This window comes from Artemia franciscana, chromosome 2 (genome assembly GCF_032884065.1).
Source record: "Artemia franciscana chromosome 2, ASM3288406v1, whole genome shotgun sequence".
Classification (NCBI taxonomy): domain Eukaryota; kingdom Metazoa; phylum Arthropoda; class Branchiopoda; order Anostraca; family Artemiidae; genus Artemia; species Artemia franciscana.
The window spans coordinates 11510907-11582995 of record NC_088864.1 but is presented as its reverse complement, the minus strand read 5'-3'; the positions used below and the strand labels follow the sequence as shown (position 1 = coordinate 11582995).

The following is a 72089-nucleotide window of genomic DNA, read 5'->3' as shown; positions in this document are numbered from 1 at the left end:
GGGGAGGGGTTGAGAAGAGGGGGATATGCTGGGGGAACCTTCCATCGATAATTTGTCATGGGGGAAGAAAATCTCCATGAAGGGAGCGCAGGATTTACTAGCATTATTTAAAAACACAATGAAAAAATAAATATGAAAAAGTTCTTTCAGCTGGAAGTAAGGAACAGCATTAAAACTTAAAACAAACAGAAATTATTACCAATTTGAAGGGCTCACCTCCCCCTAATACCTCGCTCTTTACGTTAAAGTATTTTTAGTAATTTCAACTATTTATTCTACGGCTTTTGTGATTCTGGGGTCATTCTTAATGAATTGGGAAAAAATTTAAGCTTTAGTGTAAAGAGCGAGGATCTGACAAGGGGGCGAACCCCCTCATATATGTAATAAAAATATGAAAATACAAAAGTTCTTTACGTAAGCTAATTTATAAGTTACGTAAATCATTTACTAATAAAAATATTCGTAAGAAATTAAAAGTTTTAGTTGTCTTTTAATTGACCAAAAAATCGGAGGGCAACTAGGCTTCCTCCCCCGCTCTTTTTTTCTAAAAATCATTCGATCAAAATTATGAGAAAGCCATTTAGCCAAAAAAAAAAAAAAAATGCAAATTTCGTTTTAATTATTTCTCTGCGGTGAGCCAAAATCAAAACATGCATTGATTCAAAAACGTTCAGAAATTAAATAAAAAAAAAAACAAGTTTTTTTTAACTGAAAGTAAGGAGCAACATTAAAACTTAAAACGAACAGAAATTACTTCGTATATGAAAGAGGCTGCTTCCTCATCAACGCCCCGCTCTTTACGCTAAAGTTTTTTACTGTTTTAAAAAGAAGAATTGAGAGACAGAGTCAAACTTTAGCGTAAAGAGTGGGGCGTTGATGAGGAAGCAGCCTCTTTCATATACGAAGTAATTTCTTTTCGTTTTAAGTTTTAATGTTGCTCCTTACTTTCAGTTAAAAAAACTTTTTTTTTTTTTATTTAATTTCGAACAGTAACCGGTGAATGTTGACATTAACTAGATTTCAGATTATCCCCGTAACATAAATATACATATATATATATATATATATATATATATATATATATATATATATATATATATATATATATACATATACATATATATTACGGTGAATGTCTGAAATCTAGTTAATGTCGACATTCACCGGTTTATGTTCGAAATTACTTTTTCTCTGTTTTGATTCAATTAGCTTGACAAGTCAAATTTTACAGTCTTATGCAACCTGTGATAGCAAAAGTTAAAGTTAGGTTATATTATGTTAGGTTAAGTTAGATTAGGTTAGGTGAAATTTGGTTGTAAATATCAGAAATGGGTTAAAAACCTAACTTAAGCTAACCTAACCTCGTCTAACCAAACCTAATCTAATCCAATGTATATATATACATAATAAATAAAAAATCGAGTGGCAACACTGACTAAATCAAAGGAGAAAAAAAAGGTATTTCGGACATTCACTGTAACAAATTCATATACAAATTAATATATATATATATATATATATATATATATATATATATATATATATATATATATATATATATATATATATATATATATATATATATATATATATATATATATATATATATATATATATATATATATATATATATATATATATATATATATATATATATATATATATATATATATATATATATATATATATATATATATATATATATATATATATATATATATATATATATATATATATATATATATATATATATATATATATATATATATATATATATATATATATATATATATATATATATATATATATATATATATATATATATATATATATATATATATATATATATATATATATATATATATATATATATATATATATACAAAAATTGGGCTATTTGAAATTTGAATTCCCTAGAAAGCTTAATTTATGCTTTGCTAAAACAAAATTATTAAAATAGAAGTTGGTGCTAAACGGCAGAAGTAAGAAAAGGAATCTGGGTCCAAGCCACAACAAATAGAGGAAGGGGTTTCCGAAAGACTTGTAATCCTTTTTAAACAACGCTATTTTTTAATCTGTATCTAGCGAAGGTTAACCAAAGTACCTGATTGATTATACTTTTGTAAACCGAAAACTGCCAGGATGAATACAAGATACTAGGGTGTACAGGAGTGCTGTTACTTCTGTTAAAAGTAAAAATCACCATCTAGTGGTGTCTATGGTTAACTTAAAGCTGAAATTTCGGAAGGGTAAATATCTCCCGGGAAGTTATGATGATGGTAGACTCCAGAAAGAAAATTTGAGAGAAAATTCACTGGAACAATTGAATACTAAACAGGGGAGTTGAAAATTTGACAATGTAGAAGATGAATAAAATGATTTTAGGAAAATAATTTGTAAATTTACTGATGGTGTTTTAGGGAAGAAAGTTAGAATGCAGATACGAATATCAAACAGTTTGTGGTAACGAACGGTAGTAAGGAGCTACCCGGCTCAATAGTAAACGAAACTCTAAAAATTAGAATTTTGATACTAAAAAATACATGAAAAAAATTGGGTTTTCATGCTGATTTTAAATATATTAGTTTCATCAAATTTAGTCTCACCCATTAAAAGTTGGAAAACCCGAGAAAATTTGACTTATTTTGGAAAATAGGTGGAAACACCCCATAAACGTCGTAAAATCTTAACGAAGATCACACCATCGCATTCAGATTATCAGAGAACCCTACTGTAGAAGCTTCAAGCTCCTATCTACAAATATGTGGAATTTTGTATTCTTTGCCAGAAGACAGATCACGAATGCGTGTTTTTTTAATTTTTTCTTTTCCCCAGGGGTGATCGTATCGACCCAGTGGTCCTAGAATGTCGTAAGAGGGCTCTTTTTAATGTAAATTAAAAGTTCTAGTGCCCTTACAAAGTGACTAAGAAATTGGAGGGCACCTAGGCCCCCTCCGACGCTCATTTTCTCCCAAAGTCAACCGATCAAATTTGAGATAGCAATCTTGTTCAGCATAGTCGGAAAACCTATTAACTATGTTTATGGGAACGGCTCTCTCCCTCAGGCTCCCCAGGGGAAGGACTGCAAGTTACAAACTTTGACCAGTGTTCAATAATTCGTGGTAACGAACTGTAGTAAGGAGCGACCGGGCTCAATAGTAAACAAAACTCTAAAAAAGGAATTTTGATACTAATAAATATATCAAAAGAATTGGATTCTTATGCTAATTTTAAATATATAAGTTTCATCAAATTTTGTCTTTCTCATCAAAAGTTACGAGTCTGAGAAAATTAGCCTTATTTTGGAAAATAGGGGGTGTATTATTAAAAGAAAAAACAATGAAAAAATAAATATGAAAGCAGCATTAAAATTAAAAAAGAACAGAGATTATTACGCATATGAGGGGTTCATCTCCTTCTAAATAACTCGCTCTTTACGCTAGAGTGTTTTTAGTAATTTCAACTATTTGTTCTACGGCCTTTGTGAATCAGGGGTTGTTCTTAAAAAATTGGCACCAAATTTAAGCTTTAATGTAAAAAGTGAGGTATTAACGAGGGGGCAACCCCCCCCCCCCAAAAAAAAAAAAATCATAATAAAAATATACGAATATAGAAGTTTGTTACGCATTTAATTCGTAAGTTACGTATATTTTTTACTAATAAAAACGTTCGTTAAAAATTAAAAGTTCTAGTTGCCTTTTTAAGTAACTGAAAAACTGGCGGGCAACTAGGCCTCCTCCCTCACCCTTTTTTTTCTCAAAATCGTCTGATAAAAACTAAGAGAAAGCCATTTAGCCAAAAACAAAAATTAATATGCAAGTTTCGTTTTAATTATTCATTTGCGGATAGCCAAAATCAAACATGCATTAACTCAAAAACGTTCAGAAAATAAATAAAAAAAACTTTTTAACTGAAATTAATACATTAAAACTTAAATTAAACAGTGACATTAAAACTTAAAACGAACAGAAATTGCCCCGTATATGAAAGGGGCTGTTCCCTCTTCAACGACCCGTTATTTACGCTGAAGCTGTTTTACTGTTTCATAAAGTAGAATTGAGAGAAAGAGTCAAACTTTAGCGTAAAGAGCGGAGTGTTGAGAAGGGAACAATCCCCTTATAAGTATGATTTTCCAAAAATGGGAAGTACCTAGTGATTTCAAAAAAGCCCTGATTAAACCCCTGTATAAGAAAGGCGATAAGAGTGAATGTGGTAATTATCGAGGCATTAGCCTGGTCTCCGGAAGTTGCAAATTACTTAATAATATTGTATTTTTTAGACTGAGAGATGCTGTAGACAAGGTTATAAGAGAAAAATAGTGCGGTTTTAAAAAGGGTAGAGGAAGTGTCGACTAAATTTTTACTCTTAAGTTAATAGTTGAGAAGTGCCTTAGTTATCAAACTCCTTTAGTCTTCAGCTTCATAGATTACGAGCAAGCGTTGAATCTTGTTGATGGAAGAGTTTTAGTGGAGGTTTAGGTAGGAAATGAGGTTAGCAGCTGGTTTTGTACTATATCAGGATTTAAGCAGTCTTATGTTTGTGGAAGAAAGATTCCCCTGGACTTGTATTTCGCGAACGATTTAAATGTCCTACATGAAAGTGTGAGCAAAATGAATGGATTTTTGGAGCTTTTGCAAGTTCAGGGTGCTAAAATAGGTTTGAAAATTAATGTTAAGAAGACTAAGTCACTGAGGCTAGGATAAGCGACGTTGGGTAACAAAAAGATTGATAAAGTGGATTGATTCACTTACCTTAGGAATATTATTGGAAAATACGATGGGAGCAAACAAGATGTTGAAAGTTGAATAGCCAAGGGTCAGGGCTTTTTTTCACAGTTGAAAAAAGTTTGGAAGAATAGGGTCTTCAAACCAATTTTAGAGTATTGGAAGCTACGGTGATGTAAGTTTTCATATATGGTTGTGAAGCATAGGCGCTCCAAAAATGGAAGATTTGCTTGATGTCTTCCAGAGAAAATGCTTACGGATTGTTTTGGGTACCCGGCGGACTGACTGAATTTCAAGCAGTAGTTTGTACAAAAAGTGAGGTTCAATCCAACTTTCTAGGGCTATAATGAGAGAAAATTTGAGATGTCTGGGCACATTCTTCGGATAAAGGATGACAGATTGCCGAATATTGTCCTTTTCAACCAACCGTCTATGTCAAAATGGAAAGCAGGTTGTCTGCGGTTGAGCTGTAGGGATGTCGTAAGGAAAGGCTTATGAGGAATGGGAACTTCCTGGGAGGGTGTTAAGAGGGAGGATTGGAAAAGATTAGGATAGAGGAGTAGTGTGGGTATCTGTGTTGGCGTCAGGTGACTAGGTGCAGTGGTGAGTTGTTAGCAGTTGTAGCAGTTTCTAAAATGATTAATCAGCCTTAAAATCTTTAAAAGATGGGAAAACCTGATTCCCCTGGAGGTTGTTGAAAAAATGATTATTGAATGTGATAGAAAAAATTAAGATAAACAAGTTTAATGCTTTCAGCACAATTTCTGGCGGCTCTAACTTGATTTTCCTGGTTTTTTACTTTGTCGGTGTATTTTGTTCCACAGACGTTTCGTGGACCATGACTCTGCGATAGGGGTGTGGTTTAACATCCGTAGAAAAGCTATTAACTCACACCAAATCTAATTTTTGAATCGTTCTGGTTGAAGAAATTCCATGATTCCCTGTATTTTATAACGAAAGGGAAGTATCGAAGTGATAAATTTGTATTCAGGGTGATCAAAGTTTCCAAAACTCTCGGAAATTGTTTTGAATTGAAAGATCTAGTTTCCGAACACATGAACATTGCTTACTTCTGCAAAATGGAGCCCAAATGGGTTTATTACGTTAAATTAGCTTCGTTAATCAAACAGTTCGTGGTAACGAACTGTAGTAAAGAGCGACCTGGCTCAATAGTAACCAAAAATCTAAAAAACGGAATTTCGGTACCAATAGCTACAGCAAAAGAATCGCATTTTAATGCTGATTTTAAATATATAAGTTTCATCAAGTTTAGTGTTACCCATCAAAAGTAACGAGCCTGAGAAAATTTGCGTTATTTTAGAAAATAGGGGAAAACACCCCCTAAAAGTCATAGAATCTTGACAAAAATCACACCATCAGATTCAGCGTATCAGAGAACCCTACTGTAGAAGTTTCAAGCTCCTATCTACAAAAATGTGGAATTTTATATTTTTTGCCAGAAGGCAGATCACGGATGCGTGTTTATTTGTTTTTTTTGTTTTTTTTCCAGGGGTGATCGTGTCGACCCAGTTGTCCTAGAATGTTACGAGAGAGCTCATTCTAACGGAAATGAAAAGTTCTTGTGCCCTTTTTAAGTGACCAAAAAAATTGGAGGGCACCTAGGCGCCCTCCCACACTAATTATTTTCCCAAAGTCAACGGATCGAAATTTTGAGATAGCCATTTTATTCAGCGTAGTCGAAAAACTTTATAACTATGTCTTTGGGGACGACTTACTCCCCCAGAGTCCCCGTGGGAGGGGTTACAAGTTCAAAACTTTGACCAGTGCTTACATATAGTAATGGTTATTGGGAAGTGTACAGGCGTTTTCAGGAGGATTTTTTGGTTGGAGGCAGGGGTTGAGAAGAGGGGAATATGCTGGGGGAACTTTCCATCGAGGAATTTGTCATGGGGGAAGAAAATTTTAATGAAGGGAGCGCAGGATTTACTAGCATTACTTAAAAAAAAACAATGAAAAAGTTTTTTTTCAGCTGGAAGTAAGCAGCTGCATTAAAACTTAAAACGAACAGAAATCATTACCCATATGAGGGGCTCACCTCCTCCTAATACCTTGCTCTTTACGCCAAAGTATTTTTAGTAATTTCAAGTATTTATTCTGCGGCTTTTGTGATTCAGGGGTCATTCTTAATGAATTGGGACAAAATTTAAGCTTTAGTGTAAAGAGCGAGGTACTGACGAGGGGGCGAACCCCCTCATATATGTAATAAAAACATAAGAATACAAAAGTTCTTTACGTAAGCTAATTTATAAGTTACGTATACCTTTTACTAATAAAAAGATTCGTAAAAAATTAAAAGTTCTAGTTGCCTTTTTAATTAACCGAAAATCGGAGGGCAACTAGGCTTCCTCCCCCGCTCTTTTTTTCTCAAAACCATTCGATCAAAATTATGAGAAAGCCATTTAGCCAAAAAAAAAATAAATATACAAATTTCGTTTTTAATTATTCCTCTGCGGAGAGCCAAAATCAAAACATGCATTGATTCAAAAACGTTCAGAAATTAAATAAAAAAAAACAAGTTTTTTAAATGAAAGTAAGGAGCGATATTAAAACTTAAAACGAGCAGAAATTACTCCGTATATGAAAGGGGCTTTTCCTTCTCAACGCCCCGCTCTTTACGCTAAAGTTATTTACTGTTTTAAAATGTAGAGTTAAGAGAAAGACTTGTTTTTTTATTTAATTAGCTACAAATCCTTGCTCAAAATTTCATGAACCAATTTTGTTAGTTTTATTTATGGATCAAAATTGTTTTATTTATCATTTTTTTAGAGTATTATTTCTAAAAGTACCTCTAAGATAGATGGTACTTGCTGGCAGGCATGATTAATAATAGGGGGTGGGGCTTTAAGGCCTGAGATCGCAACATTCATAAGTTTTAAATCTAAGGGGAATTGTATGTCGGGGAGAGACACCTTGTTGAAGAAGTAGAAGATTACGTTAAAAGATTCAACGTGGTGCGGAGCCAGAAGCAACTTGAACATCCCATGGGCAAGATGGTTGTACATGTCAATATATATATTGTGTTTGTAATTTGGTCAAACCATTAAAAATGAATATTATATAAAGAGCAAAGTTGGCAAAATATATTATTATTTTTTTTGTCATAGACCAGGGCACTTGTGTCGAACGGGTTGTCGTAGAAGCTTCAAAAAGTACTCAATCGATTGGAAATTGAATCGGCTAGTGCTCTTTTTGGTCGAAAGTGATTGGGGGGGGGGGGGACTATCCCCCCTCCCACGCCCACTCTTTCCCCAAACACATTTTATCAGAATTTTGAAGTAGTATTTTCGTTCCACGCAGTTGAAAGATTCGGAAATTACGTATTTGAGTATTACAACCACCCCCACAGCCCTCAAGGTGAAGGCTGTAAGTTTTGCCCGGGAGGTATATAAGATTTGTATAGAAAGTGTTGTCGTAAAAACTTCAAAAAGGGCTGATTTGATTGGAAATACTCCTTTTAGATAGTTGAAAGTAATCTGAAGGCAAATGAACCCCCCCCCCCATGGCCTTCATTTCTCCAAACACTTCCTATCAAAAGTTTGATATAGCCATTTTGTTCAACGTAGTTTAAAATTCTGGCAATTATGTCTTCGAATATGACAACCCCCACAGCTTCCAGGACCAGAGTTTTAAGTTCAGCCATTGGGCCACACCACACCTATTATTTCCTAAAATACTTTGAGATATTTTTTGAGATAGCTCAAAATTTTGAGATAGCCATTTTCTTCAACGTATTTGAAAGTTCTTGGAATTATATCTTTGAGGATGACAAATCCCCCAGCCCTCAAGGCAAGAGTTGTAAGAAAGAGTGGTCATATAAAACTTCGGAGAGGGCTCATTGGATTGGTAATCAAAGCTCTAGTGCCAAAAAAAGACAAAGTGATCGGACGGCATCTACCCCCCCCCCCACAACACACACGTAGTATTGTCCCGAAATGAATTAAATAGAAATTTGATAGTGATTTGATAGAGATAGTTATTTTGCTATAAATAGTCCAAAGAAAATATAACAATGCCTCTAGGGTCGACAAAACCCTCCACTACCCTGTGAATAAGGCTGTAAGTCATGCCCTGGGGGCATATATTGTTTTTGTGGAATGGGTGGTTGTATAAACTTCAGATGGGGCTCACTTGATTTGAAATTGGAATCTGAAATAAAATTGGAAGTAAAGTGCAAATTAAGTTTCGGCCTTGGGAAAGCAGTTGGGTTTTGAGCCCTACTCATGTTAATTTCTGCTCGTTTTAAGTTTCACTTGGTTGTTTATTATAATTTCTGTTAGTTGTGGGTTTCATTTATTTATCGATGTTGACTTGTGGTAGTTTTACGCTTGGTAGATTATTTTATTATATTTTTGAACATTTTTGGCTTAATGGAGTTCTTTATTTCTCTTTGAAAAACTCATTTGTTGGAAAAAGTTTTTTAAATTAATTTTCTTGGAAAAGACACCAAATATTGACAGATTATAGGGAAAACCTAAGAAATTATAGAGAACACACTCTTAATTTTTCTTGAGTAGGTTTGGGACCATATGCTTGCTCTACAATGATTATGCGTTATTTTTTGCACACAACCAAATTTTGGAAAAGGTCAAAGGATTATCCCAAGGGGGTGGGATACGTGTCACAATTTGGAAACGGTACATAATGAAAAAAAAATGATGAAAAATAATGATTAAAAGAAATTTTAGACCTTGACGATAACAAATTGTATTCATAGTCGATTAGTTATTTATCTGTTGAGCTTTCAAACTCGTAATGTAAAAGTGACACCTGTAAAATCGAATTTAGAACCCCTCCTCGCTTTCCGTACTAGGCACGATTACCCGCCTTGTTAACTATTTTTGCATGGTGCTAATTAAAATAAATCTTTTAAAGCATTTAACGCATCCCTCCTAATGCTAGTTCAAATTCTTATTTTCTAGATTGGATACTTAATTGATCAATTTCGTGTCTTACATGCAACCGAAAAAGGTAGTGAACAAAAAAACGACCTTTCGAACAACCAAACGCTGCACCTAGGCATACACGACCCCATGCTGTGATATTAGTTGGAATATTCGCGTGCCTCTTTATATTCCTCGTAAATTCAAATTGAAATGGCTTACATAGTGAAGCTTATGATGTAATTTATGGTTATTTGAATAGCCAACCAGAAATACTTTTTGTACCGTTTGTACTACGATTGTCTTTGCACCATACCAGGTCGTATGTTATTAAAAGTTTGATTTATATCATGATTTGCAAGTGTTTGAACGCAACAATACCTTTAAAAAGTTTTAGTTTAAAAATGAATATCTTTGGGTAGAGATCACCAAAAATATGGTGAGAGCAGCTTTTTTATATTGTTCTATGTATTTTAATCTGGGTAGCAATTTCCTGCCTGTACACCCTATGGTCAACTTCATCAGTTGACTAAATTAAACTGGGCTGAAGTTTTATTTTTCTATGGCAATATTTGGGCATTTAATGATATTATTTAAAGAAAAACTTTTTCCACAAAATAAGTTTTTCAAAAAAAGGTTAAGAACTCCATTAATCCAAAAATGAACAATAATAGAATCAAATAATATACCAAGCATGCAACTACCATAAATAAGCATTAATAAATAAATGTAACCCAAAAACGAACAGAAATTACAATAAATAACCGAGTCAAATTCAAAACGAGCAGATATTAACATGAGTAGGATTCAAAACCCCTATGCTTTCTGAAAGCCAAACTAAATTTCCACTTTGCTGAAAAAATTCTGTTACATTTTTGCACTTTTATAACTTTAAGAAATCAAAAATTAATTAGGATTTTAAGGAATAAATATCAGCATATGTATATTATTCAATAAGAACAACAACATTTTTTTTTTTAACTGAAATTAAGGAGCGACATTAAACTTAAAACGAACAGAAATCATTCCGTATACTAAAGGGGCTGTCCCCCCCAATGCCCCTCTCTTTACGCTAAAGGTTTTTATTGTTTTATAAAGTAGAGTTATGAGAAAGAGTCAAACCTTAGCGCAAAGAGCGGGGTGTTGGGGAAGGGACATCCCCTTTTACAAACGGAATAATTACTGTTCATTTTAAGTTTTAATGTCGCTCCTTACTTTCAGTTAAAAAAACTTGTTTTCTTTTGTTTAATTTCTGAATGTTTGTGAATTAATGCAGGTTTTGACTTTGGCTCACCGTACATGCAAGGAGAGGGCCTAGTTGCCCTCCAATTTTTTGGTAACTTAAAAAGCGCAGTAGAACTCTTAACTTTATTTACGAGCGTTTTTATTTGTAATAAATATACGTAACTTACAAATGAACTCACGTAACGAACTTCTATATTAGTATATTTTTATTACATATATGAGGGGGAATTTAATTATGATTAATAGCTCTTATGAAAGTACTAAAAAGAAACTTTAGCGTAAAGAGCGAGTTGTCCCCTCCTCAGCGCTCTGCTCTTATGGAAAAGTCAAATTTTAGTGCAAAGAACGGGGCGCTGAGGGGGGGGCAGCCCCTTTTATATAATGAATAATTTCTGTTCGTTTCAACTTTTAATGTCGGTCCTTAATTTCAGCTAAAAAAAAGTACCATTTTTCTTTAATTTCAGATCATTTTTGAATCACAAATACCGTTTAATTAGAAAAAGTAACTCTTTTGAAATTACTAAAAATACTTTAGCGTAAAGAGCGAGGTATTGAGTAGGTGACAAACCCTCCATATACGTAATAATTTCTTTTCCCTTTAAGTTTTAATGTTGCTCCTTGCTTTCAGTTGAAAAAAACTTGTTTTTTATTTAATTTCTGATCGTTTTTTTAAATAATTCAGGAAAACCCAAGGCCCTCTTCATGGCAATTCTCTTCTCCCATAAAAAATTCCTCCATGGAAAGATCGACTATGCTGAACAAAGTGGCTATCTCAAAATGTTGATCTGGTCACTTTAGGGAAAACAAACGAGCATAGGAGTGGGGCTAGTTGCCCTCCAATTTTTTCGGTCACTTAAAAAGGGCACTAGAACTTTTAACTTCTGTTCGAATGAGTCCTCTCGAGATATTCTAGGACCACAGTCGATACTAAAACTCCTGAGGAAAAGAAAAATAATAAGTAAACACTCATCCGTGATTTTGCTTCTGGCAAAAAAAAAAATACAAAATTACACATTTTTGCAGATAGGAGCTTGAAACCTTTACAGTAGGGTTCTCTGATACGCTGAATCTGATGGTGTGATTTCATTAATATTCTATGAGTTTTAAGAGATGTTCCTTCCTTTTTTGGAAAATAAGGCAAATTTTCTCTGGCTTGTAATTTTGATGGGTAAAACTAAACTTGATGAAATCTATATATCCAAAATCAGCATAAAAATTCCAATTCTTTTGAAGTATCTATTGGTATCAAAATTTCGGTTACTATTGAGCCCGATCACTCCTTATTTGCTGTTTGCCACCACAAACTGCTTAAAACTGACAATGCACGTTCACTTGAATTCTTTCCAGTTATTTACAAATTTTGTTCTGGGTTTTAGAACGCATAGGGGTTTAAAACCCTACTCATATGAAATTCTGCTCGTTTCGAGCTTGACTCTGTTATCTATTGTAACTTCTGTTGGTTTTGGGTTTCATTTATTTATTGATGCTGTTTGTGGTAGTTGCATGCTTGATGGATTATTTGATTCTATTTTTGTTCACTTTTGGTTTAATGGAGTTCTTTAATTATTTTTGAAAAGCTTATTTTCTGGAAAAAGTTTAAAAAAATTAATTTCTGTTCGTTTTATATTGACTTAGTCTTTTTCTCCAGTTTTTGTTAATAATTTATAGTTTGGCTTCTATTTACATGCTGGAAAAACTTTTTCAGCATTTGAAACAGTATAAACCCTTTTGAAGATCATGACGCAAATAGCAGTGTTTAATTTAATCATATACATCCTCTAGTTCATCTGATAAACAAAACTTAATACCATTCCCAAAAAATTATATCTGTACTCTTTCACAGCCTGGATACACTTACACTCTTGGATACACTTACACTCTTTTGATTTAGGTAAATTTTAAAAGCCGAAGTAGTATTAGAAGTAGGCCCGAAAGTTTCAGCTTAATACCATCAGTCGTTCTTGGTATATTGCTGAAATGTCTTATTGGCGACGAGCATACAGAGAGTGCGTTTTGATTTAACTTTAAACCAACATTTAGTTTTTAAGCACAATGGGCAAATTACATAATTGTGATGAGTCGACCAGCCCAATAAGTCCATAGATATAGCTACTAGACTGTTCAGCTATGCTGAACAAAAAGTATGTTTTAAAGTTTTGACTGGAAGTGTTTGGAAAATTATAAGCTAAAGAGGAGGACTGATTGCCCTTCAATCACTTTTGACTCTCAAGAGGGCACTAGAACTTTTAATTTTCAATCAAAATAGGGCACCTAGACTCCCTCACATGCTCATTTTTTCCCAAGGTCACCGGGTCAAAATTCTGAGATAGCCATTTTATTCAACATAGTCAAAAACCTATAAACTATGTCTTTGTGGGCGAATTGCTCCCCCTAAGTCCCCGTGGGAGGGACTGTAATTTACAAACTTTGACCAGTGTTTACGCACAGTAATGGTTATTTGGAAGTGTGCAGACACTTTCAGGGGGATTTTATTGGTTGGGGGAGAGGTTGAAGGGAGATGGTTATGCTGGGGGAACTTTCCTTGGAGGAATGTGTCATGGGGGAAGAGAATTTCCATGAAGGGGGCGCAGGATTTTTAGTTTTTTTTAAAGAGCATAGAAAAAATAAATATGAAAAAGTTTCTTCAATTGAAAGTAAGGAGCAGCGTTAAAACTTGAAACGAACAGAAATTATCACGCATATTAGGGGCTCACCTCCTCCTAATACCTCGTTCTTTACGCTAAAGTAATTTTATTAGTTTTAACTATTTATTATACGGCCTTTGTGATTCAGGGAATTTTCTTCAGGAATTGGGACAAAATTTAAGCTTTAGTGTAAAGAGCGAGGTATTGACGAGGGGTGAACCCCCTCATATACGTAATATAAACATGCGAATTTAGAAGTTCGTTACCGAAGTTAATTCCTAAGTTACGAATATTTTTACTAATAAAAATGTTCGTAAAATTAAAAGTTCTAGTTTCCTTTTTAAGAAACCAAAAAAATTGGCGAGTAACTAGGCCTACTCCCCCGCTCCTTTCTTTTTCAAAATCGTCCGATCAAAACTATGAGAAAGCCATTTAGCCAAAAAAAATAAGTTAATTTGCAAATTTCGTTTGAATCATTCATGTCTGGAGAGCCAAAATCAAAACATCCATTAGTTCAAAAACGTTCAGGAATTAATTAAAAAAAAAAGTTTTTTCTAACTAAAAGTAAGAAGCGACATCAAAACTTAAAACAAACAGAGATTACGCCATATATGAAAGGGGCTATTCCCTCTTCAACGCCCCGCTCTTTACGCTAAAATTTTTTACTGTTCTAAAAAGTAGAGTTGAGAGAAAGAGTTGAACCTTAGCGTAAAGAGCGGGGCGTTGAGGAGGGAACAACCCCTTTCATATACGGAGTAATTTCTGTTCATTTTAAGTTTTAATGTCGCTCCTTACTTTTAGTTAGAAAAAACCTTTTTTTTTATTGAGTTAGTTACAGTAACCATAAAAGCAGCATTAAATGTACACACAGTTTCTACTGGCTAGTTCAAAAATCCACAACCTATGAAGGTATGAAGGTGAAATTTTCAGAGAATATTTCTGTTTTACGGATGACAACCTGCCATCAGTATGCAGATTGCCAAAAGAGTATATCAGCAGTATTTTAGGAACTGTTTCGTGTCTTAATTTAAAACTTACAACGCTTGTTGTGGGGAGTGTTGAACTAACCAAAAGACAAAATTTGCATAATAATACCACCGCTTCTACTCCTACAACAACTACTACTGGTGCTATTATTATTACGGCTTCTACTACTACCGCTACTAAAGCTAAAACAAAAATTATTAACTCCTACTGCTACTCCTGTAACTACTGGTGCTAATACTACTAATGATAAACCTAAGGGTATTAAGGCCAAAAATTGGGCAATATTGTAGCTGTATATAAATAAATCGAAACACACTATGCCCATACAGGTTGTCAAGAGGACGTATCAGCAATGCTTCAGGACCGGTTGATGATATGAAGTTAAAGATTTCTTCGCGTGTTGAAGGGGAGGTTTAAAAATCGGTGCTATTTGCATAATGCTGCTAATGGTACTAATGCTATTACAACTACTGCTATGCATAATTACTGAATCCTTCAACGATGCTGAAAACAATCAATATCTCAAAAATTTGTTTGGATATTTGTCATGGGAAATGATGGACCTATCTGAGGGGGGAGTTCTCTCAAACCAATTCTACTCTTAAAAAGGGCACTATAACTTCCAATTTAAATTCAAATGAAACCCATCTGAATTTGATGCGTCCACCCATTCCATACAAACCTTATATACCCCCAGGGTATAACCTAAAGCCCTTGCCCTAGGGCTCTAGGGGGCTGTGCCAACCCTGGAGTCATTGTTATATATTCTTTGGATATTTTAAGAAAATTGCCTTCACACAATTTCAATCAGATATATTTGGTAAAAACAAAGGAAGTTGGGTGGGGGAGATACTTGACCTCAATCACTATTGTCCCTTGAAAGGGAGCTAAAACTTCAAATTTCAAACAAATGAGCCACCTCTAAAGCTTATACAACTATCCCTCCCATAAGAACTTTAAATGCCCAAGGGACATAGCTTACAACCCTCGCCCTCCCGCTCTGGTGATTTGCATCAACTTAAAAAGCCTTATTATATGATATCCGGACAATTTTCAATAAAAGGACTGTCTCAAAAATATTTATTGGAAATATCTCGGAAAAATACGACGTGTTTGTGTGTGTCTGGGGAGGGGTAGCTGTGCTTTGTCTCCTTTGACTCTTATAAAGGGCACTGGAACTTCTGATTACCGATCTAACGAGCCCCTTCCAAAGCATGTACAACCATACTTTCTATAAAAACATTACATGCCCACAGGGCATAACTTACAAGGCTTTCCCTGAGAGCTGTAGGGAAGGTGGGTTGTCTTTCTCACTGACATAGATTACGAAAACTTCAACTACAATGAATAAAATTATCATATCCAAATTTTGATAGGTGTTAAGGGAAATGACGAGCGTGGAGGGGGGGCTGGCTGCTCTCCAATCACTTTGACTCTCAAAAAGGGTATTAAAAATTCCAATTTCAAATCAAAGAATCCCCAACTGAAGTTTATACGACTGTCTCAAAATATCTATTGGAAACATCTTTGACGCTTAAAAAGGGTAGTAGAACTTATGATTGCCAATCCGATGAGTCCCCTCCAAAGCAAATACAATCACCCTTTCTATTAAAACATTATATGCCCCCGGGGCATAACTTATAGCTCTTTCCCTGAGAGATGTGGGGGCGGGTTGTGTCAATCATAATGAAAAAAAATTACTATCTCCAAATTTTGATTGGATGTCTTTGGGAGAATGATAAGCCTGGGGGGCTGGTTACTCTCAAATCACTTTTGACTCTTAAAAAGGGTACTATAAATCTGAATTTCAAATGAGCCCCATCTGAAGTTTTTGCGACCACCCATTCCATAAAACCCTTATATGACCCCAGGCCATGACTTAAAACCTTATCCCCAGGGCACTGGGGGGCTGTGTTAACCCGAGAGTCATTGTTTTAGTTCTTTGAACTATTTTGAGCAAAATTGCTACATAACAATTTTAATCAGATTCGTTTGGTGAAGGAGGGAATTTGGGAGGGGGGAGCCAACTGCACTCCATCACTTTTGACTTTTAAAAGGGAGCCAGAACTTCCAATTTTTAACCACATGAGCCTCATCCAAAGTTTATACAGCCATCCCTTCCATAAAAACCTTAAATGCCCCTGGGTATAACTTAAAACCCTTGCCACTAGGCACTGGGTTGGTTTCCACCTTAAAATCCTTGTTATATGATATTTAGACTATTTTGTATAAAATGCCTATCTCAAAATTTCCACTAGATGCATATCGGTACAATGCAATATATATGTGTGTGTGGGTGGGTAGCATCCCTCCGATCACTTTGACTCTTAAAAAGAGCAGTAGAACTTCTGATTACCAATCCAATGAGCCCCCTCCGAGATTATATGGCCACACTTTTTATAAAAACCTTATATGGCCCCAGGACGTAATTTACAGACCTTGACTTTAGGACTGGGGGGATTTTTTATTCTCAAAGACCGTATTTCCGAATCTTTCAAATACGTTGAATAAAATGACTATCTCAAAATAATTTGATTGGAAGTGTTTGGGGAAATGATTGGCTAGGGGAGAGGAGTGCTTTGCCCTCTGATCACTTAAAACTGATAAAAAGGGCACTAGTCCTTTCAATTTGCAATCGAAAGAGCCCTTTTTGGAGTTTCTACCAGAATGTTTTCTATAAAAATAATTTTCTATAATGCCTCAAGGGCATAACTTGTAACCATTGTCCTGAGGGCTGTGGGGGGGAGGAGGGCATCATCCTCAAAGACATAATTTACAGACCTTTCAACTGCGTTGAACAAAATGGCTATATCAAAATGTTGATCGGAAGTCTTTGGGGAAATGATGGGCATGGGGGGATTCTCCCTTTGATTACTTTCGACTATTAGAAAGGGCACTAGCCCTCTCAATTTCCGATTGAGTGAGCCCTTTTTGAAGTTTCTGGGACAAAGCTTTCAAATAGAACCTTATTAGCCCTCAGGGCATAGCTTATAATCTTAGCCCTGAGGGCAGTAGGGGGGTTGTCATCCTCAAAGATATAATTTCCGGATCCTTCAACTACGTTGAACAAAATGGCTATATCAAAATGTTCATCAGAAGTTTTCATGGGAAACAAAGGGCGTGGGGGGCATCATCCCTCCGATCACTTTCGACTATTTAATAATGGCACTAGCCCTCTCAATTTCCAAGGGAATGAGCCTTTTTGAAGTTCCTACAACAACGCTTTCTATAAAAACCTTAAATGACCCCATGGCATAACTTACAACCTTTAATGTGAGGGCTGTGTGGGGGGGATGTCATCTTCCAAGGTACAATTTCTGGACCTTTCTACTACGCTGAACAAAATCGCTATATCAAAATTTTGATTGGATATGTTTGGAGAAATGGTGGGTTTGGGTGGGAGAGGTATTAGTTGATCTCCAATCATTTTCGACTGTTAAAAGGGCACTAGTCCTCTCAATTCCTAATCAAATGAGCCCTTTTTTAAGTTTCTATGACAACCCTTTCTATAAAAACATGTATATGCCTTCAGGGCTTAACTTACAACCATTGTACTGATGGTTGTAGGGGTTGTCAATCAAAAATACATAATTTCTGGACTTTGCTACTACGTTGAACAAAATAGCTATCTCATGAGTTTGATTGAATGTGTTTATGGAAATGGTGGGCGTGGGAAGGGTGTTAGGTGACTTCCGATCAATTTTGACTGTTATAAAGGACACTAGCCGCTTTAGTTCTCAATCGAATGAACCCTTTTTAAAGTTTCTACGACAACTCCTTCGATGCGAAGTGCCCTGGTCTAAAGAAAAAGAAATAATAATCATATATTGTGCCAACATCATTCTTTACTTAGGCCTATGATTAAATAAAAAAACAAGTTTTTTTAAATGAAAGTAAGGAGCGACATTAAAACTTAAAACAAACAGAAATTACTCAGTATATGAAAGGGACTTTTCCTCCTCAACGCCTTGCTCTTTACGCTAAAGTTTGACTCTTCTCTTAACTCTACTTCTTAAAACAGTAAATACCTTTAGCGTAAAGAGCGGGGCGTTGAAGAGGAATATCTCTATAAATGGCTTTTTGAGAAAAAAGGAGCGGGGGAGAACTCCCAGTTACCCTCCAATTTTTTGGTTATTTAAAAAGGCAACTAGAGATTTTGATTTTTTTTTTCGAACGTTTTTATTACTAAAAAGATATACATAACTTGACTTTTAACTTTCATTAACTTTCATAACGAATTAACTTTCATAACGAACTTCTATATTCGTAGGTTTTTATTACGTATATGAGGCGGCTCACCCCCTCGTCAATACCTCACTCTTTACGCTAAAGCTTACATTTTGTCCCAGTTCCTTAAGAATGAGCCTTGAATCACAAAGACCGTAGAATAAATAGTTGAAATTAATAAAATTACTTTAGCGTAGAGAGCGAGGTATTAGGAGGAGGTAAACCCTATGTGCGTAATTAAATAAAATTTTAGGTAAGTGACATTAAAACTTAAAACGAACAGAAATTACTTCGTATATAAAAGGGGCTGCTTCCTCATCAACGCCCCGCTATTTACGCTAAAGTTTGACTCTTTCTCTCAACTCTTCTTTTTAAAACAGTAAAAAATTTTAGCGTAAAGAGCAGGGCATTGATGAGGAAGCAGCACCTTTCATATACGAAGCAATTTCTGTTCGTTTTAAGTTTTAATGTCACTCCTTACTTTCAGTTAAAAAAAATTGTTTTTTTATTTAATTTCTGAACGTTTTTGAATCAAAATGTTTTGATTTTGGCTCTCCCCAGAGGAATAATTAAGACGAAATGTGTATATTTTTTTTTTATTTTTTTTTTTGCTAAATGGCTTTCTCATAGTTTTGATCGAATGATTTTGAGAAAAAAGGAGCGGGGGAGGAAGCCTAATTGCCCTCCGATTTTTTGGTTACTTAAAAAGGCAACTAGAACTTTTAACTTTTACGAATGTTTTTATTAGTAAAAGATATACATAACTTATCAATCGGCTTACGTAACGAAATTTTGTATTCTCATGTTTTTATTACATATATGAGGGAGTTAACCCCCTCGTCAGTACCTCGCTCTTTACACTAAAGCTTAAATTTTGACCCAATTCATTAAGAATGACCCCTGAATCACAAAAGCCTTAGAATAAATAGTTGAAATTACTAAAAATACTTTAGCGTAAAGAGCAAGGTATTAGGAGGAGGTGAACCCCTCATATGCGTAATAATTACTGTTCGTTTTAAGTTTTAATGCTGCTCCTTACTTCCAGTTGAAAAACTTTTTATATTTATTTTTTCATTGTTTTTTTTTTAATAATGCTAGAAAATCCTGCGCTCCCTTCATGGAAATTTTCTTCCTCCATGACATACTCCTCGATGGAAAGTTCCTCCAACATATCCCTCCTTCTCAAACGCTCCCCCCAACCAAAAATCACCCTGAAAACGTCTATACACTTCCCAATAACCATTACTATATGTTAGCACTGGTCAAAGTTTGTAACTTGTAGCCCCTCCCACGGGGACTGTGGGGGAGTAAGTCGTCCCCTAAGACATAGCTATAAGGTTTTTCGACTATGTTGAATTTTATAGGCATAAAATGCCTATCTCAGAATTTCGATCCGTTGACTTTGGGAAAATAATTAGCGTGGGAGGGGACCTTGGTGCCCTCCAATTTTTTGGTCACTTAAAAAGGGCACCAGAACTTTTTATTTCCGTTAGAATGAGCCCTTTTGCAACATTCTAGGACCACTTGGTCGAAACGATCACCCCTGGGAAAAAAAAAACAAACAAAAAAAAAAAACAAACAAACAAATAAACACGCATCCTTGATCAGCCTTCTGGCAAAAAATACAAAATTCCACATTTTTGTAGATAGGAGCTTGAAACTTCTACAATAGGGTTCTCTAATACGCTGAATTTGATGGTGTAATTTTCGTTCAGATTCCGTGACTTTTAGGAGGTGTTTCTCCCTATTTCTTAAAATAAGAAAAATTTCATAGGCTCGTAATTTTTGATGGGTAATACTAAACTTGATGAAACTTAAATATATATATAAAATCAGTATTAAAATGCGATTCCTTTGATGTAGCTATTGGTATCAAAATTTCATTTTTTAGAGTTTTGGTTACTATTGAGCTGGGTCGCTCCTTACTACAGTTCGTTACCACGAACTGCTTGATAATTTCTGTTCTTTGTAAGTTAAATGCTTCTCCTTACTTTCAGTTGAAGAAACCTTTTCATATTTATTTTTTCATTGCTCTTTAGAAAATGCTAAAAATCCTACGCCCCCTGCATGGAAATGTTCTTCCCCCATGACGAATTTCTCTACGGAAAGTTCTCCCCGCATACCCCCCCCCAACCAATGAGCCCTGAATCACAAAGACCATAGAATAAATAGTTGAAATTAATACAATTACTTTAGTGTAGAGAGTGAGGTATTAGAAAGAGGTGAACCCTTTGTGCGTAATAATTTCTGTTCGTTTTAAGTTTAAATACTGCTCCTTACTTTCAGTTGAAGAAACTTTTTCATATTTATTTTTTAATTGCAATTTAAAAAGAGGGTAAATATCCTACGCCCCCTTCAAGGAAATGATCTTCCCCCATGACGAATTCCTCTATGGAAAGTTCTCCCCACATAACCCCCCAACCCTTCCCCAACCAAAATAATCCCTGTGAAAGTGTCTGTACACTTCCCAATAAACATTACTGTGTGTAAACATTGGTCAAAGTTTGTAAGTTGCAGGCCCTCCCATGGGGACTGTGAGGGAGTAAGTCGTCCACAAAGACATAGTTTTTAAGTTTTTGACTATGCTGAGTAAAATGGCTATCTCAGAATTTTGACCCGGCAACCTTGTGGAAAAATTTGTGTAGGAGGGGGCCCAGCTGCCCTCCAATTTTTTCGGTCGCTTCGAAAGGTAACTAGAACTTTTAGTTTCTGTTAAAATGAGCCCTCTCGCGACATTTTAGGACCACTGGGTCGATATGATCACCCCTGGGAAAAAAACAAAAAAACAAAACAAAAAAGAAACAAACAAATAAACACGCACCCGTGATCCGTCTGCTGGCGAAAAATACAAAATTCCACATTTCTGTAGGTAGGAGCTTGAAACTTCTACAGTAGGGTTCTCTAATGGAGTGATTTTTTTTAAAGATTCTTTTAAGACTTTTAAGGGGTGTTTCCCCCTATTTTTCTAAACAAGGCAAATTTTCTCAGGCTCGTAACTTTTGATGGATAGGACTAGACTTGATGAAACTTATATACTTAAGATCAGCATATCAGCACATCAGCACAAGAATTGCAAAATGCAATTCTTTTGATGTAACTATTGGTATCAAATTCTGTTTTTTAGAGTCTCGGTTACTATTGAGCCGGGTCACTCCTTACTACAGTTCGTTACCACGATCTGTTTGATTCAGTAATGGACTTAAAAATTTTTATCAAATGATCCTGTTCTCCAGTTCCTATAGAAACTGTTTATTTAGATACAGTCCCTGAGGGATGTTGTAGTAGTTTTTGAATGATTTGTAGACTGTTCTGTCCAGTGGCTGTAGCTTTCCGCTGGTGTGGGGTGGCAAAGTCAGAACCACTATCCCGTTATCTTTGCAGTACTGAATGGCCTGGATCGGCACAAGAGATCGTCCTGGATCGTCCGCCAATTCGCTTTCGAAATTGCAAAGATGAACCAATTGAAGGTGTCATCAACATGGCATGAGAAAAAGATGACGGGGTATGACTGGTATTACAGTTACATGAAACGCTTCCCAGACCTGTCTATCCGCAAAGCGGAGGGAACAAGCTTGGCCAGAGCCACGGCATTCAACAGAACAACTGTAAACGAGTTCTATGACAACTTGGAGACTGTTATGAATAAGTTTAAGTTTCAGCCTAGTGATATTTATAACTTAGATGAGACGGGGGCAAAAACAGTGCAGAGACCACCAAATGTGATAGCACCCAAGGGGCACAAACAGGTGGGCCAAGTGACTTCTGCTGAGCGAGGCGAACTGACCACAGTCTGCTGCACCATCAATGCTCAAGGTAATTTCTTGCCACCTTACTTCGTCTTCCCAAGGAAAAGATTTGGCTCCCAGTTGATGAATGGTACACCATCAGGCAGTGGCGGTAGCGGTTCTGCCAAAGGATGGATGACATCTGACATCTTCCTGCTTGTCCTCGAACACGTTGTGAAACATGTCCGCTGTACAAAAGAGAGACCCATATTGCTGATAGAAGACAACCACTCTTCTCTTGTGTCGATCCAGGCCATTCAGTACTGCAAAGATAACGGGATAGTGGTTCTGACTTTGCCACCCCAGACCAGCGGAAAGCTACAGCCACTGGACAGAACAGTCTACAAATCATTCAAAAACTACTACAACATCGCCTGCAATAACTGGATGGTCAGCAGCCCCGGACAGACGATTGGCATCTCTATCATCGCTCAACTTGTTGGAAAGGCCTTCCAACTCTCCTTCACACAGGAAAACATAGTCAGTGGCTTTGCTGCTACTGGGATTTTCCCCTTCAACCGCCTAGTTTTCAGAGACGACGATTTTCTCGCATCAGCTGTGACCGACAGACCAAACCCTAATCCCAGCGCAGCTCCAGAGGCCGAAGAAGTCGAACAATAATTGAATAGTTATAACGAAGTGGGTCCAAGCTCTGCCTCCCCAAACGCTGCCTCCCCTACCGCCGTTACACCCGAAGCTGTAAGGCCCTACCCAAGAGCACCCCCAGGAAGCTGCCAGAAGGAGCTCGGAAGAGGAAGAAAACCATCATTGCCACGGATACCCCAGTGAAAGATGCTTTAGAGAAAGAATTCATGGAAAGGGAGGCAAAGAAAAAGGCCAAGACTTCTAAGATTAACCCCAAGACAAAGAAAGCCGTTGTCCAAAAGTCATAACGAAGCGGGTCCAAGCTCTGCCTCCCCAAACGCTGCCTCCCCTACCGCCGTTACACCCGAAGCTGTAAGGCCCTACCCAAGAGCGCCCCCCAGGAAGCTGCCAGAAGGAGCTCGGAAGAGGAAGAAAACCATCATTGCCACGGATACCCCAGTGAAAGATGCTTTAGAGAAAGAATTCATGGAAAGGGAGACAAAGAAAAAGGCCAAGACTTCTAAGATTAACCCCAAGACAAAGAAAGCCGTTGTCCAAAAGCCAGTGCCAAAAAACAGGATGTCCAACCTAAGAAAAAGGGCAGTGCTGTTGGATACTTTGCTAAATTTGACCGCAATTTCAAGAGAAACAGTCATGTAAAGACCCTGTTTTCTGATTCTTCGTCTGATGATGACTTTGGTGACTCTGCCACAAAAGGCAATAGTAGCTGTGATAGTCATGAAAGCCTCCACTGTGGCCTTGAAGACCAAAACGAGTTTTTGTGTGACGATGAAGTCCGTGTTGGAGATTATGTTCTTGTTTGCGTGGGGGAGATCAAAAAGAACAAAATTTACTCCGTGGGCGAAGTCCTCTCTGAGTCCAGCTTTGACATTGAGCTCACGTATATTAAGAGAATGGTTTCTTTCTACAAGTTCATCAGGACCAGTGAAAATTACACTTTCAGCAAGTCGAGTGTCGAAATGAAGCTACCTGCTCCGAATATTTCTGGTGGCACAGAAAGACAGGCGGAGCAACTGGTCTTCCCCATTGACCTGACTGCTTACAATATTAACTAGTGTGCCTTCTTCTTTTATTTTCAGTTCATTATTTTTTATTTCCTTACTCATTATACGAAGTATTCATCTTTTAGGTATTTTCAGTTCATTATTTTGTACTTCCTTACTCATTAAACGAAGTATTCATCTTAGCAATTTCATTTCGCCACTGTTCCAGATGGGTGCGCCACTGTTCCAGATGGGAGTGCGCCATAGTTCCCGCCTAGTCGGCAACAATGGCGCAAAAAGTGGCTGTCAGAAAACATGACTCCATCAAAAACTGGTTCAAAGAAGAAGTGTGAAATAAATCACCAGTGTAGAATAATAAACTGCCTGCACAACAGTTTAAAAATCGTCCAAAAATGTTAATATTTGACTAAGTTACGATGCTTTGACCTGAAAGTGCGCCACTGTACCCACCTCTCCCCTACAGCTATCCAAGATTTCCAGAAAATGTTTTAACCATCGTATAAATATTATTTATCATTATTGATCACCATTATTGAAAGTTGAATAAGAGCTAATCTGTTTTTCAATTTAGGCTCATCTAATTTTAATTTCATTCAATAATGGGATATCAAACCGATTTCGATTTGCCGTTTCTTGCTGAGACAATGTACGAATGGGAAATTTAATTTAAGTCTGACTATTGTATGCAAACTATAGAATGCTAACAAAAAGGTTACACAAATACAGAACTAATGTCCTTTTTCAGATGTTAGCTCTGTTAATTGGCTGATTCGCTAATTTATTTTTATTTTTCCACCTGTGAAAACTTGGACATGTGAAGATAATTAGTAGCCCACCAGAGAGGCTGAGATAGTAGAAGTGGAAAAACTTTAACTTTAACTAATTATGCCTTTCATGCTTAACATGAAAACAAAACAAGGAGTTGGGAAAGGAGTTTTTATATCCTTCCCGCCACCAAAAAAAAAAAAAAAAAAAAAAAAAAAAAAAAAAAAAAAAAAAAAAAAAAAAAAAAAAAAATACATTTGAACCCCTCGGTAGATTTTGGTAAAGAAAAATCTTCGTTTGTATTTTATTAAGAAATACATTTTTTCGGATATTTCTTAAGGCGAAATAAAAAAAAAAAACTCTAGATTATGAAAATACATTTCAACTTCCGCCCAATTTTTGTGAGTTGGCGCCATAGGGGAAGTGTTGTTTTCAGGAACTGAAATTTAGACTTTACGGAAATAATATAATGCTTTAAATACCAATTATAGATCAAATGATAGAAAAGATTTCCTAATCATAGATCAAATGATGGAAAAGATTTCTTCCATCCAAATCACATAATTTCTTAGCAGTCCAAAACTTAAAATTTCTTAGCAGTTAATCAGAGCACAGTAAAAAATTTCCAAAGAAAATACGAATGTCATTATGTGTAAATATAAGCAGATGGATGTCAAATTAGTCATTCTTAGTGGCTTTCTGACTGATAGGAACACCCCCACTGTTTGACATGGGTTGTGCCAGTGAAAATAGCATGGTTGATTTAGGAGGGATTGATCTCTAACACAAAATCACAAAAAGTGAAATTCATGTTGAATGAAGTGACTTCAAAAAAAAGAAAAACTAAGTGGTCATTGTAGCAAAAATACGCGAAATTGAAGAAAAAAGCATAACGAAGATTTATCGAAAATTCAACTTTATTTTTGCTCTGTTTTGTTCCTATACCACTGATTTGCAAGAAAACGGCAAAAGTTACCCTTTGTTGCTATTAAATAAAAAAAAAAAAGTTTTTTTTGAATGAAAGTAAGGAGCGACATTAAAACTTAAAACGAACAGAAATCACTTTGTATATGAAAGGGGCTGCCTCCTCATCAACGCCCCGCTCTTTACGCTAAAGTTTGACTCTTTCTCTTAATTCTTCTTATTAAAATAGTAAAAAACTTTAGCGTAAAGAGCGGGGCGTTAATGATGAAGCAGCCCCTTTTATATACAAAGTAATTTCTGTTTGTTTTAAGTTTTAATGTCGCTCCTTACTTTCATTCAAAAAACTTGTTTTTCTATTTAATTTCTGAACGTTTTTGAATTAATGCATATTTTGATTTTGGCTCTCCGCAGGGGAATAATTAAAACAAAATTTGCATATTATTTTTTTTTTGGCTAAATGGCTTTCTCTTAATTTTGATCGAATGATTTTGAGAAAAAAAGAGTGGGGGAGGAAGCTTAGTTGCCCTCCGATTTTCGGTTAATTAAAAAAGCAACTAGAACTTTCAATATTTTACGAATCTTTTTATTAGTAAAAGATATACGTAACTTATAAATTAGCTTACGTAAAGGACTTTTGTATTCTCATGTTTTTATTAAATATATGAGGGGGTTCTCCCCCTCGTCAGTACCTCACTCTTTACACTAAAACTTAAATTTTGTCCCAATTCATTAAGAATGACCCCTGAATCACAAAAGCCGCAGAATAAATAGTTGAAATTACTAAAAATACTTTAGCGTAAAAAGCGAGGTATTAGGAGGAGATGAGCCCCTCATATTGGTAATAATTTCTGTTCGTTTTAAGTTTTAATGCTGCTTTTTACTTCCAGCTGAAAAAAAAACTTTTTCATATTTATTTTTTCATTGTTTTTTTTTTAAGTAATGCTAGAAAATCCTGCGCTCCCTTCATGGAAATTCTCTTCCCCCATGACAAATTCCTCGATGGAAAGTTCCCCCAGCATATCCCACTCTTCTCAACCCCTGTCTCCAACCAAAAAATCCTCCTGAAAATGCCTGTACACTTCCCAATAACCATTACTATATGTAAGCACTAGTCAAAGTTTGTAACTTGTAGCTCCTCCCACGGGGACTATGGGGGAGTAAGTCGTCCCCAAAGACATAGTTATAAGGCTTTTCGACTACGCTGAATAAAATGGCTATCTCAGAATTTTGATCCGTTGACTTTGGGGAAATAATTAGCGTGGAAGGGGGCCTAGGTGCCCTCCATTTTTTTTGGTCACTTAAAAAGGGCGCTAAAACTTTTCATTTCCGTTAGAATGAGCCCTCTCGCAATATTCTAGGACAACTGGGTAGATACGATCACCCCTGGAAAAAAAAAATAAATAAACACGCATCCGTGATCTGCCTTCTGTCAAATAATACAAAATTCCACATTTTTGTCGATAGGAGCTTGAAACTTCTTCAGTAGGGTTCTCTGATACGCTGAATCTGATGGTGTGATTTTCGTTAAGATTCTATGATTTTTAGAGGGTGTTTCCCCCTACTTTCTAAAATAACGCAAATTTTCTCAGGCTCGTAACTTTTGATGGGTAACTAAACTTGATAAAACTTATATATTTAAAATCAGCATTAAAATGCGATTCTTTTGATGTAGCTATTGGTATCAAAATTCCATTTTTTAGAGTTTTGGTTACTATTGACCCGGGTCGCTCCTTAGTACAGTTCGTTACCACAAACTGCTTGATTCCAGTTTGGACCTCAGTTGGAACTGATAAATTATGATACCATATTTTTGCAGATTACGTGAAGTAATTTCCTCAAGCCCAAAGTATCGTTTTCCTTGTCCTTTAGCAAGGGCCTACATAACTTGAGGTAAGTTTATGTTTCCGACAAATCAAGGACTATTGCAAGTTGTTCCTCCAAGTTCTCTTTCATGTATGCCATAATTTTTCTGTCGGATTTTATGCTCAATAGAAGAAAGCGAGGCCTGGTCTATTTGCCACAAATTTTAGAGAACTATGGCTCATTTAGAGACCAAAAGAAAGATGTTCGTACGTGTCAAAAAGCACAACCAATATGTTTTCCAAGTCTGTGCGAGGGCAGAGCAAAGGTATCATACCAACTTCCTGAAGTCTAAGAATACTTTTTTAACCAAAAATTGTTACGTATGTTTTGCCTCTTATTTAGTTTCAACCATAGGATTTTTGCCAGTGGCGAGAAAATGAGCTTTCGAAAAAAGCTGAGTATAATCTTTTAAGGCTGGTCAATTATTCTTGTTGATTTCATGGAAATATTACAAATTAAAGCAGAAATTTTCGGTTACTATGGCCTTGATTATAATTTTATTATATTATTATTATGATTTACCATTAAGAATGTTACTACTACTAAAAACTCTCCGCAGCACCAAGCCGCCTGAGGCCAGCACTGCTACGCACGCTCCTCCTTCATACCGATCTATTCAACGCTTCCCCCTTTACTATCCCCTAGGAAGACCCCATTTCCCTTAAATGTTTCTTTATGACTTTCTCCCACTCCAAGCAAAGACGACCTACTTTCCGTTTAGCCCTAGACGGTTGGCAGAAAAGGCCAATTTTCGGCAATCTGTTTATTCTTTATACACAGAGCGTACCCTAGTCATCTCAACCTTTCTCTCATCTTCATCTCTAAAAGTTCATTCATTTTGCTCCCACTTTCATCTAGGATGCTTAAATCATCAGCATAATCTAAGTCCAGGAAAGTTCTTCCTTCCCATTTGATTCTGTGTTCCCCATTGCCTTTGCTGTGCTCCTTAAGACAAAGTCCATCAAAACGATCCATGTAAAGGGGAATAGAACACAACCCTGCTTAACTCCTGACTTAATACAAAACCAGCTGCTAACCTCATTTCCTACCTTAACCGCAGCAGTTTTATTCTGGTAAATATCACTAATGACTAATGTTTTTGTCGGGTATACCATATAAGGATAAGACCTTCGCAAAAGCTCTTATATCAATAAAATCGAACACTTGATCATAATCTATGAAAATGATGACCAAATGTGCTTGATAACTCAGGCACTTTTCAATTGTTAACCTAAGAGTGAACATTTGGTTGACCCTATTTATCCTCTACCCTATCTAAAAGCGAACTGTTCATATCTTGTAACATTGCCTACAGTATCTCTCAGTCTAAGAAGTTATTTGCTACCTACAGAGACCAGGCTGATACCTCGATATTTACCACACTCACTCTTGTCACCTTTCTTATATAATGGTTTAATTAGAGCTTTGCTGAAATAGCTAGGTACTTCCCCTTTTTCAAAAATTATATTCATAATCTTCAGCAGCTTAATGCTAACCTAAGAGCCATCATATTCGACACTATCAGCACCTGGGTCCTCATCATTTTTTAATCGTTTTAGTATTGTCGCTAATTCTCCTCACAAAACGATTCTTCCTTGACATCCAAGGTATCACAAACTTTCTCATTTTCCTCTTTATCTTTTCTTGCAACTTAATAATGGTTTAGTCCATTCTCAAATATTCGGCCCATCTCTATTTATCTCTTTTCTTATCACAAATTGTGCCCCCATTCATATCTTTAACTGGGGCAAATCCGAATTGAGTGCTCCCTCTAAATTTATTAACATGCCAGTATAATATTTTACTATTATGCTGTCTAGCTGCATCTTCCAGATCCTCGGCAACTTTATCCGTGTACTCCACTTCACACCTTCTTAGCTCATGTTTTAATATTTTCTTGACTTTCTTTCCACTACTCTTATTTTCACATGGTCTATCAAGCCCCTTCTCCTCTCTATAAAACATGGAGCTTTTTCACTGCTATTGCTAGTTTTGTTCAAAACTTTCTTCTCTAAGACACTATCAGCAACTACACAAATTGTTTACTAAAAATTATTCCATTCACCTTCAGCACTGTCAAATTCCAAACTTTCCAGCTTAGTATTCAACTGTTCCGGGGATTCTCATCTCAATTCTCATCTTGGAGTCTACCAACATCATAACTTCCCGGGAAGTAGCCACTCTTCCGATATTTCAGCTTTAAATTATCTCTAGACACTACTAGATGGTGATCTTTACTTTTAACATCAATAAGAGCACTCCTGTATACCCTAGTATCTTGCATTGATCCTACAGCAGTCAATAAAATTTACTGTCTTGCCATCACGTCAATACCATGATAGCTTATGGGCCTTTTTATGACCGAAGAATGTAATGGCTGAAACTAGATTGTTATACCTGAAAACTGCAGCAGTGTGTAGCCATTAAGAATAACTGGAATGATATATACCATATCTGAAACTGCTACAAATAAAATTTTGTTTTAACATATGCTGCTTAGTAATAATGCTGTTTGTATTATACTGTAATCAAATTTACTGCGGCTCTAAATGTTAATGAATCTTCTCTTCCTTTGTGTTCCAGCTTCATGAACACGGAATGTGCAATCTATACAAAACATTAGCTGCAATTTGACTCTTATGTTTTCTTATATAAACCTAAATCCTTTCTTTGTTGGGTTTTCAAGATCTGTGCACTAAATAAGGCATGCACGCAAAATCTGAATTCCTAATCATATAAATAAATTTCCGAAAAATAAAACTATTTCACTTTATCTACTAGATGATTAAGCACTTTTCTTTCAGGTTTTTTGTTGTTTTCTTTTCGTTTCTTTTTTTAATCTATTTGATTATTATTTTATTTGAATAATTCTGTTTGTCTTCTCTTTTAGAAACTCCTAAGCCTAATGACTTAGCTGAAGAATAGAAGGAACTCATATGTGATTCCACTGATTATGCTAGAATTTGAGCATCAACATGTCTAAGTAATTTCACATTTAGAACCTTCGAAATTAAACGCTCTTTTGTTTCAGATGAAATGAATCTGACAAGCTAATTGGGCACCAGGACCTATTTATTTTCAAAATCAGCTTGAAGCATTTTATGGAACTTGCTGGGGTCTTTTTCTTTCGTGATGGATATCTTCATAGTCATTTAATTAGCCAAGTGGCGGAGTTCGTTCCAAAGACTATTCCATTAGTCGTTTATGAAATCTAGAAAAAGAGCCAGCCAAAGGATACTTTCTTGAGTTACTCCAGTTAAAATCGGGTGTTCTTTTGAAATGAAGCTGTCAAGGACAATACCTCATGAACGTTGACGAAGGAAGTCAGTGAGCAATTCAAATAGGTGACCATCAGTCCATAGGTTTTTTTTGCATAGAAGCCCCTCATGTCATACGCCATCAAACGCTTATGTGGTGTCATAGGAGGCAAGGTGAATGGAAAACTTAAGTGCTGCTTTCAATATTAATCATTATTTATTTAAAATATCGTATGTTAAGATGTAAACCATACGATACGCGTATATTTAAAAAATGAATAACGAAAAAGAAGCTATCCGAGACACATCTCTAAAACGATGGATTTGGAACCAGTGGGGACAGTGACTGGTTGAGACTGCAACTACATACCACTGCGTCTGCTTGTGATGGTTATTAAAACTACTTGCAAACTTGACTGTGATTGCAACTTTTAAAAGTTGTTGCAAGACTGGTAATTGAAGCCATATTTTATGATTTCTAAGTTATTTGCTACCTAGAGAGACCAGGCTGATGTCTCAATAATTACCACACTCACTCTTGTCACATTTTCTATACAATGGTTTAATTAGAGTTTTCCTGAAATAGCTAGGTAATTCCCTTTTTCAAAAATTATATTCATAATCTTCAGTAATTGATTCCTAACCTGAGAGGAACCATATTTAAAAAACTCATTTACCACACCATCAACACTTGGGGTCTTAATATTTTTTCATTCTTTTTGTACTGTCGCTAATTCTTCCTCACTGAACGATTCTTCTTTCACATCCAAGGTATCACAAACTTTTTCATTTTCCTCTGTATCTTTTCCGGTAACTTTATATTGGTTTAGTCTATTCTCAAAATGTTTTACCCATCTCTGTTTATATCTTTCCTTATCACTAATTGCGGCCCCATTCCTATCTTTAACAAAATTTACTACTCCCTCTCAATTTATTAACATGCCAGTACAATATTTTACTATTATGCCGTCTAGCTACATCTTCGGATCCTCGGCAACTTTATCCTTGTACTTCACTTCACATATTCTTAGCTTATAATTTTATATTTGTTGACTTTTTTTATATTTTTATTGTTTTCATATGATTTATCACTCAGATAGTTCTTGTACAAGCCCTTTCTCCTCCCTATTAAAGATAAAGCTTTTTAACTATCATTCCTAGTTTTGTTCACAAACTTCTTCCCTGAGACAACATCAGCAACTTCACAAATTAATTTTAAAACTATTCCATTCCCCTTCAGCATTGTCAAATTTTAAATTCTCCAGCTTAGCATTCAATTGTTCCTGGGAAGTGTCTTTCAAATTCTAATCCTGAAGTCCACCAACATCATAACTTCCCAGAAAGTAGTTACACTTCCAAAGTTTCAGCTTTAAGTTAACTCTAGACACTGCTAGATGTTTATCTTTACTTTTAAAATCAATAAGAGCACTACAGTATACCCTAGTATCTTTTATTGATGCTGCTGGTCTTCGGTTCACAATACTATAATCAATAAGATTTGCTGTCTTACCATCACGTGAATACCATGCTAGCTTATGGGCCATTTTATGACCAAACAATGTGTTGGCTAAAACTTGTTTGTTACACCAACAAAATTGCAGCAGTCTTCAGCCATTAAGAACAATTGAAATGATAGCTACCGTACCTCAACTGACACAATTTCTTTTTTCAATGTATGCTGCCTAGCAATAATGCAATTTTTATTTTAATATAATCAAATTTAACCTGTTGTAACACAGTGGACTGATGCTCTGCCTGGCAATAGAGGGCCCAGGATTCGATCCCCACCGCAGCAAGGTTGGGCGACAAGCTTGCTACTTGTCTCTTTAAAAAACACCCAGCAACTGAAACGTTGATTCGACGCCCTATGGACTAGCAATGGCTCTGGAGGATCTTTATCCTTTTTTATAATAAAATTTACTGTGGTTCCACATGCTCCCTACTCTTCGCTGCTTAGGTGTTCCAGCTTCGTGAATATGGAATGTACAATCCAAAAAAACATTAGTTATAATTTGGTTCCTATGTTTTCTTATATCCTAAATCCTTTCTTTGTTGGGTTTTCAAGATTTAAGGTATGCACAAAAAACCTGAATTCCTAATCATATAGATAAATTTCCGAACAACAAAACAATTTGACTTTATCTACTAAATGATTAAGTACTTTTCTTTCAGGTTTTTTGTTGCTTTCCTTTCGTTTTTTTTTTAATCTATTTAATTCTTATTTTATTTGAATAATGCTATTTTTACTTCTTTTATAGAAACACCTTAGCCTGAAGACTGTGCTGAAGAATAGAAGAGACTTATATGTGATTTCACTGATTGTACTAGAATTTGAGCATTAGCATATTTAAGTACCTTACGCTTTGAAATCTAGAAAAGTTACTGATAATTAAGAAAAAAATTTGTAAATGGGATAGTAATAGAAATATTTAGTAAAAAGAAGCCCATAAAGGGGACGTTGCACTCCAGTAGGTAATTGCTTTTCCTTTTTCAACTTGAGATTGTCAATCCTCTTACCGACTCGCTAGTGCTTGTTTGCATTTCTTGAGTAGTGATTTCTGTGTTATTCACTTACTATCATGTGTTTATTATGATCTAAATTTTTGTGTTTATTATTATGATTATTGTTATAAACCATGTGTATATTATGATCTAAATTAAGACACTTGTAATTTAAATTAAGACTGTTTAAAGAACTAAAAAGAAGTTATCCAAGTCAGAGGTTTAAAAACGATACCACTTAGAAACAACCTAACACACGAAATACTCAAGCGCACTCACAAACAAAGGTTGATGTCTAATCACATAAACAAAACTTTCAGCAACAAAATAACGTTGACTCTGTCAGGTGGATAGTCGGTTGCTTTGCTATCATTTTTTTCTATTTTATTATTATTATTATTTTCAATCTAGTTCATTCCTAATTCATTTGAGTAATTCAATTTTTTCTTCCATGTTAAAAATACCTGAAAACATAAGGGAAAATTAGATGGCACTGTAATATGATTCTGCTGATTATAATAGAATTTGAGCATCCACTGGTCCAAGCACCTTAACCTTTGAAACCTAGTAAAAAGGGGCGTAGCTCCAGCATTTTAATTGGAGGGGTAAGAGGGGCCTACATCTGGAAATTCTTGTCGTATGGGCTAGATAATAATTTTTTCTCCAAATAATACGGGAAAACTTCCCCGAATTATTATTCTTAATCTAGTTTATTCCTAATTTATTTGAATAATTCAGTTTTTCCTTCCATGTAAACAGGGGTGTAGCTCCAGCATTTTAATTGGAGAAGCAAAAGGGGTCTACATCCGGAGAGTCTAGTGGTATGGGCTAGATAATCATTTTTTTGTCCAAATTATTCGAGGAAAAATGCCCCCCCCCCTTCCCCCCTAACGATACCACTGCTAGTAAAGCAACAAAAAATAAAGAAGAATCCCTAAAAATGGCCTAGCAATAGCAAGGCTAGTTGAAACAAGTCCATACAGGGGAATTTCTACTCCAAGACAATAGTTTCTTTTACGTTTTCAGCTGGAAAATGCAAATTCTTTACAAACTATTTATCTCCTTTGACATCTGCTAGATTTGTTACAATATGTTATTTCTTTTTTCATACAGGCTTCAAGGCTCCATCAAAAGGGTTGATATGCCACTATCCCTAGTAATTGTCTCGCTTTTCATTTTTGAGAAATTTATTCGACGCCTCCAGAGACAGATTTCATGGAATTACCTCTGCTGGGAGGTAATTCCATTTGACGGTAGGTCATCGTACTAACATATTTTCAAGTATTCCTAGCGTGGCTACTTGGAGCACCAGCAAAGAGATGACATGCCTATTCCGTGACTGCTGGTTTATGACATGGAAATTGTCAAAACAGACTCGTCAAGCAGGAGGTATTTATATCTTTTGTTGAGTCCAAGCTTCCTGGAGCAGGAAGATTCTACTTTGCTGAGGCATTCAGCTCATATCAGATCCAAAGCACAGGCTCTGTGGCAACAGGCTTGGAAACACCAGAGATTGTGACTTGCGGAGACTGTAACTCGTCGAGGAGGAGTTTTATATCTCAGGTTGAGACCAAGATTCTAGGAGCAGAAAGATCCTACTTTGCTGAGGTGTTCAGCCCCTGTCGGATTCAAAGAGCAAGGAACTCAAAGAAGCCATGGTGTGTCTACTCGTGTTACTGCTTATCCTTCACATTTAGCGCCTTCAAAATTAAAATCTATTTTGTTTCAGATGCATTGAATCTGACACGCCAGTTGACCATCCGCACCTCATTTTTTTCTAAAGCAGCCCGGAGCATTTTATGGAACTTGCTGGGATCTTTTTCTTTCGTGATGGATATCTTTGTAGTCGTTTAACCAGCCAAGTGGCGGAGTTTCTTCAAAAGACTATCCCATAGGTCCTTTATAAACACCAGAAAAAGAGTCAGCCCACGGACACTTCCTTGAGTTACTCCAGCTTAAACCGGGCGTTCTTTTGAAATGAACCCGTCAAGGACAACATGTCATGAACGTTGACGAAGGAAGTCAGTGAGCAATTGAAACAGGTGACCATCAGCTCCGTAGGTTTTTATTTTGCATAGAAGGCCCTCATGTCATGCACCATCAAATGCTTTTGCGATGTCAAAGGAGAGATGGCGAATGGAAAACTTGAGTGTTGCTTTCTATAAAATTCATTATTTATTTGAAATATCGTACATTAATATGCAAACCCTACGATACGTGTATAACTGAAAAATAAATAACCAAAAAGAAGCTATTCGAGGCACAGTTTTGAAGACGAAGGATTTGGAACCAGCAGAGACTGTGACTTGTGGAGACTGCAACTACATACCACTGCGACTCGTGTGATGGTTGTTACAACCACTTGCAAACCTGACTGCGATGGCAACTTTTAAAAGTTGTAGTAAGATAGGCAATTTAAGCCATGTTTGGTGATTTCTTAAATTGATGAAGTCAAAAGAGTTCCTATCCAGCTTTAACTATATTTAAAATAAGCGGATCGAGAAATGAATCTTCAAACTCAAGCTCAACTGAAATAATCTGGTTTAGTCTATTGGCACTTTATATACCACACTGCTCACAATGATGGTAAGGTAAACATCAACTGATAAAACTTCAGAGAATCTCAAAAAAGTGTTTTGATCTCACTTTAACCGTTGTGCCAAAATCAACGTTTGAACTAATAAACAAATTTATTCAGTTGCAGACTTATCAATGTTGACGCACAATCTGTTATTAACAAATACGCTGCAGACTAGTTCACATCTAGATATTTGGTCGAGAAAAGCTATATGGTCACATTTGTTTAGGGTTTTTATTGCAAATCAACATATGCAGAAAACAGACATTGACAGCTGAAATGGTCTCAGGTAATTACCACAATAAAATTGTACGACGATTTATGCAGAGTGGCATAAGTATAGATGGTCATTTAGAGGATTCTGTGAAAGTGTTTTCTAATGACAATATTTTAGGGAGACAAAGTTAGCTCTGGTTCCAGGGACACAATTTCCCAAAAATCCAACTCGGCCGATGCTATTGGTATGATTTGGAATCGCGCTATATCCTGTCCAAATAGCGTTTTATCCGGTTTTCTCTTCAAACAGTTCTAAGCAATGAACTGTAAGTAAAGAGTGATGTATCTCTTGATAACATATAAGCATCAAACTAATTAGATTTTGATGGTTATTCCAAATATATAAAATTTGTCAAATTAAATGTTACCCATTAAAAGTCACGAACCTGAGAAAATTTGTCCAATTTCTTAAAATGGGGGTCACAACCACAAAATATCAAGTGATCCTAATGAAAATGACATCATTAGATTTAGGATACCAGAGAACCCTGATTTAGAGAATTGAAGCTCCTATAGACAAAAATATAGAATTTTGATTTCAAAATCAAAAGTTCTAGTGCGTGCCCTGTTATCCTGGTTCTAGTTTGTTTTCCCAGGAGTGATCGCATCGAACCAGTGACTGTCTAAGATTGAGAGAGGGCTCATTCGGTCAGAAATCAATAGTTCTAGTGCCCTTTTAAGCGACCAAAAGTACAGGAGGGTAGCTAGACCCCCTCCCACGCTAAATTATTCCCCAAATTCAACTGATAAAATTTTTAGCTAAGCCATTTTTGTCAGGATAGTTGAAAAATGTAATGACTAAGTCTTTAAGGATGACTAGACCCCCACAGTTCCCGAGGTAAGGGCTGCAAACTCTGAACTTTGCCCATTGTTTACATATAGTACTGGCTATTGGGAAATATACACACAGTTTTTAAGAGAGGATTTTTCTTGTGAAGGGGGGTGGGGGAGGTACGTGGGAGGATTATTCCACGGAGGAATTTTTTTGTGGGAGGAGGGAATGATAATTGAAACAAAACATCAGACTTTAGCGTAAATAGCGCACTATTAGGGAAAAGGGTGACCCTCCGTCATATAAGTCACATTTTCAGTTTGTTTTAAGATTTAATGCTAATTCTTTTTTCAGTGGAAAAAGCTTTTTTCTTATTTAATCACCTTAAAAATCAAAGCACCCCATATTCACTCTGGATTTCAATACCAATACTATCCCCCTACCTCCTTGCTCTGATTCAAATAAAAATACTGAAAACCTTTAAAACGGCTATTTTATACATGAACAATCAAAGTGGAACAATTATGAACAATCACTGTTTGCTACTACAACGAGTAACATAAGAAATTCTGTCTTGCAGGGCGAAAGAGGTTTCATCCCTTTTTTGTATACCAAGAAGAAAGTGAAGCAATAGCAAAAATGTCTAAAAACGCTAAAATTTACGGTCTTTTTAAAATCAAATATTTTTTATTAAAAAATGTTTGTTTTTCCCTGACAAATTTAGCCTTGGTTAACAATCAATAAAATTATTTCTTCAGTTGTCTTTCTCTGGGTCTTTTTTGACGTTACGTTAATGTTCATTCAATAGACAAATTTTTAGCAATGCTGTAATTTTAAGAGAAATATTGTGTCAAAATGGTATTTGAACAAGGTGCTAAATAAAATATTGGATGGTGTAGCAGTAGAAAAACATATTTTTGTCATCTCAGGAGCCACTTGTGCTACACAAATGAAACATCCACGGGTGATCAAACAATTCGTGGTAACAAATTTAACAAACTGTAAGTAAGGAGTGACTCGGCTAAATAGTAACCAAAAATCTAAAAGTTGGAATTTTAGTATCAGCAGATACATCAAAAGAATTAGTTTTTTAGGCTGATTCCAAAAATATAAGATTCATCAAGTTTAGTGTTACCTATCAAAAGTTAGGTTGCCTGATTAACAAAAGTTAGGTTGCCCGAGAAAATTTGCCTGATTTTTCAAATAGGGGGGGGGAACCCCTAATATTCAACAAATCTTAATGAAAATGATGCTATCATATTCAACGTACCAGAGAACCTTACTGCAGATGAAGCTCCTATACAGAAAATGTGGAATTTTGCTATTTTTGCCAGAGGACGGATCACGAATTTGTGTGTTTTTTTTTTTTTTTCAGGGATGACCAAATTGAAATAATGATCCTAGAAGATTGGAAATGGGTGCATTCGAACCAAAATTAAAATTTCTAGTGCCCTTTTTAAGTGACCAAAAATAGTGGCAACTGGCCCTCCTCCCACGCCCATTTTCCCCCAAAGTTATCTGACTAAGATTTTGAGATCTTCTCATTCGGTTTGGATTGAAGCAATAAAATTTTGTGAGGTCAGCCCAGTAGCTGCGTCGTAAGGTGCTTTTGGGGTCTCCTCTTCTTCTAGTACCACGTGCCTGCCACAGACGATCTTCGGTAGTCAAGTTTCGGGCATGCGGATCACGTGACGGGGTTATATCCACTTCCTCTTTATGATTATTTTGGTTATCAGTGGCTGAGAACTCTTTTCGCACAGTAGCTTTCGTTACTTTTTGGGATCAGTAGATATTTAGAATGCGCCTAACATAAGTCGTTTTGAGCGCAAGGGTTTTCTTTTCAAGTGTTTGACCTAGGTTTCAAGTTTAAGAAGCATGGCGAAGCGTTGAGAGGACGTTGCTGTTGAACAGCCTCAGCTTGAGTCGGAAAGAGTACTTGTGGCTGCGTGAAATTTGCGACAGTTTCCTGAAGGATGCGTTAGCCAATATATATATAAATATATATATATATATATATATATATAAATATATAAATATATATATATATATATATATATATATATATATATATATATATATATATATATATATATATATATATATATATAATATATATATATATATATATATATATATATATATATATATATATATATATATATATATATATATATATATATATATATATATATATATTTCTCAGGAAAAGCTTCAATAGAATACTGCTCAAAATCTTGCCACTGTATTTTTGGACGCCAATATCATTCTTGTTGTTAAGACTGAATTTGCTGAGCCAAATTACCATAATTGCATATTAGTCAGCAAATTTCAAGTTTATTTAATGAAAAAATAAACAAATAGAGGAAATTATAGCAGATCCTCCTAGTCTTTTGAAATTAGCCTTGAACTTCACCCTTCACTAACTGTTTTTTTTAAATTATCATTAATGTTTAAACAATGTCTAACTATAATCTATCTCAGAAAATATTTGTTTAGTTGGCTTGGATGGCGATAAAATTTACTCAATAAAGTAATGCATACGTCAAAGTTATTTATCAAAGTGTTTAGTTGAAAAAATGATTGCTAAATTTACACCGGTTTTGTTATTTTTTGGAATAGTCAGCTGTTATAATGTCAGGAAGTATAAAAATATTTTGATACTTGAACATTGAAAATATAATATTTAATATTAATTTTCCAATAGAATTAGCAGTATTGCATACAGCAAAAGAATTTTCTACTGACATAGGGCTACAATTTTCGGCTCCACTAATTCCAAATATGGTATAAAAAAAAATTGGATAATAAAATCTCTTAAATACTAACTTTTTTTTTCATGTAAGCAACAAATGCAAGCATTTCATGTAAGCATGGCACATTTAACAATAAAAAACTTGTTATCATTTTGAACCCCAAACATATTAGAGAAAACAGAACATTAGACAGGACAAACTTTGTTTTGAGGGAATAAAATATGAACCTAAGGTTTCTGAAAAATATGACATACCACCTTTTAATATGTATTAGATAATTTGAAAAGCATGAATTGGTTCTATATGTTATTTAAAGAAAAAAAACGGTACAAAAACAACCAAGCTGTGGAAATGAATCAGTTGTAGAAGTGATAAATAGGTCCATTTATGAAAAAAGGCCTGGGAAGGGGTATGATGCCATTGAGGAGCATAAGATCAAAGCCCCAAAAAAATTCCCTATTCCCTAGTAAATTTCCCCCTCAGCCTCACTTCCTTCGTTTCTTCACTTCACTTTTCTTCAGCAAAATCTTCTTTTTTACCCCACCCCCCCAAAAAAAATTCCTCTTAAAGTCATAGAAGAATTTTCTTCCTGTACATAGTTGTGAGCGTAAATTAGTTAATCTCCTCGTCAGTCTCTTCTCGTTTCTTTTTGCATACAATGCTTAAATTTTTTTTTTTTACAAATTTTGAGCTTTTCTTTATAGTTTTTTTTTTAAATTCAATTGTGTTTTGTATTTGTTAGTTACAAGACTAAACATTCCTTGTGCTTTGTACACCCTTCAACTTGTAACCGAGACTGAGCTGTACACCCTTCACTCGTCTTGGCGGTACCACGACTACCCTATTGAGGCCAATCTTCTTTAGAGAGCCGCAAAGGCAATTCTAAGTTAATGTAATCCTTAACATGATCTAACAAAAACGAAATTTTTCAAGCAAGAGCAAATGGTAAGATTTGAATTATACAGAGCGGAAGTTTGTTTGCTACTGAGTTTAAACTACAAACATAGAGTCAACAGCTTCAATAAAAGAAATGTTTTCTGACTTTTTACAGTTATTATTGACTCACAAATGATTATTCATTATGATTTTTCTTTTTTATTGTTGGTTTTTGCATTTTTACCAGTTTTCTTACAACCATATGATTTGTTGACTATGAAGTCCGAATTCGGCCCTTTGTGGGCTTGTGATAGAGATTTCTTGAAATAAATAAATATCTTATCTCTAATACTCATAACACCATTTGGGGAGGGAATATGGTCTATGAATTTATTGGAAAAGGGATTCAGCTCTAGAAAAGATTTCATTTCGTTTTTTTAGTGCAGCCGAATAGCCAAGTGTTAAAAAACCTACAAACTAAGCATCCATTCTCCTTATAGACACAAAGATGCGAAAGTTCCTGGAAACGCCAATGACTATCTAGACTATGTTCTCAGCTTAGCTCGTCCAATCATTGCAAGCTCTGGCTTAGACCCGATTTTTCCCTTGCCTGAAGTTACGGGTACCTTTGAAAATACGGTAAAAAGGCATATTATAGCCCTTTTAGTTTTTAATCAGAATGTTTTTTTTTCTCTATGCAGCCGAATCTTTAACACTAGGATAGCTTAAAATTCTAATTATGCAAAGAGTATGAGTTACCTATACTCTCTAAGCTTTTCCTAGAAAGATGGAAAATTACACACGAAATATGAAAACCAGTTAAGAGAAGAATGCATACCAGTAGTATTATCTTTTATTACAATTATATGGTTTCAATGTTTGTTGAGACACAATAATCATATTCTTTTAAAGGGTGAAAATAAGAACGGGTGTCCGTCAGCGCGTCAGGCTTAAATATACACTATTCCACCGATAAATTTTTCGCTGACATTATTAACGTTTTGTATGCAATTTAAATAAAAAAAATTCTGCTGAAAGTAAGCAGCAAAATTCGGGTTCGCTCTCTCGTCAATGCCTAGATCTTTACGCTAGAGTTAGAATTTTTACCAATGCTTTAAGAACGAGCCCTGAATCACAAAGGCCATTTATTAGTATAAATAGCTGTTTTGAAAGTACTAAAAACACTTTAGCGTAAAGAGCGAAGTATGGAGGAGGGAACGAATCCCCTTATATGCGTAATAATTTCTGTTCGTTTAAGTTTTCATGTTGCTTCTTACTTTCAGTTGAAAAAAAAACTTCCTTTTTTAATTTAATTTCTAATCGTTTTTATAATGCTGGGAAATCCAGCGCCACCTTCATGGAAAATTTTTTTCCTTCATGACAAATTCCTCTATAAAAAAATACTCATAAGTAACCTCCTTGCTTGACCCTCCCCCATAAAAATCCTGTGAAAACGTCTGTATACTTCCCAATGACCAATACTATATGTAAACAATGGGCGATGTTCATAACGTGCACCCCTCCCCTGTAGACTATGGGGGATTATATGCTTATTAACATTCCCACTCCAGAAGGTACCAAATAGCACCATAAAATGGAGTTACTAAATGGAATTTCTTAGAGGTATGCAGGGAGATCAATTGCTTTTAACTCAATTTAACGTTTCTTTCCTGATTCACGGTGTACCAAATGAACAGCAAAATGAATTCGTGGAGTTGACTGTCCAAAATCTGTTCTCTCAAAGACTAGAAATCCAATCGATCCCGTCAATCTCGAAGTGTTTCATTAATGTGACTGATCGTTGGTCAAAGAAAAAACAACGATCATACTCTATACTTGTGACCTTGGCTAGTGAGAGCGCGATTAGCCGAGTTTTGAAAAATTTCCGGAAGCTAAAGGGAAGTGGAATTTCGATCTATACGGTCTTGCTGCCAGTTATGAATTCAGTCTGTTCTGAATATTTAGCGAAAGGTAGGCAGCTGAAATCTTTGGGAATCATCATTGGCTCGCGCGAGAAACACAAAGGGCTGAATTTATGGTTAGAGGTAACAAAATCTACTTCCAGTGATTGGAAAGTTTTTTCTGATAACTAGTTACAAGTGAGGAAAAAAAGGTTATTCCGTTGTGTTGTAAGAAGTTTTCTCCGAATTGAGTAAAAAAAATGATTGTAACATACCAAAGCAGTTGTTCCAAGTCTATGAAACGTGTAAAAGACATTTTGCCATTTGCCCCTGTTTTTGTAGTTAGTTTTGTTTGTTGAAGCGTTCACACCAGGTTCTGTTTTTTGGTTTTTGTTTTATTCTAGTTGTGCATCTCTGCCACTATTCTCAATATATTGATGCCGAAGGTATGTCTTTTTTCTGCACTGGCAATTTCAATTTACTGGAAAGATATATTTATAACAGACTTGTAAAGTTCCTGATGAGCACCGGATTCTTCACTCCGTCGAAATTCGGCTTTTGTAAAGATCAGTCCACCGAACACACCATTTTGGTCATCTCTCAGTTTATTCACGACGCACTGGATAATGAAGAAACAGAGGGATCAATATTTGTTGACATAAAAAAGGGATTTGATGCGAAATCTCATTTTATTCTGAAGATTAAGTTAGATCGATATGGAATAAGAGGTCCTATAAATACGCTGATACCATCATAATTAAAAGACAGAAAGCAGCATCTGAATAGCGGTGATGTTATGTCATCCGAAGTGCTACAGTCAAATAATGTAGGTGTTCCTCAAGGTTCTATCCTAGTCCCTCTACTATTTTTAATTTATAAAAATAACCTAGCTCATGCATTCGAGGAGCTTCGATTGACTGAACTCTTTGCTGACGATATATCGCGTAGTGTAAAGGCTCGCAATGAAACCTCTCTTAGACAAAGTCTGTCAGATGTGACAACATGACCAATGGGATGGCTTAACTGTAATCATCTCAGTTTTAACTGGGAAAAGACAAAGTTCATTGTATATTCTAGAACCCATAAAAAGTTTCCAGATCTAAGTGAAATCTTGATTGAAAAATATTCCATGAAAGTGGAGAGGGTTGAAACGATAAGATACTTAGGAGGAATTATAGATAGATAGATAGATATTTATTGCAACAAAATCCACTTAGGGGTAATTGCAAAAAACAACAAATAATATAGAATAATACCACTTTATACCAACTCGCGTAACAGGGTATATAATAATAACTACGAAAAGAATAACAATTGCAAAAGAAAACACAAACAAAAAGGTACATAATACCATAAAACTCACATAATTACACAAAATGTTACAACCATGATCAATATATTTTAAAAGTTTTAAAGCTACATGGGTCAAGGCTACAAAAAAGAAAAAAGAATATGCTTCAACCACACTGTATAAAATAACATTCAACTTTTTTTTCTTGTCCCAACTATCGTCCACCCTCCAAAAATATCTCACTGTGCTGAATGCCCACACGTGTGCATATCCCAACACTCTTAATATCCACTTTACACTTACTTTTTCAAATTCTGACCATCCATTGTTTCCCATCTACCCCAATCCCAAAAGTTTCTACCCTCAAATCCTTTAATTCCTTACAATTGCACATAAGGTGCTCGAAGTTTTCATTTTCATCGCACATCAGGCAAAAATTCGGGCCCTTCTTTCACCTTAATGCCTAAAATTACCCCTAATTGAAATGACCCACCTTAAATCCCTTCACTGAAGTCCCACTTTAAAATAGTATTGCTCTCGCCATACCTCCTTGACCTCCATGTACACACCTAGAGGTGCTGCCGCGGTCCGACCAGCCTGCCATAACTGGATCTCCTGCTCTTGCAGTACAATCTTTACCTCTTTTGCCACAGATCCTACTTCTCCTTCTATGCCTACCCCCTGATTCCAAATTCCTGAAATCCCACAACTATTCAAGACTTTTTTTTATTTGATTTGGCCATGAATCTTTTCTATTATCCTTTATCAGTTCTCTGTATGCTGCCTTAGCTTAATCCATCCTCAGGCAGTTATGTTATCCTTTCCCAAAATTTAACCATTTTTACGAGTGTCTTATTCCTAAGTGTGTCAAGGACTAAATCTCCTCTTATTACTAGACTATTCAACCTATCATTTAAACCTAACAGTCTCTTAAAATACCTAAGCTGAATCTTTTTTAACCCCATTCCTTTCTCACACCCCCACAATTCTGATCCATAATGTACTATTGAAACCAGTATTCCCTGACAAATTCTCTTCTGCAGCTTAATATCATTTAGGCCTAATTCTTTAATACTACTTCTAAGGAACATTACCATTAGCCTATTCCCTTTAATCACCATATCCTCTATATCCCTCTTCCATTTTCCATTAGCCATTAACTTAATTACTAAATAATTAAATTCTTCAACTATTTTCATTTCCTCACCTCTCTAGCTAAATCTTAGCCCTCCTATTTTCACACTAGTCCTAAGCATCATAAAAACCGACATCTATATCCAAAGCTAACATCTTTTCCTTAAAACACGCTGAAGCTAAGTCTTGGAGTTTTTGAAGATTTTCCTTACTATCCGCAAGTAGCGCTATGTCATCAGCGAATATTAATAAAATCATATTAACTGTAAGCAACTTGACACTTAGTGCCTTTTTCTGCTTTAGATATTCCTATGTATCATTAATATATAGAGAAAATAGCCTAAGATACAAATTGCATCCTTGTTTCACTCCTATCCTCCTTTGTACTACCCTCAATATACGCCTACCGACCCTCACAACTACCCTCACTGCCAAATACATTTTAACTATAATCATTACAAATGCTCTCGGCAAACCTATTACTAATAAGCTTTTTATCAATAATTCCCTATCAACTCATCAAACGGACCATCAAAAGGTCTAGAAACGATAAAAAAGCTCATCTCCCTTTTTCCTGGTATAGTCTCAAATCAAACTATGTAAAATAAAGACCTGGTCTAATGTACTATAGTTTTCTCTAAATCCTGCTTGAGCCTCCGCCAGTCTTTTTCCTCTTTCCAACCATTTATCTAGCCTTCTACACAAAACCTTAGAGAATAGCTTACCTAATGTGTTCCCTAATGCTATTAAATAAAAAAATAAGTTTTTTTTAACTGCAAGTAAGGAGCGACATTAAAACTTAAAATGAAAAGAAATTATTCCGTATATGAAGGGGTTGTCCCCTCCTCAACGCCTCACTCTTTACGCTAAAGTTTGACTCGTTCTCAAAACTCTACTTTTTAAAACAATAAAAAACTTTAGCGTAAAGAGCGAGGCGTTCTGGAAGTGGAATCCTCCATTCCTTATTCCTACACCCTAACGAACTTTTCACTAACTTCCAAAATTCTCTACTATCGCTACCTCTATATGCTTCTCTAATTTTTTTTACTCCTCTCATATACAAATGACATCTTTTTCCGTTTTACAAACATTTTATACACTCTCCTCTCCATCTTTTGTCCCTCATAATACTTCTCAAACTCTTCCTCCCCCCTATACTCTTTTACTAATATAATTAAACTGTTCAATGTATTTCTCCTAGCTTGACACTCACTGTCAAAGACCTTTCCTCAGACCTCTCTCCCCTACTGAATATACTACTTGGCTCAACAGGTCTTAAAAACTTTCAACTTCCCCATCTTCCGCCAATTTCAGGCTTCTCTCCTAACTTTCTCGCTTATTTTTTTCCATTATTTTCTCCTGAAATGACTTTTCCACCTTAGGAAACCCATACAGCAGATTCTTCACATCTATAGACTCTTCTTCTTTCCTATTTTATACCGCCCTACTCTGGTGTGATGACCAACCAAGCAGGTATCAGCAGTTTGATGAAAACGCTCATTAAAATTAGACCCTATCCATTTTCACCACTAACTTGGACTGCTAAAGGCTCCACCAGGACCCGTTACTCTGTACGGACAGAAAAGAAGAAGGCGGCACGGGAAAAGAGCTGGAATACGAATTAAAACAAGACAAAGAGAGCACCCCAGTAAAGTGATTGAGACAATTGTCTCTGCCAGAACACCAAATTACCGACAAAAAAAAGACAGGTTCTATATAGAAGTAAAAATTTTGAACCAGAAACCTCTCCCCTCCCTCTCAAGATACGAAGCAGACCCGTGCCCTGAAAGCTCTAGGCTACCCCTATCAACTCTGTCTCCCGTCGCATACAATACAAAGAAGCGTTTTCCCACATTGCTGCTTTGTAACGCACGTTCTCTTTGCAATAAAATAGATGAAATCGATGTAGTATTAAGGCAGAACATTGTTTCTGTCGCAGTCATAACAGAAACTTGGAACCTGACTGAAGTGACAGGAAGACTCACCGGTTATGCCCTATAGCTCAGAACAAGACAAGCTCTTGGTGACCAGAGACTAGGCGGTGGAGTAGCCCTTTACGTACGTGAAGATATCCCAATGAAGGAGATACGTGAACTTGAAAGCACTGAGCATGAGGCTGTGTGGGTTTGGTACAAACCATCGGCCATGCCGCGTGCTTACTCATGCATCGTCTTTGCTTCAATCTACTACCCTGAAAGTGCTAAAAACCGCCGTGATCTTGTCACATACCTCCAAAAGACTGTCGACCACCTTCGTGCTTTTTATGGAAACCCTCCTATTGTTCTGGCTGGGGACTTTAACCAAACCAAGAAAAGCTGGCTAGCATCATGCCTTTCCCTCAAGCAGGTTGTAAATTTTCCAACACATGAATCTGGCAGCATACTTGATTTAATCCTGACCAACTGTGACACATATTACCAAACCCCTGAATCCCTTGGGCTGCTTGCCTGTTCTGATCATAACGTTGTGCTCTGGTCAGCTGCCGCTTCAATACCCAAGCCTAAAATTAAGCGTGTCAAGTATCGTCCGCTTATTGATTCAGCAATTTGCACCTATGGTCGATGGATAGCTACTTACCCTTTTCCAGAAGTGTATGGAGACAAAAGCTTCGATGAAAATGCCAACTGTTCAACGAAGTTCTCCATGCCAAATACCTCAAGTTTTTTCCTGGAAAGACTTTCACTAGATGTGAAAGTGATAAACCCTGGATAACCCCCCAAATCAAGAAACTAATCCGAAAAAAGTGCAAGCATTTCCAAGAAGGAGATTTGCAAAATGCGAAAAAATTGCGAAATCACATTACCTCTCTCACGAGAAGTGCGAAGAAAGATTACGGGCGTGAGAAATTTTCGGACAGTCTTAGGCACACTAATCCCAGGAAATGGCACAGAGCAGTCAAGCAAATCACTGGCAAGTCCATTCATAACAGCATAAAAATAAGCCACCCTGACGGAACTTAGACAACTGCTGATGAGGTTAATCAATATTTCACCCGCATCTGGACCTCTTTCCTTCTCCCACACAAGCCCAGAAGTCTGAAATACTTGAATCCTGTGCAGATGAAGGTGAAGTTGTTATCGATGAGATGACAACCTCTAAGACCCTGATGAAGGTGAAAGTAAACTGTTCAGCTTATCCAGACGAACTTCCACCCAAACTGATTCGAGAATACGCCCCTTTCATTGCGAAACCACTCTCAGTGCTGATAAACCTTTGCTTTCGTACACGGATCTTTCCAGCTGTTTGGAAGAAAGCTTACGTTAGAATAATTCCGAAGGTTACCAGCCCTAAGAGCTGTGACGAACTTAGACCTATTTCGCAAACACCATGCCTGGCGAAAGTGGCCGAGACCTTTATCATGAGGGTCTTAATTAATCAAATCCAGGGATCTATCGACCAGAGACAATACGACGGACTGAAAGACTGTAATACCTCAGTGTACCTAGTGATGATGTACGATAGTCTCCTTAAGTGGGTCAAAATAGGTCACAGTTTTGTAGACCTTGGTGCCATAGATTTCCGAAAGGCATTTCATCTAATCAATCACATTGTAGCTGCCCTTAATCTCAAGCTAATGGGGGCTAAGAAAAAGACTCTTACGCTCGTGTTGGACTTTCTCAGTCAGAGGATGCATCGTGTGTTTGCTCTCTACGAAGGTGATAGCAATTCCGAATGGTCCTCATCCACCTGTGGAGCCCCTTAGGGCACTAAGCTTGCAGCTATTGTATTCTTGTCTGTAATTAACTTCCTCATTGCTGACTATGACGACCGCTACAAGTTCGTGGATGACCTGTCATTTATCCTGAAATATTTAGTACAAAACGGAGTTGTGACGCCACAGTTCAGTTCAAATTTTTTCAGTGTTTTCACAAAAGAGCGCGCGGAGCTAAATCTTGAGATTAATGTGAACAAGTCGAAGATAGTGCGCTTTAACCCGCTAAAATGTGATGTTATGGAGCCAAATGTTCCATTCCTTCTAGCAAACAGTATCAAGATCCTTGGAGTTACTTTTTCCAATGACTTCAGCTTTGCCACACATATTGAAAACGTGGTTAAAAGTGCAAACGCTAGTCTACAGACTTTAAACGGTATGCGTAGGTTCAGTGCAAACACAGAGAGTGTTAAGTATGCATACATAGCGTATGTCCGCCCCATTCTGGAATATGCGTGTCCCGTTTGGGTGCCCTCAGCACGAAAGAACAATGTATCTTTGTCAGGAGCTTGAATCTGTTCAGAAGCGAGCGGTATCGATCATCTTGGGCCGCCGTGACATCCCCTAGGAAAAGGCTCTGGAAGTGCTAGGACTGCCGTCACTCCAAAACCGGTACGAAACTCTGATAATGAGTTTCGGAAAGTACTTGCTTTCTAAATATCAGCACTGTGACATTCTACCTGATCAACCTCTACCATCAAGAACGAGACAACAAGATAAGTTAGTTCCCGTTAAAGCAAGAACAAACCGATATGGTAATTCTTTCGTCCCGGTTTTCGTCAAAATGTATAATAAGAGTTAATATTTATAGTTTTATTTATATTTACAAGTGTAGCTTGATTTTGCATATGTTGTAAAGAAACACAAATCAGCGACAGCTGTCAAGTTTTTGCTATTAAACCTGTCTACTACTATTACTACTACTACTTACCCATTATCCGACTTCCTTTATCTCTTTATCTCCACATTTTTTTCTTTAATTTAATTCTATCTTGACTTTAGTTGGCATATGATCAGACCCCACTAGCGTTAGAATCTAAAAATCAACATATGAAGGCCAAAGAGACAAATCCATCATAATAAAATCAATCACACTTTGAGACCTCCCACTATAACAAGCAAATTCTCCCTTACCCTTATCCTTTCCTACTCTCCCGTGCAAAATTACCAACTTATCATTGTTACAAAATGCCAAAAGCTTCCTTCCCCCGTTATTATTTTTGCGGAGGTGATCGCTATTCGCCCTCTGCGGAAGAACTATATCAATTTCATCCCAATTTCTTCCCACTGGAGCAAACGTGCAGTCATGAACAGACCAGAGCATCTCCCGTGTTGAATAAGTGTTGAAATCTCCTAGAAAGCAAATATGATCGACACGATACAGTTTAGAAAAGACACATTTTTCCCTATCAAGAATTGTCTAAGTGTCCTCTTCCGAAAATGACCTGGACTCCGGTGGAATATATACAGCACAGAGTATAATATTTACTTTTGAAAAACAAACTCTAATACACACTAGATTACATGACGCACTTTTTAGGTTTGAAAATTTACCCTCCGCAGAAACTTTCTTTGATAATAGAAAAGCAACACCTCTATACGTTCTTCAATTTTTTTAATTTTTTTTTTCTGTGGACACCGAGATACAGGTATTCTTTTATAAAAATATAAGACTTTCCAACCAAGTCTCAACCACTGGTATCAAGTCCCACTTGCAACTACCTAAACCCAATAAACCACGTATTTTGTCTTCCACAAACTCTTGAAACGTTCCTTTGCACAATATTTATAGCTTTTTATTTTACCATGGCCTGCTAATTCCTAGTTCCGCAAAATCTTGGCTTTCATTACTAAATCAGTTTATATGGTTGATGAAAAAGGGTTTAGTGTTCCTTTCACTATGATATGTCAGGTCATTAGGGCTAATAAATTCCGCATTCATAGAGTTTTTGCGCCATATTGGATTTAAGTTTGTCATTTAAGACCCAAATTGACAAGGTTAGTATCAAGTTGAGCAGAAATGTTGGGATACTGCGACACCTTCGTCACCTCCTACCATACCATCCAATGCGTTGCATATATTTTTCTTTTATTAATTTACATGCAAACTACAGTGCCATAGTTTACGCGAATAAATTCCAAACCCATCTTCATCCACTTCAAGTTCTCCAAAATAAAGCCATGCGAACCCTTATGATTTACCTTCCTGCACCAACATCTATTCAAGACTCATCAAACATTTCGTGGTAACGGACTGTACTAAGGAGCGACCCGGCTCAATAGTAACCGACACTCTAAGAAACAGAATCTTGATGCCAATAGTTATATCAAAAGAATTAAATTTTAATGCTGATTTGAAATATATGTGTTTCATCTAGTTTAGTCTTACCCATCAAAAGTTAAAGGCCTGAGAAAGTTACGAATTTTCGCATTTTAATACTGATTTTAAATATATAAATTTCATCAACTTTAATCTTACCCATCAAAGGTTAAGAGCTTGAGAAGACTTGCCTTATTTTAGAATTGATGTATTATAATTGATGCATTAAATAAAAAAAAAACAGTTTCTTTTTTTAATTGTAAGTAAGGATCGACATTAAAACTTAAAACAAACAGAAATTGCTCCGTATATGAAAGGGGCTGTTCCCTCTCCGCTAAAGTATAGCTCTTTACGCTAAAGTTTGACTCTTTCTCTCAACTCTACTCTTTATTACAGTTAAAAAACTTTAGCGTAAATAGCGGGGCGTTAAGGAAGGAACGGCCCATTTCATATACGGATTAATTTCTGTACGTTTTAAATTTTAATGTCGCTCCTTACTTTCAGTTAAAAAAAACTTGTTTTATTTTATTTAATTTCTGAACGTTTCTGAATTAATGTATGTTTTGAGTCTCCACACATGAATAATTAAAACGAAATTTGCATATTAATTATTTTTTTGGCTAAATGGCTTTCTCATAGTTTTGATCGGACGATTTTGAGAAAAAGGGAGCGGGGGAGTTGGTCTAGTTACCACCCAATTTTCGGTTATGTAAAAAGGCAACTAGAACTTTTGATTTTTTTCGAACATTTTTATTAGTAAAAACATACGTAACTTACGAATTAACTTTATTAACAAACTTCTATATTTGTATGCATTTATTACGTATTCAGGGGGTTCATCCCCTCGTCAATATCTCGCTCTTTACACTGGAGCTTAAATTTTGTCCCAATTCCTTAAGAATGACCCCTGAATCACAAAGGCCATAGAATAAATAGTTGAAGCTAATAAAATTACTTTAGCGTAAGGAGCGACGTATTAGGAGGAGGTGAACCCCTCATATGCGGAATTATTTCTGCGCGTTTTAAGTTTTAATGCTGCTCCTTACTTTCAGTTGGAAAAACCTTTTCACATTTGTTTTTTTATTGTTTTTTTTTAATCTAAAAAATCCTTCCTTCTTCATGGAAATATTCCTCCCCCATGACAAATTCCTCCATGGAAAGTTCCCTCCCGCATAAACCCCTCCCCTCAGCCCTCCCCTCAACCGAAAAAAAATCCCTCCAAAACGTCTGTACACTTCCCAATAAACATTACTGTATGTAAACACTGGTCAAAGTTTGTAACTTGCAGCCCCTCCCACGGGGACTTTGGGGGAGTAAGTCGTCCCCAAAGACATAGTTATTATGTTTTTAGACTATGCTGAATAAAATGGCTATCTCAGAATTTTGATCCAATAACTTTGGGGAAAAATGAGCGTGGGAGGGGTGTAGGTGCCCTCCAATTTTTTAGTTACTTAAAAAGGGCACTAGAACTTTTAATTTCCGTTTGAATGAGCCTTCTCGTGACATTATAGGACCGTTTTGTCGATACGATCAACCCTGGAAAAAAACAACAAAAAAACAAACGAACACGCATCTGTGATCTGTCTTGTGGCAAAAAATAGAAAATTCCACATTTTGTAGATAGGAACTTGAAACACCTACAGTAGAGTTCTCCGATACACTGAATCTGATGGTGGGATATTCGTTAAGATTCTATGAATTTTAAGGGTGTTTCACCCTATTTTCTAAAATAAGGCAAATTTTCTCAGGCTCGTAATTTTTGATGGGTGAGTTTAAACTTGATAAAACATACATTTAAAATCAGCATTAAAATGCCATTCTGTTTATGTAACTATTGTTATAAAATTCAGTTTTTTAGAGTTTCGGTTACTATTGAGCCGGGTTGCTTCTTACCACAGTTTTTTACCACGAACTGTTTGACTAAAGGCTCGTAGAGCCAGGGACGTCAAGTAAGGGGGGGGGGTCTATCTTGCTAATTTTTTCATCCACTCATTGAAAATATTTTACTGGCTCAAATAAGTAAATGGACTGACAGAAATATATGACGTAAAGCAATGAAAATAGATCAGTCTAAGTCGGAAAATGAAGTGATTTTAATAGCAATGGTAAGGTAAAAAGGCAAAGGATACGGCATTAGACTTTACAGTCCGTACCGGCGGTGCTGATCTCCGTTTCTTGGCCCTTCAGCCAGGAAGTGCAATGGGGGGTTGGGGGCCAGCCATCCTGTGCTTTCGCACACATTTTTTTAGGCCGAGTCACGACGTAGGCAATACTGCTCCTAAACCGTCAGTTACATCCACTCCCTCCCCCCAAGGTTTTGGCTAGTGACATCTTTGCAAAGACAAGTGTAAGCTTGTAAACCCTGTGACTTGTTGTGTTTTTATCGTTATCAGTTCTTTGTAAATTAATTTCGGCAGAGAAAAAAGCATAGATCTTGATACTAAAAGCTTTGACGTTTTGATAATCTGTCGAAAGGAAGAAATTTTGAACTGGCTGCAAAAAAAAAACAAGTGTTTTTCTGGAGTTTCCTTTGTTTTGATATCATATTTTTTTGTGTGTGTTTTTTTTAGATTCTTGGGGTTCATTGGCATGGTAATGTTGCTTTATACAATGGATTCCTTTTTGGGCTTTCTACTTTGACCAGAGCAGGAGATGCTACTTTGGAAGTGGTTGGCTTCCGTATGGATTTCACTGGAGATGTTGGCCTTTCAAATGTTCAGGTTTGCCTATTTTTCCAATGGTTATGTTAAATCATGCATTTTAATAATATAAACTATTTCTGTTGCAACATCTTATTCTAAATCGAAGGGATGACCTCTTTTTATGCAATCTCTGTGTAGACTTTCTATCATTATTAAATAAGAAAATACAAGTTTTTTTTCAACTGAATGTAAGGCACAACATTAAAACTCAAAACGAGCAGAAATTATTATTTATATGAGGAGGGTTGCCTCCTCACTTTTTATTGTTCTAATTAAATCCTTGTGTTTCAGGAGTCGCTCTTAAGGAATTTAGACGAAAATTCAACTTTACTGTAAAGAGCAAGGTGTTGAGGAGGGGTAAACTCTCTCAAATATGTAATAATTTCTGTTCATTTTAAGTTTTAATATTGCTCTTTTCTTATAGTTAAAAAAAAACTTGTATTTTTATTTAATTTCTGATCGTCTTCTTATATAATGTCAGAAAATCTACCCCCCCCCCTCTCCGTGAAAAATTTCCTCTCCTAACGGAATGTTCCTCTGTGGAAGGTCTATGTTTCTGGTATTTTTTGCCCACTCACACCCAAGATCACCATAAATGTACCAGAAAAAGTCTTATTCCTTCTTCTTTTTTTCTACCCATTAGAGGTATACGAAATTTTTTATACCCCTTTTACTACCACTACTACTACTACTAATAACTCACTGCAGCACCAAGCCACCTGAGGCCGACACAGCTACGCACGCTCCTCCTCCAACCTAATCTATTCAAAGCCTCCCTCTTTACACCCTCCCAGGAAGTTTCCATTTCCTTTAAATCTTTATTGATGACATCCTCCCAACCCAGACAAGGACGACCTGCTTTCCGTGTAGCCCCAGACGGTTGGCCAAAAAGGACAATCTTTGGTAATGTCATCCTTCATCCACAGAACGTGGCCTAGCCCGCTCAACCTTTCTTTCATTATAGCCCTAGAAAGCGGGATTGGACCACATTTTTCGTACAACCTACTGTTTGAAATACGGTCTGTCAGCCGGGTACCCAGAACAATCCGTAGGCAATTTCTCTGGAAAACATCTAGTAAATTTTCATCTGCTTTTCGGAGCGCCCATGCTTCAGAGCCATATTTGACCTCTGTCATCACTGTAGCTCCCAATATTCTAATCTTGGTTTGCAGACTTATCTTTCTATTCTTCCAAACTTTTTTCAACTGTGAAAAAAAACCTGAGCCTTAGCCATTCTATTTTTAACATCTTCACTGCTGAAGATGCACCATCTTTACTAATAATATTACCGCGGTAAGTGAAGCTCTCAACCTAATCAATCTTTTCGTTAGCCAATGTCACCTTTTCATCTTCACTTATTCCTAGCCTTAGTAACTTAGTCTTCTTAACATTAATTTTCAAGCCTATTTTAGCACCCTGAACTCGCATAGCCTCTAAAAATTCATTCATTTTGCTTAAACTTTCATCTAATATGCTTAAATCGTCAGCATAATATAAGTCCAGGAGCGTTTTTCCTCTCCATTCGATTCTGTGTTCTCCAATTGCCTTTCCTGTGCTCTTTAAGACGAAGTCCCTCAAAATCATCCACATAAAGGGAGATAGAACACAAACCTGCTTAACTCCTGATTTAATAGAAAACCAGTTACTAACCTCATTTCCTACCTTAACCGCAGCAGTGTTATTCTCGTACATAGCACAAATCACTTTAATGTCTTTTTCTGGTATACCATATAATGCTACGACCTTTATTAACGCTGTTCTATCAACAGAATCGAGAGCTTGCTCATAATCGATAAAACTGAGGACCAAAGGTGTTTGGCAACGAAGGGACTTCTCAATTATTTACTTAAGAGTGAAAACATGGTCAACACATCCTCTACCTTTTCTAAAAACGCATTGCTCTTCCCTTAAAACTTTGTCAACAGGATCTCTCAGTCTAAAAACTATCATATTACTCAGTAATTTGCTACCTACAGAGACAAGACTAATGCCTCGATAATTACGACACTCACTCTTGTCACCTTTCTTATACAGTGGTTTAATTAAGGTTTTCCTAAAATCATTGGGTACTTCCCCTTTTTCAAAAATCATGTTCATAATCTTCAGTAGCTTATTCCTAACCTCAGAGCCACTATATCTAAGAAACTCATAAATCCAACTATCAGCACCTGGAGCCCTATTATTTTTTTAATCCTTTCAGTACTAATTTTTCCTCACTAAACAAATCTTTCTTCACATCCAAGGTATCACAAACTTTTTCATTTTCATCTATATCTTTTCCTGCAACTGCGTCTCGGTTTAACACATTTTCAAAATGTCCCACTCATCTTTCTTTAACTTTTTCCTTATCACTAATTATGGCCCCATTTCTTTCTTTTACTGGGACTAGTCCGGATTGACTACTCCCTTTCAATTTATTAACATGCCAGTATAATATTTTACTATTATGCCGTCTAGCCGCATCTTCCAAATCCTCAGCAATTTTATCCATGGCCTCCACTTCACGTCTCCTTAGTATATATTTTAATGCTTTCTCCACTTTCTTTACATTCCTCTTATTTTCATACGACCTATCACTCAGATAATTCTTGTACAAACCCCTTCTACTCTCTATGAAACCTATAGCTTTTTCACTAATATTCCTAGTTGCAGTCTCAGCACTCTTCCCTAAGACACCATCAGCAACTTCATAAATTGTTTTTCTGAAATTATTCCATCCATCTTCCACATTGTCAAATTTTTAACTCTAAAGTTTAGTATTCAACTGTTCCTAGAAGTTTTTTTTCTCAAATTTTCATCCTGGAGTCTACCAACATCATAACTTTCCGGGAGGTAGTTACCCTTCCGAAATTTCCGCTTTAAATTAACCTTAGATACTACTAGATGGTGATCTTTGCTTTTAACATCAATAACATCACTCCTATACACTTTAGTATCTTGTATTGATCCTGCTAGTCTTCTGTTTACAATAACATAATCAATAAGGTTTGCTGTCTTACCATCACGTGAATACCATGTCAACTTATGGGCCATTTTGTGACCAAACACCGTATTAGTTATAACTAGGTTGTTATACCTACAAAGTTGCAAAAGCCTATAGCCATTACTGTTTTCTTTTCCTACACCAAATTTTCCTAGACTAAGATACCATTTATCCCTATTTCTACCAGCCTGGGCATTAAAATCTCCTAGCAAAAACACCATATTTCTACCTGGTACCCTGTCTATTTGCTCGTGTAACTGTAAGTAAAATCCATCTGGGTCACTAGTATCTCCATCAGTTGGTTCAACAGGGGCATATACTACTATAACTGATATCCTGAACTTTTTAGTCATAAAATGAGCAATTAGTATTCTATTATTAATATCTTCTCAGCCTAAACAAGACTTAGCAGCTTCCTTATTCATCATGAGCCCTACTCCCTGTCTATGTACCCCATCCTTCCTGCCTGGGTAAACAAATTCTATGTCACCTAATTTCATGCTCCCTACCCCTGGGATATTAGTATATGAAACTCCTAATAAATCCAGTTCAAACCGTCTGAATTCGTCAGTCAAAATGTCGATGCAATAGTCATTTTTTTAGCGTCGTAACATTTCAAGTTCCAATTTTCATGTTCTTTAAATCTTTGAAATTATTTTGGGGTCAGGAAAAGCAATGATCCCGGATATCAGTGCAGGACGGGGACCAATATATCTTCTCAAGTGTACACCGAAGCGCTTAAGCCGGGCTTAGGACCGGACAGCAAGAAGTCCCTGGGACCTCCAGTAAGTTGGAGGCTTTGTGCAATCCCGGGCCCATCTTGGTCACAACATGGTTTTCAGCACATGGCGATGCTCTTCTATCAACAAGAGTCGAAATTCTGCACAGACAGTCCCAGGCCTATTACCCCCGACTCATTATATATTCATTCCCACAAATATTATGCTACTACGGGGAGGCAACCCATAGTAGATAAATAGCTAGGAAGAGGTTTTTCAGCCCGAAAACGCCCATCAAAACAAACCAAGTCCAGAAAAATATCCAATATTCAAAATCCCGTGCGAGTGCTGTGTTGTTTACTGGGCTATAATTTCCTCAAGGGGCGCCACTCTTCAAGTGGGAAAAATTGACTGCAAGTTTCCCAGTCTTGCAGGTACACTGAAAGGGTCGAGGCAGCCCTTAACAGAGGCCGTTGTCTATAAATCTGGATCTTACGCCCTGCCGCAGTTGTCCTCCTATAGAGGATCCTCCCACGATGGTGTTCTGCATCACCATGCAATTTAACCCATTACTGGGAGAAGATTTGTAACTCACGTGACGTGTGAACACGGCAGTGGGCCCTGTTGAGTTTACATTTGAGGGGCCTTCTTCCTCCTCCACCTTTATTTATGAACCCCAGGAGAGGGTGCCCCAGTTTCTATTAACCCCCTGGGACAAGGTGCTTCTTGGTATGAGCCTCCTATGGAGCTACTCTACCTATCTGTAGGGCATTCCCCTATCTGTTGTCCTCTACCAAAACCTAGCATGATTATCAAATAATTAACTAACTAATGAAACTAATAAATAGTTGCAGTAAATTGCAATTTTACTTTAATTTAGACTATAAATAGGGTCTTCGATAAGCCTTAATTTACTCTATATGCAATTTGAGGTAACTTAATTAAAGAAATTGAAATTAAAAAAAATGAAAATATCTTGTTAGATTTTAGAAATTTTTGAATTTTTCCATTTTAGAAAAATGGAAAATATCTAGTTAAGGATCTGGCCTCTCTTGTGCCCAGGACAAAATTTTGATTAGCGGTCCCTCCCCCATGTCTTCTGCAAAATTGTGTATTCAAAATTGGACAAAACTCCCATAGCCTAGTATTAAAATAGTGGTAATGGGAAATAACATGTTGTCCATCTTTTTTCTCTTAATTCTACTTTTTTTTAGCCAATTAGCCAATAAGCCAAAAAGCCAATAAGCTTTTGTAGTTAGATTATTTTGCAGGAATTTTTAACACGTTAATGCAGTATGACAATATTTTGCGTAGTTTTGATCGTGGTGTCTTAAATCTTTCTATTTATTTAACGAGAAAGCAAATTCAGCTATTTGAGCTTGTGAGTGGCCACCTTGAAATAAGTAACAAGATGATAAGAGATTCGACTGATGGAAATTCAGATATTAAGAGATTCATAGATAAAAAATGATTTTTTTTTCTATCTTTTTACAGAAGAATTGTGGCATTGGAACTTATTGCTCTCTCCTCAGACCTATCACACGTCATTTGTTTTTCAAATCGACAAGTTAAAGCTAAGAAATTAAATTTAAGTCTTAGCTGACATACTTAATTCGACTAATCAAATTAGTTATTAGTTCTATTTCAATGCTTTCCACTATACAATCATTTTCTTAAGTAGCAGACCCTAAAGTGAAACAAAAATCAACTTACAATTCCCATATTGCCACTTCTTCGATTACATAAAAAATTACAAAATATAAGGCTCTCTAGGGCATTGTGAATGTGCTTTCTGAGTCTATCGTAAGTACATGTCGAAAATTTTACATTTGAAAAATAGTAAAATCGAACTAATCCCACAAAAAGCGAATAACAATCAACGTAAATTTTCCCATCGCCGTTGTTTTTGATTAAATAAAAAAAACTACAAGTAAAGAGCGACATTAAAATTAAAACGAACAGAAATTATTCCGTATATGAAAGGGGTTATCCCCTCCTCAACACATCCCTCTTAACGCTAAAGTTTGACTCTTTGTCATAACTATACTTTTTAAAACAATTAAAAAATTTTAGCGTTAAGAACGAGGCGTTGAGGAGGGAACAACCCCTTTCTTTTACGCAATAATTTCTGTTCGCTTTAAGTTTTAATGTCACTCCTTACTTGCTCTTAATGCAAGTTTTGATTTTGGCTCACTGCACAAGAATAATTAAAACACATTTTGCACATAATTTTTTTTCGCTAAATGGCTTTACAAAAGTTTTGATCGGACGATTTTGAAAAAAAAGAGCGGTGGAAAAGGCCTAGTTATCCTCCAATTTTTTGGTTAAATTAAAAGGCAACTAGAACTTTTAATTTTTTACGAACGTTTTTATTAGTAAAAATATACATAACTTACGAATTATCTTGCGTAACGAACTTTTACATTCGTATTTTAGCACTACGTATATGAGGTGATTCGCCCCCTCGTCAATACCTCACTCTTTACAAAAAAGCTTAAATTTTGTCCCAATTCCTTAAGAATGACCCCTGAATCACAAAGACCGTAGAATAAATAGTTAAAATTACTAAAAAAAACTTAGAGGTAAAGAGCGAGGCATTAGGAGGAGGTGAGCCCCTCATGTGTGTAATAATCTCTGTTTGTTTTAATTTTTAATGCTGCTCCTTACTTTCACTTGAAAAAACTTTCTCATATTAATTTTTTCATTTTTTTTAAATGCTAGGAAATCCTGCGTCCCTTCATGGAAATTCTCTTCCCCCATGACAAATTACTCCATGAAAAATTCCCCGCAAAACCACCTCCCTCAAACCCTCCCTCCAATCAAAACAATACCCCTGAAAACGTCTGTACGCTTCCCAATAACCATTACTGTATGTATTAAATAGAAAACAAGTTTCTTAACTGCAAGTAAGGAGTGACAATAAGACTTAATACAAACAGAAATTATTCCGTATATGAAAGAGGTTATCCCCTCCTCAACACCTCGCTTTTTACGCTGAAGTTTGACTCTTTTTCACAACTCGACTTTTTAAAACAATTTAAAAACTTTAGCGTAAAGAGCGAGGCGTTGAGGATGGGACAACCCCTTTCATATACGAAATAATTTCTGTTCGTTTTAGTATTGTTTCTCCATACTTGCAGTTAAAATACTTGTTTTTTTAATTTAATTTTGGATCGTTTTTAATTAATATATGTTTTGATTTTGGCTCACCGCACACGAATAATTAAAATGTAATTTGCATATTAATTTTTTTGGCTAAATGGCTTTCTCATAATCTTGATCTGACGATTTTGATAAAATAAAGGTTGGGGGAGGAAGCCTAGTTGCACTCCTATTATTGGATAATTAAAAAGGCAACCAGAACTTTTTTTTACGAACGTTTTTATTAGTAATAGATATACGTAACCTACGAATTAACTTACGTAACGAAATTCTATATTTGTATATTTTGATAACGTATATGAGGTGTTCTCCGCCTCATCAATACCTCGCTCTTTACACTAAAGCTTTCATTTGGTCCAAATTCCTTAAGAATGACCCCCGAATCACAAAAACCGTAGAATAAATGGTAGAAATTACTAAAAAATACTTTAGCGTAAAGATTGACGTATTGTTGAGGAGACAAACCCCTTTATACACGTAATAGTTTCTGTTCGTTTTAGGTTCTAATGCTGCTCCTTACTTCCACCTGAAATTTCTTTGTTTATTTATTTTCTCATTCTTTTTTTAAATAATGCTAGAAAATCCTGCGGCACCTTCATAGAAATTTTCTTTCCTCATAATAAATTCCTCCATGGAAAGATCCTTCCACATAACCCCCTCCCTCGAGCCCCCCTTTAACGTGAAAAAGTCCCCCTGAAAATGTCTGTACACGTCCCAATAATGATTATCAAATTTAATTGTGGTCAAAGTTTATAACTTGGAGCCCCTCCCCTGGGGACTGTGGGGTATTAAATCGTCCCGAAAGACATAATTACTAGGTTTTTCGACTACACTGAACAAAATGGCTTTCTCAAAATTTTGATTCGCTGACTAGGCCTAGGTGCCCTCCAATTTTTTGATCACTTAAGAGGGCACTATAACTTTTCATTTCCGTTAGAATCAGCCCTCTCTCGACATTCTAGGATCACTGGGTCGATATTATCACCCATGGGGCAAAAAAAAAAAAAATAAATAAATAAACACGCATCCATGATCTGTCTTCTGGGAAAAAACACAATATTCCACATTTTTGTAGATAGGAGCTTGAAACTTCTACATTAGGGTTCTCTGATACTTTGAATCTGATGGTGTAATTTCCGTTAAGATTCCATCAACTTCAATGGGTGTCTCCCCTATTTTAAAAAATAAGGCAAGTTTTCTCAGGCTTGTAACTTTTGATGGGTAAAACTAAACTTGATGAAACTTATATATTTAAAATCAGCATTAAAATTTGATTCTTTTGATGTAACTATTGGTATCAAAATTTCATATTTTAGAGTTTCGGTTGCAATTGAGCCGGGTTGCTCCTTGCTGCAATTAGTTGCCACGATCTGTTTGAAAAAGAATTATAAACTAATAATAATTTTAATTAAATCAAATGTCATTAAAATTATTTTTTGGTATAATAGCAGTCACATTATTCAATTTCCAGTAGCCTAGTACTATTTTAAAAAAAAATTTCACAGCAAATTTCGCTGCTTCCTAAAAATCAACTTAAATTTCAAATACCTTCTAAAATTTGTGAAAAGGTCTATTTAGACTTGACATCTTTTTTTTTTAGGCTGGTTACAGATGCCACTATGATGTTCAAGGTGTTGGAGATGACGCAGATATAAATGTTCTTATTCCTTATGTTAGTGCTAGGTTTTCTTCGTCCACTTTTCTACTCAACACAACGACCACAATGAACAGTTTTCAGATACTGAACATAGGGTAAGTTTTTTTTTCCTACTTGGTAAAATCAAAGACTGAAAGAACAAAGAATATCAATGGTCGGTTCTAAATATTCCAGTTCATTTTTAATGCTTCCGCAGAGTTTGAAATCAAAATCAAGAGCTTTCATCTAATGATAATATTCCACGAAACTATTTGTAACTTCAATATATGAATACAGCATTTTCACATCATGAAAACGTTTCTGATTATATAAGCTGAAAGTTAAAAAGGGTAGTAACTTTCCTGGAATCTATGACGTTAGTAGAGTCTAGGATGAAAATTCGATAGGTATTTTCCAGAAAAACTTGAACATGAATCTAGAGAGTTTAAAATTTGGTGATGTAGAATATAGGTGGAATAATTTTAGGAGAAAGTCTGTTGGAGTAGTAAAAGGTGTCCTAGCAAGCAAAATTGGAAAAGTACCTATGATTATTAGCAAAAGCACTTTAAGTTTAGTAGAAATGAAAAGGGATTTCTACAAGAAGTTTGAGATACAGATCGTATGAGAATAAAAGAACTTAAGTCAAATACACTAGAGAAATTGGTAAACTTTGAATTAAGGAGATTTAAAATAGAGGCCTTGGATAAAATTGCAAAGGATCTGGAAGATGCAGTTGAGCGGTATAGTAGTAATATACTGCGCTACCATGTTAAGAAACAGAGAAGAAGTAGGAAAGTTGAACTTCACCCAGTTAAAGACAGCAACAGTACCTCAGTTAGTGACAAGGAAGCTGTTAAAGAGAGATGGTTAGGGTCTTTCAAGGATAAGTTAAACCATGATCAACTTTTAGGACATGATGTAAGAGAGAATAAAAAACTTTTCAGGGAAAGAACGATTAATCTGGGGGAAGAGTTAAAGAAAGCAATAAAGATTATAAATTAATTGAATTTCAGGTACTAAGCAGGTCGTCCTTGTCTGGGTTGGGAGGATGTCATAAATAAAGATTTAAGGAAATGGAAACTTCCTGGGAGGGTGTAAAGAGGGAGGCTTTAAATAGATTAGGCTAAAGGAGGAGCGTGCGTAGCTGTGTTGGCCTCAGGCGGCTTGGTGCTGCAGTGAGTTATTAGAAGAAGAAGAAGAAGAAGATAGTGTGGATAATATGTTTTAAAATATGGTGGCAGCGAAGAAAGAGATAAATTGCTGAAAATTACCAGTATGATTTGGAAAAATGGAAAGGACCGAGTGATTTTAGGAAAGCTTTAATTAAACCCCCATTATAAGAAAGGAGATAAGAGTGAGTCTGATAAATATTTACATCTTACCTTTAGGTCCTTAGAAAACAAATTACTAGTCATGACGATACGGATTAGACTGGAAGATTCTGTCAAATCAAAAAAAAAAACATAAAAAAGAAAAAAAAACAGATATTAAAGTTTTAACAGAAAAATACTTTGGTTGTAGGGAAAGAATATGATGTTTAGACAAGATTTTTATTCTTAGATTAATAATTGTGAAGTGTCTGCATCGTAAGACCTTAGACTATGTGTGTGTTTTTCATTCATCCGTTTGAAAAGCTTTAGTGAAAGTCTTACAATTGTGCGGTATACCAGGAAAGTGCATACAAGTGATTAATGCAATGTACAAGAACGGTATTGCTGTGGTTAAGGTAGGGTTAGTAGCTGGATTGGTGTTGAATTGGGAGTTAAGCAGGACCACGTTCAATCTCTGTTTATGCTGATTGTGACGATGTAAATTCTCCTAAGGTATACAGCAAAGGCTCTAGGAGAGCATGGATCCAAATGGTAGAGTAGAAATTCTAGACTTAGATTACACGGATGATCTAAAATCTTATAAGATCCTAGGGAGGGGGAAGAAGCATCAAAATGTTTTTTTTTGAACTGACGCCTTTGCAAAGTTGATAGTATTATTATAGTATTAATATATTATAGTATTATATATTATATAATATATATTATATATTATGTAACATATTATATATTATAGTTTTAATTAATATAGTATTATTAGTAAAGATTATATATATATATATATATATATATATATATATATATATATATATATATATATATATATATATATATATATAATCTTTACTAATAATACTATATTAATTAAAACTATAATATATAATATGTTACATAATATATAATATATATTATATAATATATAATACTATAATATATTAATACTATAATAATACTATCAACTTTGCAAAGGCGTCAGTTCAAAAAAAAACATTTTGATGCTTCTTCCCCCTCCCTAGGATCTTATAAGATTTTAGATCATCCGTGTAATCTAAGTCTAGAATTTCTACTCTACCATTTGGATCCATGCTCTCCTAGAGCCTTTGCTGTATACCTTAGGAGAATTTACATCGTCACAATCAGCATAAACAGAGATTGAACGTGGTCCTGCTTAACTCCCAATTCAACACCAATCCAGCTACTAACCCTACCTTAACCACAGCAATACCGTTCTTGTACATTGCATTAATCACTTGTATGCACTTTCCTGGTATACCGCACAATTGTAAGACTTTCACTAAAGCTTTTCAAACGGATGAATGAAAAACACACACATAGTCTAAGGTCTTACGATGCAGACACTTCACAATTATTAATCTAAGAATAAAAATCTTGTCTAAACATCATATTCTTTCCCTACAACCAAAGTATTTTTCTGTTAAAACTTTAATATCTGTTTTTTTTTCTTTTTTATGTTTTTTTTTTTGATTTGACAGAATCTTCCAGTCTAATCCGTATCGTCATGACTAGTAATTTGTTTTCTAAGGACCTAAAGGTAAGATGTAAATATTTATCAGACTCACTCTTATCTCCTTTCTTATAATGGGGGTTTAATTAAAGCTTTCCTAAAATCACTCGGTCCTTTCCATTTTTCCAAATCATACTGGTAATTTTCAGCAATTTATCTCTTTCTTCGCTGCCACCATATTTTAAAACATATTATCCACACTATCTTCTTCTTCTTCTTCTTCTAATAACTCACTGCAGCACCAAGCCGCCTGAGGCCAACACAGCTACGCACGCTCCTCCTTTAGCCTAATCTATTTAAAGCCTCCCTCTTTACACCCTCCCAGGAAGTTTCCATTTCCTTAAATCTTTATTTATGACATCCTCCCAACCCAGACAAGGACGACCTGCTTAGTACCTGAAATTCAATTAATTTATAATCTTTATTGCTTTCTTTAACTCTTCCCCCAGATTAATCGTTCTTTCCCTGAAAAGTTTTTTATTCTCTCTTACATCATGTCCTAAAAGTTGATCATGGTTTAACTTATCCTTGAAAGACCCTAACCATCTCTGTTTAACAGCTTCCTTGTCACTAACTGAGGTACTGTTGCTGTCTTTAACTGGGTGAAGTTCAACTTTCCTACTTCTTCTCTGTTTCTTAACATGGTAGCGCAGTATATTACTACTATACCGCTCAACTGCATCTTCCAGATCCTTTGCAATTTTATCCAAGGCCTCTATTTTAAATCTCCTTAATTCAAAGTTTACCAATTTCTCTAGTGTATTTGACTTAAGTTCTTTTATTCTCATACGATCTGTATCTCAAAACTTCTTGTAGAAATCCCTTTTCATTTCTACTAAACTTAAAGTGTTTTGCTAATAATCATAGTTACTTCTCTAATTTTGCTTGCTAGGACACCTTTTACTACTCCAACAGACTTTCTCCTAAAATTATTCCACCTATATTCTACATCACCAAATTTTAAACTCTCTAGATTCATATTCAAGTGTTTCTGGAAAATACCTATCGAATTTTCATCCTAGAGTCTACTAACGTCATAGATTCCAGGAAAGTTACTACCCTTTTTAACTTTCAGCTTATATAATCAGAAACTTTTTCATGATGTGAAAATTCTGTATTCATATATTGAAGTTACAAATAGTTTTGTGGAATATTATCATTAGATGAAAGCTCTTGATTTTGAGTTTAAACTCTGCGGAAGCATTAAAAATGAACTGGAATATTTAGAACCGACCATTGATATTCTTTGTTCTTTCAGTCTTTGATTTTACCAAGTAGGAAAAAAAAACTTACCCTATGTTCAGTATCTGAAAACTGTTCATTGTGGTCGTTGTGTTGAGTAGAAAAGTGGACGAAGAAAACCTAGCACTAACATAAGGAATAAGAACATTTATATCTGCGTCATCTCCAACACCTTGAACATCATAGTGGCATCTGTAACCAGCCTAAAAAAAAAAGATGTCAAGTCTAAATAGACCTTTTCACAAATTTTAGAAGGTATTTGAAATTTAAGTTGATTTTTAGGAAGCAGCGAAATTTGCTGTGAAATTTTTTTTTAAAATAGTACTAGGCTACTGGAAATTGAATAATGTGACTGCTATTATACCAAAAAATAATTTTAATGACATTTGATTTAATTAAAATTATTATTAGTTTATAATTCTTTTTCAAACAGATCGTGGTAACTAACTGCAGTAAGGAGAGACCCGGCTCAATTGCAACCGAAACTCTAAAAAAATGAAATTTTAGTACCAATAGTTACATTAAAAGAATCAAATTTTAATGCTGATTTTAAATATATAAGTTTCATCAAGTTTAGTTTTACCCATCAAAAGTTACGAGCCTGAGAAAATTTGCCTTATTTTATAAAATAGGGGAGACACCCATTAAAGTTGATGAAATCTTAACGGAAATTACACCATCAGATTCAAAGTATCAGAGAACCCTAATGTAGAAGTTTCAAGCTCCTATCTACAAAAATGTGGAATATTGTGTTTTTTCCCAGAAGACAGATCATGGATGCGTGTTTATTTATTTATTTTTTTTTTTTTTGCCCCATGGGTGAGAATATCGACCCAGTGATCCTAGAATGTCGAGAGAGGGCTGATTCTAACGGAAATGAAAAGTTATAGTGCCCTCTTAAGTGATCAAAAAATTGGAGGGCACCTAGGCCTAGTCACCGAATCAAAATTTTGAGAAAGCCATTTGGTTCAGTGTAGTCGAAAAACCTAGTAATTATGTCTTTCGGGACGATTTAATACCCCACAGTCCCCAGGGGAAGTGCTGCAAGTTATAAACTTTGACCACAATTAAATTTGATAATCATTATTGGGACGTGTACAGACATTTTCAGGGGGACTTTTTCACGTTAAAGGGGGGCTCGAAGGAGGGGGTTATGTGGAAGGATCTTTCCATGGAGGAATTTATTATGAGGAAAGAAAATTTCTATGAAGGTGCCCCAGGATTATCTAGCATTATTTAAAAAAAGAATGAGAAAATAAATAAACAAAAAAATTTCAGGTGGAAGTAAGGAGCAGCATTAGAACCTAAAACGAACAGAAACTATTACGTGTATAAAGGGGTTTGTCTCCTCAACAATACGTCAATCTTTACGCTAAAGTATTTTTTAGTAATTTCAACCATTTATTCTACGGATTTTGTGATTCAGGGGTCATTCTTAAGGAATTTGGACCAAATGAAAGCTTTAGTGTAAAGAGCGAGGTATTGATGAGGCGGAGAACACCTCATATACGTTATCAAAATATACAAATATAGAATTTCGTTACGTAAGTTAATTCGTAGGTTACGTATATCTATTACTAATAAAAACGTTCGTAAAAAAAAGTTCTGGTTGCCTTTTTAATTATCCAATAATAGGAGTGCAACTAGGCTTCCTCCCCCAAGCCTTATTTTATCAAAATCGTCCGATCAAGATTATGAGAAAGCCATTTAGCCAAAAAAATTAATATGCAAATTACATTTTAATTATTCGTGTGCGGTGAGCCAAAATCAAAACATATATTAATTAAAAACGATCCAAAATTAAATAAAAAAACAAGTATTTTAACTGTAAGTATGGAGAAACAATACTAAAACGAACAGAAATTATTTCGTATATGAAAGGGGTTGTCCCATCCTCAACGCCTCGCTCTTTACGCTAAAGTTTTTAAATTGTTTTAAAAAGTCGAGTTGTAAAAAAGAGTCAAACTTCAGCGTAAAAAGCGAGGTGTTGAGGAGGGGATAACCTCTTTCATATACGGAATAATTTCTGTTTGTATTTCTTTCCTAAAAAGGAACAAAGTACATAAAAGATAAATGGTCAAAATAGACATTTATCTTAATGCTTGATTTAACTGAGTTGATTCGCTTGAATTTTTCATGGAATTATACATAATGATGTAAAATTGAACATTATCTATTATAAAGGAGGGGACGTTGACAGGGCCGTATCCAGGAGATTTTTCGAATAGGGGGGAGGGTACAAAATCATTTTGTTTTTGGGGGGGTTACAAAAAAACTTCAGAGAACGCATAAAAAATTTGTTTATTTTCATTTTGTTACGTTTCTACGAGTCATGTAAAAATTTTGGGGGAGGGAGGTCCTCCCCTGGAAGTGTTCTTCGTGGTGGGTCATTTTGTGGGTTGAGGAGTGGGGCGGAAGCCTAAAATAGTGCATTTCAATGCCCAAATTGATTAACTCTTCACGATCCTTTGGATTAACATTGAAAGAATTATGACGGGGGGGATTAATCTCTCATCCCCCTTCATTTAGAAAAAAAACTTAATAATAGTTCTGTTGGCTATTACATCCTTACTTGTTGTGGAAAAATCTTTCATGTGTTTATTCTAAAGCTTTATTTAACTAAAAAATAATGTTTCATGATTGTTCACAAAATCATACACAGTGATTTGTAAGTGTGCATCAATTATTGGGAGGGGGAACAGTATGTTATTTTGTAAACAGTGTGGGACAGATGTTTTAAATAGCACATTTAATGCCTAAATATTACAACTCTTTTTCAGCTTTCATATAAGTATAGTGAGTTTTGGTGATGGGGGTGGTATAAACTGATATCTAGTCCACATGATTTCTGAGAATATTTCTGCGTATTTATTATTGGTGTTTGGGGGCATAGTGTGTATAGTGCGCTTTTCATTGTTACAATCTGTTTCAAAGTAGCACAAGATATTACATTTACCCGCCTATTAACACATTAGTGGAAAAAAAGCGAGCCGGTAGATCAAGAACCTTGCCAAGAAGTTTCTTGGGGTAGGCCATTGCAGGTACTACTTCAAGTTTTATTTTTAGTGATTTGAAATAACAATGTTTCGCTTATCTATTTGTATTCCATGTTTAAATGTTTTTAAACATATAATGTATATTGCGCACAGATATACCCTATTGTAGAAGTCACGATGGCTTCAGCCGCATAGAAGATCTGAAGTCGCCTAGTATTTTCATCCATGTGAACAATAACACCCCTTTTCGTCCACCCAAAATTATGTAGTAGAAATATTATTAAGGATTTATTCAGGAAAATTACTGTTTATCGAAAATTAGACTTAACATTAAAATTTCTCTAAATTTTAATTAAAATTCAACATTTTGATTTTTAAGATAAACAAGCAAAAAAGTGGGTCACTTGTAACCAGTTTAGGATTATCGATGTGTACAATTTATTAGCAAGAAATTCCGACTTTCACAGGACCGATACCCCAAACCCAACTTTGTACAGGTCTGGATAAGATCTGAAAAACAACCCGAAATATTTTTTTCTGAACTGAGCAATATTAAAACTTAAAGGAACAGAAAATGTTTTGTGTATGACGTGGGAAGTCCCTCTCCAACCCCTAGCTCTCAAAAATAAAAGTCGAAATTTTGTGCCAAATATTTAAAAAAGACTGCTGATGCAAGAGGGTTGTTGAGTTGGAATAAAAAACAATTAAAGCACTGAAAACACTCTTAAAAAAGTGAGGGTTTGAGGAGGTGGCAGCTCCCTCTCACAATGAGTAATTTCTGTGTGTTTCAAGTTTTAATGTTGCTCCTTCCTTTCAGGTGAGAAAAACTCATTTTTCTATTTATTAAAAAAAAAACAACTAAATATTCTGGCTTCAAATACGGAAATCTCATTTGACAGAACTGTAATAGGATTTTCTTTTCTTTTTTAATGCTTGAGTATTCCAGTTAGTCAAAAAACTTTCTATGTTGCAGGGGGCAATATGCTTTGAATTTTTATTCAAATGAAAAACCGAATTAAATTTTTTAAAATTCAAAATTACTAACTAGATGAAACATGTCCGAAGTGAATTCCAAATGTGGTTCCATTAAAATACCATTACCAAAGTTAACTTCTTTTAAAAAATATGTTTTTGGGCTTAATAGGTGATTTGAGCTGTCATTTGATTTTAAACCTTAACGGAGACTTTTTTTACTTTGTCCGCATTTTTACAACTTAAAGGTGAGTTATATATTAAATATAGCCCTCTCCACAAAAACAAAATCTGTTTAAGTGCTTCATTCGATAGAATAGATTGTTTAATGACGTTCATTTTCTGCCCAAAATAGGGTTTACTCAGATACAAAATAATGTTTATTCTTTTGCAGATCCCCTCAGGTCACATTTCAGGGCTTTGATGGCCTTGACTGGGTAGCTGAGGCCATTGCCGACATTGTTCTTGACAACTTGGGTGAGGAAATTCTTGAAGCATTGGAAAGTGGAATTTCAGATATTTTGGAATGCATCATCAGTGTTACATCGAGTGACGATCCAAATTTGTCCATTGACTCCTGCGTACCAGTTCGTAACGTAAAAGTCATCAGAAGGAATTAAAACATTTTTTTACAGCCAACTAAAACAAATAAATAGGCTACACCATTGTTATTAGATTTGAAGTCCAAAATTAGGTTTATACGTTCAAAACGGAGTTCAATCCACAGTTAACACAAGGCATTCATAGTGTATAGTGTTGCAACCTAAACAAAATAACTAAGAAACTGATAATAAAATAACTAATAAAAATAACTCTGATCAAAAATAACTAAGAAACAAACTGGTTTTCGTATAAAAGCGGCTATGTGAAACCTCAATATGAAAGCGAGTTTCAGCAAGAAACCTCAAAACGTTTCAAAGGGTTTCAGCAAACATCATAAGAAACGCATGAAAGCGGCTTTGTGAACAAAATAACTAAGAAACTAACAATAAAATAACTAATAAAAATAACTCTGATCAAAAATAACTAAGAAACAAGCTGGTTCTCGTATAAAAGTGGCTAGGTGAAACCTCAGTATGAAAGCGAGTTTCAGCAAGAAACCTCAAAGCGTTTCAAAGGGTTTCAGCAAACCTCATAAGAAACGCATGAAAGCGGCTTTGTGAAACCTCAACGTCCACCAGGAACCCATTTATAAGGGTCACATGCCTAAAATTCTAGAGAGCGCATTTTAGGAACTAAGTATAATTGATGATTCCTATGTTCATGGGTATATATGCCAGCATGTAAGTTATATTCTCATAAATACGTTCATAGACTTGTGTATTTTCCAGGGAAAATGTTCTCTTCACCAAGCTTTTATTGCAAGGGTACATTTCAGAAGCCAACAATTATAGGTATTTGTTGATCATTATGTTTATGAACATATGTTATTGCGTTACCATGTAACGTTTATACTCATAAATATGCTTATATATGTTCAAAGTAAAGTGTTTTCTTCACAAACATTTTTATTGGGAGGATGTATTCCAGAGGTAAATAATAATCCATAATAGTTTTTTCTTGAGCCTATATCTTAAAGTGTAATATATACCTTAATATATGTGCTCATAAACATTTTTGTATATATTTCAAGAGCAATACTTACTTTACAGATATTTTTACTGAGAGGGTATATTCCAGAAAATAATTATTATTAAAATTCACTATGCTCATCAGCACATATGTTAATATACGTTTGTTCCTAAATATGTTCATATATGTTCAAAGTAAAATCTT

General features: G+C 35.6%; 1 protein-coding gene across 1 annotated transcript; it reads left to right on the top strand.

Annotated features, from left to right (window-relative positions):
* The first annotated feature begins 39584 nt into the window (after nucleotides 1-39584).
* LOC136037260 (uncharacterized) lies at nucleotides 39585-70982 on the top strand. The gene is made up of 5 exons (XM_065719895.1): nucleotides 39585-39702; nucleotides 41191-41329; nucleotides 53619-53768; nucleotides 62215-62366; nucleotides 70708-70982. The coding sequence occupies exons 1-5, from the start codon at nucleotides 39638-39640 to the stop codon at nucleotides 70931-70933; spliced, it is 732 nt and encodes a 243-aa protein (XP_065575967.1). The 5' UTR covers nucleotides 39585-39637; the 3' UTR covers nucleotides 70934-70982.
* The last annotated feature ends 1107 nt before the right edge of the window (nucleotides 70983-72089 follow it).

Bases quoted from the DNA above. Each gene is read 5' to 3' on its own strand.
- LOC136037260 (XM_065719895.1), top strand. From the start codon at position 39,638: ATGATTGCTAAATTTACACCGGTTTTGTTATTTTTTGGAATAGTCAGC. The intron at 41,330-53,618 runs GTAAAAAGGCAT...TGTTTTTTTTAG, and splicing joins CGGGTACCTTTGAAAATACG to ATTCTTGGGGTTCATTGGCA. The intron at 53,769-62,214 runs GTTTGCCTATTT...TTTTTTTTTTAG, and splicing joins TTGGCCTTTCAAATGTTCAG to GCTGGTTACAGATGCCACTA.